The sequence below is a fragment of the Haemorhous mexicanus genome, chromosome 6 (assembly GCF_027477595.1).
Source record: "Haemorhous mexicanus isolate bHaeMex1 chromosome 6, bHaeMex1.pri, whole genome shotgun sequence".
Taxonomy (NCBI): Eukaryota; Metazoa; Chordata; class Aves; order Passeriformes; family Fringillidae; genus Haemorhous; species Haemorhous mexicanus.
In genome coordinates, this window is record NC_082346.1 from 66419150 (window position 1) to 66489553 (window position 70404).

General features: G+C 57.1%; 1 protein-coding gene across 3 annotated transcripts; it reads right to left on the minus strand.

Moving 5' to 3' along the window:
* Window positions 1–14926: 14926 nt before the first annotated feature.
* Window positions 14927–58945, minus strand: LRFN5 (leucine rich repeat and fibronectin type III domain containing 5). Of its 3 annotated transcripts, XM_059850754.1 has the most exons (4): window positions 58803–58945; window positions 24362–25769; window positions 22670–23373; window positions 14927–15331 (listed from the first exon to the last, which is right to left on the minus strand). In XM_059850754.1, exons 2-4 carry the CDS (start codon window positions 25747–25749, stop codon window positions 15222–15224), a joined length of 2202 nt encoding a protein of 733 aa, XP_059706737.1. In that variant the 5' UTR covers window positions 25750–25769; window positions 58803–58945; the 3' UTR covers window positions 14927–15221. The 3 variants fall into 3 exon arrangements, with proteins under 3 accessions (XP_059706737.1, XP_059706735.1, XP_059706736.1); XM_059850752.1 differs by lacking the exon at window positions 14927–15331 and having other exon boundaries at window positions 21872–23373; XM_059850753.1 differs by lacking the exon at window positions 14927–15331 and having other exon boundaries at window positions 21872–23373; window positions 58791–58943.
* Window positions 58946–70404: the final 11459 nt, after the last annotated feature.

Here is a 70404-nt window from a genome sequence, read left to right on the forward strand (position 1 = left end):
AGGGGGTCCCAGAGCAGTGAGGGGCTCCCAGAGCAGTGAGGGGGTCCCAGAGCAGTGGGGGGGTCCCAGAGCAGTGAGGGGGTCCCAGAGCAGTGAGGGGGGTCCCAGAGCAGTGAGAGGGTCCCAGAGAAGTGAGAGGGGTCCCAGAGCAGTGAGGGGGGTCCCAGAGCAGTGAGAGGGGGTCCCAGAGCAGTGAGAGGGTCCCAGAGAAGTGAGAGGGGTCCCAGAGCAGTGAGGGGGGTCCCAGAGCAGTGAGGGGGGTCCCAGAGCAGTGAGAGGGTCCCAGAGCAGTGAGAGGGGTCCCAGAGCAGTGAGAGGGGTCCCAGAGCAGTGAGGGGGGTCCCAGAGCAGTGAGGGGGTCCCAGAGCAGTGAGGGGGGTCCCAGAGCAGTGAGGGGGGTCCCAGAGCAGTGAGAGGGTCCCAGAGCAGTGAGAGGGGTCCCAGAGCAGTGAGAGGGTCCCAGAGCAGTGAGAGGGGTCCCAGAGCAGTGAGAGGGTCCCAGAGCAGTGAGAGGGGTCCCAGAGCAGTGAGGGGGGTCCCAGAGCAGTGAGGGGGTCCCAGAGCAGTGAGAGGGTCCCAGAGCAGAGCTGAAGCCAGCAGGGCAGCCCTGTGACATGCTGTGGGACACAGCCACCCTCCCCTGGCCCACAGAGCCTCACACGGACCCCAAGGCCCTTTCTCCATGGCAGGGGCTGCCTGGGCAGCTCACGGGGCTCAGCAGAGACTCCCACCCACCTGTGCCCCCCTTGCCAAGGTGCCAGTGAATCAGTGAGTTTCCCAGAAGAGCTGTGGTTGGTGTGTGGGTGCAGGACACTGCTCCCTGTGCCCCTGTGGTGACAGGTCCCTCTGGGGGCTCTCCAAGGCACTGGGAAGGGCTTCTCCTCACACTAACAGCAACCAGACCCTGGCACAGGAGCTGCCCAAGCAATGCCAGGCATCCAAACCAGGTGGAGCCCAGTTAGCTATTGCTCTTTAAAACAAACTGCAGGGGTTCTTATGAATTGCGATAGAACTTCAATTTCTGCAGAAGAGTGTCCTCACACCACAGCAAAGGCCACTCCTGGAGGTGAGCAGGGCTGCTCTGGCAGGATGCAGGCCAGGGCTCACCCCTGCTCCGAGCACACAGTGAAGCTGGTGACAAGTGTCAGATCTGCAGTCAGAGATGTTCCAACAGAAACAAAACAGGATTTTGGCCACCCTGAGATGTCAATTTGCCCAGGCTGGGCCAGTGCTCCTCTCTGTCGGTGAGCCAAGGTGGACAAAGGGACCTGAGGCCCAATAAAGTCCTTTTTGGCTCAGAGGTGAGACCTGCAGGGCACCTGCAGCCCCAGAAAAATCCCCACTGAGGCTCAGGCGGGGCCTTGGCACAGCCAGGGAGCTGCACTTTGTGCCCTCTATTTTATTCCATTGCCCATCTTGCTGGTTCCTCAGTCACTCCATCAGCAGCCCCAGCCAGGGCAGGGGGAGCACGGCTTCCAGCCCATAAATCCAGTCATCCTCCCTTGGCTTGGCACCAGAGCTCTGCTGCTCCCTGGGCCTCTCCTGTGCTCTGGGCAGACGTGGGGAGCGCTGAGCCATGGCAGTTTGCTGCAGCCTGATCACAGGGTGTGCATCAACAGCACTGGAAACTTTTACAGGATTTGCAAAGCTTTGGTTCAGTGGCTGTGTCTGCTTCTTACATGTTCTCTGCTTTGCATTTGTTTTCCAATCAAAAAACCTTCCACAAAAACAGGGTGAAACACCCTCAAACAACAAATTACTTCTCTGAGCTCTTAGCCTTTACTTAAGTCAATGTAAATCAGAGAGTGAATATGATTATTCATACCCTTAAAATGTGCTGTATTTTAAATCCTTTCTTCACTGAAATGCCAACAAGAAGGAAAAAAAAAAAGTGCCATCTCAAAGAGCTGTGCCCCCGGTACAGCTGTCTCACCAGCCTCTGAAACAAATTTCAGCTTTTGTTTGTTTATTCCACGAGTGTAAACTTACATTAATGTTTGCAAAATGCTGCAGTGAAGGGTGTGTGGGTCACAAAGCAAAGCTGCTGTGGGCTGCAGAGAGCTGTCCTTCCAAGCAGTGCTGGGGAGCCCTGCAGCTCTCTGGTACCTGTCCCAGGTGTCCCCGAACCAGGACAGCCCCCAGGGCCAGTGGAGGTGGCTGTCACCAGGAGCAGCCGGGGGACAAGCCCCAGTGCAGCAGTGACAGTGGTGACAGCTCTTCCCCCAGCAGCAGGAGCAGGGCAGGGATGCCATGGGGCAGGGAGGATGTCTGGGAGGGTGCTGCCATGAACAGCCACTTTCCCTGCCTGAACATCCTCATCATTCCCAGGAACAGCCCAGTTTTCTCAGGCATGACCTCAAGGACAATTAGCTGGACTCGCCCAGTGAAACCCAAGATCCCCCAGAGGAGGTGTTATGGCTTGCCAAGAAAGCACATCCAGGGATTTGGGTGTTTTACCAGGGATTTGTCACACCCTGAGGGTGTCAGGGCAGTGCTGGGCTGGGTTTGCTGCTGCTCCCATGGGTGCTTTACCAGGGATTTGTCACACCCTGAGGGTGTCAGGGCAGGGCAGTGCCAGGGGCTGGGTTTGCTGCTGCTCCCATGGGTGTTTTACCAGGGATTTAGTCCAGTTACAGCAGCACTAACATTTACACTGCACACTCGCTAGCCATTATTTAAAAGTGATTAAAACCACAGCTGAAATCTCCCCAGAAAATTCCCTGGTGTTTCTGGGAGGAGGAGCTCCTGGAGCTGGCCCCACGGGGACTGGGGGTGCTGGTCCCTCCTGCACTGCTTCTCCACATCCCACTGGGATGGGCTGGGGTCACAGAGGGGTCCCAGCACTCAGCAGAGCTCCTCATTAGCGTCAGTGAGTCTTCCATTAAAGGAGTTAACTGCAGCCAAAGCCAACTCTGGCAGCAGGGGTTGTTCTGCCGCAGTGCAGGGCACTGCCCCCAGCTCAGAGCTGACACTGGGCTGGGACCTCCTGGTGGGCACGGAGCCCACAGAGCTCTCCTAGCAACAGCAAAGTTAAAACTGCTGAGATATTGGGTAGTTCATCTGCTGAGGAAACATGCCCAAACCAGCTGAGCCATCATAAAATACTGGGGAAGATGCTCAGGAGGCACCTGGCAGCAATGGCCAGGGTCCCAGAGCCATGCCCACCATCCCGTGGTGGCTTTGCTGGGGTCAGGAGTGACCTCACTGGCACTGCTCCATGGGACACTGCTGGGGTGAGGGCAGGCCCTTCCAGCTCCCCAGATCTGCTCCTCAGAGAGGGACAGAGCACAACTCTCCCTTCTTGCTCTCTACCTCATTGCTCTCCACACCTTCCTGCAGGGAGGCTGCAGACAGGGGGGGTCGGTCTCTGACAGAACCAGAGGACACAGCCTCCACTATGGCAGGGAAGGGACAGGTTGGGTTTAGGGAGAAATGTTTCACCCAAAGAATAACAAAGCACTGGAATGCTCTTCCCAGGGAGGAGGTGGAATCACCATCTCTGGATGTGTTTATAAAAGCCTGGCCATGGCACTGGGTGCTACAGTCTGGGTGAGGTGTTGGGGCACAGGTTGGACTCGATGATCTCAGAGGTCTCTTCCAACCTCATCATTCTGTGACTCTGTGACTCTGTGATTCTCACTGCACACCCCTGCACACACCCCTGGCACATGGGGCAAGGCTGGGGTGGCACAGGGAGCAAGGATGTCCCTGGCTGGCAGCAGTGCCCTGCTCTCTGGCTTTACCCACCCTTCATGGAGAACAGTGCCACAGCCAGCCCAGCCTCCTCAGGTGAGCAGCAGGAGCTGCCACAGCCCCTCCCGGGCCCTGGGTGCTGAGGGCTGGATCTCAGCCCTGAGCTCCTGGCTGGAAGCCACAGGAGTTCCCCCTGCTTTAGAACCCTCAGAATGCAGCACACTCACAGTTCTGGCCCAGCTGTCTCACAGCAGCTTTTCAAAGGACACACTCTGTGCAGAACAAGTTGTCACACCCCAGCACAGCCTCCAAGCTGCCCAGAGGAACCTGCTCCAGCCCCAGCTCCAGCTGCCAGCCTGGCTCTGGGCTACCCACAAACACAGGGCAAATTCAAATTTTGCCTTTTAAGAAATTCATACTGTCTTGTACCATAGATATCAAAGCAACTGGATGCAAATTTGATATTCAATACATATTTTCTTACAGAAAACAACTCCAAAGGGATGACTAAATTACTTCTCATTCCAGCTTGGATTTATGACTTTCTCAAATATCATATGGATGCATTTGCCTGCCTTTTTTTTTCACCCTTCCAAGGTCAGGAAACTTCCTTAGCCTAAGTTTATGGGCAAACAGCCAAGAATGCAGCATTTCCAGTGTTTTGCAGCAGAATATCCATAACAAACAGCAGGACTGCCCAGAGTGAGCAGAACTAGAAGTGGAATACTGAAGGGATTCATCACATTCCGTTTGCAGCTCAGAACGTTTGATCCAAGCCCTCGGGAGGCTGCAGAGCAGTCTGGGATGACCCAGGCCCTGCCCCAGCTCAGCCTGGCACCCAAGGCTGCCCCAGGTGCTCCCTCTGCCCTCTCCTGCCCTGGGGTTTATTTCTTGCACTGGAATGTGGCAGGAAGGGCTGAAGCAGAGCAGAGGAACAGCGCCAGCAGCCGTGGCCTGGCTGTGTCCCTGTGCTAGGACACTGAAATAGTCTGGTGACTTCCCAGGAACGAGGAGCAGCGGCTGTGAGCAGCCCCAGCAGCCAGGCTGGGTTCCCTGCCCAGCTCCTGCTGCTCAGGGCTGTCCAGGCCCCAGCCAGGGATCCACAGAGCCTGAGGGACACGGGCAGGGCAGGTGACAAATGCAGGTTTGCTCTCTGCCATCCATCACTGTTTCTGCCAGGTCTGAGTCCCCCCTCCCCAGGGCAGGTGCTGGGGAACACCTCACCCCCCTCGATGGGACTGCCAGAGGAAAACCTCACAGGAACAACCCTTTCAGAGGGGATTTGTTTCCTCAGCACATTCGGATGGGGAAAATATACTCGAAATTACTTTGGTACTGGCAAGGACAACAGTGGGAAATGTATGAGAATTCAAGAAGTTGCAACCAGAAAAGGGACAGGAGAAAAAGCAAGATCTTAAAAAAAATACAAAACCAAAACCAAAATAAACAAAAAGGCCTCATAACAACAACAAAAACCTAAAGCAAAGTAAAATCAAAACACCAAACCAAAACACCAAACCAAAACACAGCAGCACTCTAAGGGCACTGCTAAATACACATTCCTTGGCATGCAAATCCTCCTTTGGCACCACTCCATTGATTCTGAGCAGGGGGAAAGACAAAAGACACTCAGAGTAAATTTAAAGCAAAGGCAGAGATACTAGAGAGAGAAAAGTAAACAAACTTTTTTTTTTTTTTTGAGTGGGGGGAAACCAGCAACGAATTCATGAGAGGAAAAGGAGCCGTTAAAGACAATTTTCCTGCCCACGTCACACAGTTACACTCTTGTAGCCATGCAGAAGATAATTTGGGACAGCAGGGGGGAACACCAGCACCCCCCGGCACTCCCTGTGAGAGCTCCAGGTGTGCTGATTGTCCCCTCACTGCCTGGGATAACTCCAGATGTTTGTATTGCCCCATTGTCACTCCCTGGGATAACTCCAGATGTTTGTATTGCCCCCCTCACTCCCTGTGATAACTCCAGATGTTTGTATTGCCCCACTGTCACTCCCTGGGATAACTCCAGATGTTTTTATTCCCCCATTGTCACTCCCCGGGATAACTCCAGATGTTTGTACTGCCCCATTGTCACTCCCTTTGATAACTCCAGATGTTTTTATTGCCCCATTGTCACTCCCTGGGATAACTCCAGATGTTTTTATTGCCCCATTGTCACTCCCTGTGATAACTCCAGATGTTTTTATTGCCCCATTGTCACTCCCTGTGATAACTCCAGATGTTTTTATTGCCCTTCCCCCCCCCCCCCCCCCCCCCCACTCCCAGGTGTTTTTATGGCTCGCACCCAACTCACAGCCGGGACAGGGTTCCATGTGAGGGGCTGGAGCTGCGGGTGAGCAGGACCCGGGCAGGGGCTGGTCCTGCCCCGGGCACAGCTGGGCACAGCTGGGCAGTGCCCAGAGTGGGCAGGCGCTGTCACCAGCCCTGTCCCGGGCCAAGGGTGGCACCGCGGCCCCGGGGATGCTCCAGGGCAGCGATCCAGCGGGGCTGGGGCTGGTCCTGCCCGGGCACCCGCGGGACACCCTCGGGACACGGAGGCAGAAATTAATCACCCTGCTAATCACCCTGCTAACCACCCCGCACTGCTCGGGCCGGACCCAGACCCCCGCAGCCCTCCCAGCCTCCCCCGACCCTGCCAGCCCCGCCCGAGCTCCTCGGGCCTTGCTGTGCTCCAGAGCATCCAGCTGTGCACAGCTGGCAGTGAAGTGCTATCACACACCCAGTGGGATAAAGATAATGAAGATTTAATGTGAAACCATGCTCAATGTGTTGTGGATTCCCCTCCCTTCCCCTCCCCTTTTTTCTTCCTTCAAAGCATCAGTACATGCTTGGGAACAGAAAGGTTTGTCTGGATCTGATCAGGGCTGGGCTTTATTATTTCACAATGCAAAGATGAAATCCAACAGAAAAAAAAAAAAACACAAAAAAAACCCAAAGAAACCCCAAAACAACAATAAAAACCCTAAACCATTTCTTCCTGCATCCCTAGTTCCTCTAAATAAAAAAAAAATTACCAACATAGAAGCCTCAGCTCTGTTCCACTCCTCTCCTAAATTACCTCGCGGCATTTGGTTTTGTTTAAGGAACTGAGGGTGTTTGGGTTTTCCAAGGCTCCCTCCACCCCAGCCAGCTGAGGAGAGGAAGGGCAGAGGAAGGCCCAGTCCTGGGGGCACCCTGCCAGCACCAGGTCCTGGCAGAGCTGGAGGTGCAACAAGCCTGAGATCCTTCTTAAGGCACCGGCCCAGGGGAGGGAAGGAGGCAGTTTGTTAACAGAGCACTGTGAGGCTGCTGAGTGACAGCAAGCCCTCCCCTGGATGGGGCTCCCACCCAGCACCAGCTGCTGGGGGTCCATCCACCACAGCCTGTGCTGCTGTGGATGGCGAATTTCAGCAAGTGCAGGGATTAAATTATAGGGATTACAAATCAAATCAATTATCAAATTACAGGCATTTTATCCTAAGTCACTGGCCCTTGCTCCATGCCACAAATGCACTCCATGTGAAGCAGAAGGAAAGTGCCTGAAGAACTGCAAGTGCCTTTGGAGCAGATTCCCACAGGACCCTGCCAAGGACAGTGGGCTGGCTCTGCAGTTGTGATTGCCATCAGAACCAAGTGGAAAGAGAGACTGGGGCAGAGCAGTCCCTCCCCAGTGCATGCCAGGGCCAGGGGGCAGACCCAGTGTGAGCCAGGGAACGCTGGCACTCCTGCAGCCACCCTGCAGCCAACCTGCACCCTCCCTGCACCCTGTCTGCACCCTCTCAGCACCCTCCCTTGCACCCACCCTGCGCCCTCCCAGCACCCACCCTGCACCCTCCCAGCACCCTCCCAGTACCCACACACCCTGCACCCTCCCACTCTGCACCCAGCCTGCCTGGCACGTCTGCTTCCAGGGCAGGGACCCAGACCTGTCACACCCTGACTGCAGGAGCAGGGTCTCCTCTCTCCACTGGCATCACCTTCTGGATCTCATTGGAGCATCTACATTCAACTCTCTGATCAGTAAAGGCTGGAAAGAAACACACGCTCTGCCATCAACTACAGCACCAGCAATTAGAGATAAGTAAGTTTTTTACAATGAAGGTGGGCAGGCCCTGGCACAGGTGCCCAGAGCTGCCCCTGGATCCCTGGCAGTGCCCAAGGCCAGGCTGGACAGGGCTGGGAGCCCCTGGGACAGTGGGAGGTGTCCCTGACATGGCAGGGGTAGGATGAGATGGGCTGTAAGGTCCTTTCCAACCCAAATCCTTCTGTGATTCCATGAACACAACCCTTGCCATCAGCTGCAATCGATGGTGAACCAGGAGGTCCCCTCTGAAGCCCAGCACCCTCCTCCCTGCACTGCTCAGGACAGCCCTTGCCTTAGGAGTGCCAAGGCTGCCAGGAGCTGGATCCAGGGCAGGCACTTCCACCACCACAGACCGGGCACACCGTGGGCCTCTGCAATGTCAGTGCACCATCAATAACCTTCCTCTGTGTCCAAATGAGAAACAGAGTCCCAGCTCTCCCATACTGCAGGAATTTTTCTGAGCTCACTTTATTGCAACCTGTCAAGATGCTCTTTGCAATTTGTACCCTGCTGCATCACTCCAAAGCACAACTAGCAGCCTCTCAGCCCAGCTCCACCTGCCATTTGTTCAGTTAATGTGAGGGAGTAATGGGGACAGAAAGGACACTTGTGCACCACATTTATCTACTGCATCAGCAAAAACCACAGACAGATCCCAGCCCTGTTTGAGAAGCTGCACTGAGACTGCACCAGCTGCAGACAGAAGTTTATCCTGCACAGTGAGCATGCAGCAGGGTTTCAAGTAGCAGCATTCCCCCTGTGCTTCTGCAGCACCATTTTCCACCAGACACCTCCTATTGTAGTGTCAGATACAGTCACTGTGTAAGGAGTTCAAACCCCCAGCACTGTGCTGGCAAGCCCTGTGGAGCAGCCCACAGGGACTGTCACCACCCCAAGAGCCACACTGCTCCCAGGTGCCCCCCTCCTCTCTCCTGTGACACTGGTGACCCCTGAGCCCCGACCTTCAGGGCAGCCCCAGCCCAGGTGTGGGCAGGTCACAGCAAGAGCCTCCTGGAAAAGCTGCAACTGACTCCTTTTTCCTCACAGAATGGCTTTTATTGTAACTACAAAATAAATGCTCTCCCAGGGTTTGCCTTCCACCTTCTCACCTCTTCTAAGGGGTTTCAACTCTACAAAAACACTAGGCAAGCATACTTGACTTTAAATTGTCTCTGGTTTCAGTGAAGCAGCGCACTGCAGGGAGGATGTTCCCCTGGAGGCTGATCTCACATCCCCACCTCTGCACAGGGCAGAGCCATCCTCCAGCCCAGCTGCCATGCCCCACTGGCACAGCAGAACTGCTGCAGGGCCCCCAGCCCCTACCCTGAAGGAGAGGCCACCCCAGCCAGGCTCTGGCACGGCAGCTCTCTCTTCAACTGCTGCCCTGTCGTCTCAGCAAAGCCAGCCCTCTCTGGAGATGGGCTCTGTTGGGCTGGGCTGGGCTGGGCTGGGCTGGGCTGGGCTGGGCTGGGCAGCTGGTTCCCAGTGCCCTCATCTCCCCTGCTCCTCAGCTGGTGCCAGGCTCCATCGCCCTGGACGTGGCACAGGAGCGTGGAACACTTGGAGAGAAAGGAGAGGCTGTTTGGCGTCAGGCAGGTAACTCCAGTGCCACCTGAGCTCCCAAAGGCAGTGCCATCCCCTCCTCTGGGGGTTTGGTGAACCCCCATTGCCTTGCTCCATGCTGGATCCCAGAAACATGCCCTGCCTGGCTGGGACCCCCGGGTCCCTGCCCTGTCCCTGCTCAGGGCCGGCCCTGGGCTCAGGCCAGGTCACTCAGGGCTTTACCCCCTTGGTTTCCACAAACCCCCATGGACAGAGGTGTCACACACTGTCCTCCCTGCCCTGCTGCCAGGGGGAGGCTTCTCCCAACACCCAGCCTGAGCCACCTGGGCAGCAGCTGCAGAGGCAGCAGGAGCAGAGTCCTTCTGCTCCCCTGCCCCTCCAGCAGCCCTGGCTCAAAATGCTGAGGCACAAAAACTGCTCATCTCCCTAAGCTCAGGGAAGGTTCCAGCCCAGCAGTGAATTACCCACACTGTCCCTTTGAGACTGTGACAGGACATCAGCCCAGAGACAGATTCGATTCCATCTATTTCAGATTTCAGCAGGGTTGTAGGACTTTAGGAGTCAGAAGATTTTTCAGGGATGAACACTGCTAAATAACGAAGATGAGTATGAGGCCACTCAGAAGGAATGAGTGTTTCTGGGCAGGGCAGTCACTGCCCTCAGCAGCATCAGCTCAGAGCTGGTGGTGCACATTGCAGCCTGGAATCCCTCTGCAGGACTGGGCTGGTCCCAGTGCCACTGGGAAAAGGGATTGCTGTGCCATTAGGCACACAGCACTGTGGTGGCATCCTGCTGATCTCACCCAGCTTCTCCTGCCTGGTAGCCAGGGAGAGTCTCCTTTAGGAGGCTGACAACGTCATCCCATGGCATGTGCCAACTCCCAAGCAGCCCTGCTCCAGTCCTGTGCACACAGAGAGTTTATGGAAAAGTCTAGAGGACCCCCTGATCCCTTAAAGGCTGACCCACCATCCAACACTTTTCCCACTGGCCTCAAAACTCCTCACATGTCTGTGCCAGGGCACACCTGGGGGTCCCCCCTTGCCTCTGTGCCTGTCGTGGGCAGCCCCAGGGATGGGGACCAGCCCCAGCCTGGCTCACACAGTGACACTGCTCCCAGGAGGGCTCTTCCAAGGGCTCTCCTGCTTCCTTGGGCCATCAGGAAGGGCACTGTCCCTTCTCCCAGAGAGTGCTGTTGCCCACTGAGCAGGATGTGCCCAGCTGAGCTTTCCCACCCCTGAGTGCCCCTTTAGTGCCCTGCAGTGAGCTTGGCCTTGGCTGCCAGCTCTGCTTGTCACATTTCCATAAAATGCTCTGGCAGTCCTGGATTGCAGCTCCCACATGCCCACACGCCCTGCCCAGCTGGCAGCACACCAGAGGAGCAGCTCTGTGCTGCCCCAGGACCCAGACACCCTGAACCACTGGGATGTGCTGCCTGGAAGTGCTTCCATGGCTTCCTAACATTTCCATGAGATTAAAAGCAAACAAAAAACTCCCATCCAACCAAACAAAAACCAAAAGAAAAAGACCAAAAAAGTTGTCAGCAGTGTCTGCTCATTTTGAGTGTTGTTTGCATCAGATAAGGAAAAGGAGATTTACACCTCCACTGCAAATCCAGCCTCATTTGGAGCTCCTGCTTCCCAGAGTGATGCTCCTCGATCTGCTCTGGGGTGTTATTTGTCTCTGAACACAAAGTTTTTCTTCAATAATTTTCCCCTACTTAAAAAGGAAGAAAACAGAACCAACAGAACCAGAGCTAGACCACGACAATCTGTGTATTTCTGTGAAAACAAGGTTTAATCTGAAAACTCCCACTGGCACTGCCCAGCAAGCAAAGGGAAGAGCAGTACCTGCTGTTGCTGTAATCCACAGGAAACCCAGGCTGTGTGCAGGGCCAGGACATCACTGCTCAGGCTAGGTGAGGAAAAGAGAGATGACCCAATCCTGACCAAAGCCTTGGCTTTTCCCCTTGCAGTGCCCCCTCAGCGTGGCATTTGTGCACCAGCTGAGCCGTGGAGCAGCTGCCCCAGGGTCCGTGGGGCAGCACCAGCGCTGGATTTCCCACACAGGCACAAGCCCTGGCTCCCCTTGCCAGTGCCGGGGTGAATCCTGTCTCTGCAGCATCCCAGCAGGAAGCACAGGAGGGGACCTGGTGGGTGAGGCTCCTGGCTCAGCTCAGCCTCTCCTTCTCCATGCACTGTCGTGTCTTGGGGAGGTGCTGATGCCTCTGCTGCTACAGACAAGCCACAGGCAAGTCACTGAGCCAGCTGCCCCCGCTGAGCCCGTCGGGACAGGGCCAGCACCAGCCTCCACCAGGAGCAGAGGCACCAGGAGAGCCCATCTGGGCAGCCCAGGCCTGGTGACAGGACACACCAGAGCTGGGATCTGCTCTGCTGAAGTTCTGTTAGGGCTGGCTGATTCACTGTGGTTCTGAGAAAGCTCTAATTATATCTGTGAGCCAGATGGAATGCTGACAAGGGAGAAAAGAAAAAAAATATCCCCAAAACCCCTTTGGTCTTGTTAGAGGAGCAAGGAGAGGCTGTGTGGACAGAGGGACGGGGGCAGCATGAGAGTCCCAGGCCAGTCCCCAGCTGTCCCCCAGCCCAGGCTGTCCTCTTGGGGCTGACACTGCCCCAGAGCCCCTGGCATCCTGTGCTCTGTGCTTTGCTGCCCTGTGGCACCCCTGGCACCCTGTGCTCTGTGCTTTGCTGCCCTGTGGCACTCCTGGCACAGTGCTGGAGCAGCCTGCAGTGCCCTGGCACCCTGTGCTCTGTGCTTTGCTGCCCTGTGGCACCCCTGGCACCCTGTGCTCTGTGCTTTGCTGCCCTGTGGCACTCCTGGCACAGTGCTGGAGCAGCCTGCAGTGCCCTGGCACCCTGTGCTCTGTGCTTTGCTGCCCTGTGGCACTCCTGGCACCCTGTGCTCTGTGCTTTGCTGCCCTGTGGCACTCCTGGCACCCTGTGCTCTGTGCTTTGCCTGCCCTGTGGCACTCCTGGCACCCTGTGCTCTGTGCTTTGCTGCCCTGTGGCACCCCTGGCACCCTGTGCTCTGTGCTTTGCTGCCCTGTGGCACCCCTGGCACCCTGTGCTCTGTGCTTTGCTGCCCTGTGGCACCCCTGGCACCCTGTGCTCTGTGCTTTGCTGCCCTGTGGCACTCCTGGCACCCTGTGCTCTGTGCTTTGCCTGCCCTGTGGCACCCCTGGCACCCTGTGCTCTGTGCTTTGCTGCCCTGTGGCACTCCTGGCACCCTGTGCTCTGTGCTTTGCTGCCCTGTGGCACTCCTGGCACCCTGTGTTCTGTGCTTTGCTGCCCTGTGACACTCCTGGCACCCTGTGCTCTGTGCATTGCCTGCCCTGTGGCACCCCTGGCACCCTGTGCTCTGTGCTTTGCTGCCCTGTGGCACTCCTGGCACCCTGTGCTCTGTGCTTTGCCTGCCCTGTGGCACTCCTGGCACCCTGTGCTCTGTGCTTTGCTGCCCTGTGGCACTCCTGGCACCCTGTGCTCTGTGCTTTGCCTGCCCTGTGGCACTCCTGGCACCCTGTGCTCTGTGCTTTGCCTGCCCTGTGGCACTCCTGGCACCCTGTGCTCTGTGCTTTGCTGCCCTGTGGCACTCCTGGCACAGTGCTGCAGCAGCCTGCAGTGCCCTGGCACCCTGTGCTCTGTGCTTTGCTGCCCTGTGGCACTCCTGGCACGGTGCTGCAGCAGCCTGCAGTGCTGTCACCCACCACAGCCCAGGCTGCCCTCCTGGCAGAGGGAGGGGGCTCTGTGGGAAAGCCCCAGGGCTGTCCCCCAAGGGCACACAGGGCTCCCTCTGCCCAAGCCCCTGTCAGTGCCCAGCACCAAGGGGCAAAGCCAGGCAGCTCCCCAGTGGCACGGCTGCCTGACCCAGCTGGGCACCCCGGGCCAGTGGCAGCAAGGGCTGCAGCCAGGCACAGCTCACTGCTGAGAGACACAGAGAGAGACACAGAGAGAGACACAGAGAGAGCTCACTGCTCAGAGACAGAGAGCTCACTGCTCAGAGACACAGAGAGCTCACTGCTCAGAGACAGAGAGAGAGCTCACTGCTCAGAGATAGAGAGAGAGCTCACTGCTCAGAGATAGAGAGAGAGCTCACTGCTCAGAGACACAGAGAGAGCTCACTGCTCAGAGACAGAGAGAGAGCTCACTGCTCAGAGATAGAGAGAGCTCACTGCTCAGAGATAGAGAGCTCACTGCTCAGAGACACAGAGAGAGCTCACTGCTCAGAGACACACAGAGAGAGCTCACTGCTCAGAGACACAGAGAGAGCTCACTGCTCAGAGACACACAGAGAGAGCTCACTGCTCAGAGACAGAGAGCTCACTGCTCAGAGACAGAGAGCTCACTGCTCAGAGACACAGAGAGAGCTCACTGCTCAGAGACACAGAGAGAGCTCACTGCTCAGAGATAGAGAGCTCACTGCTCAGAGACACAGAGAGAGCTCACTGCTCAGAGACACAGAGAGAGCTCACTGCTCAGAGATAGAGAGCTCACTGCTCAGAGACACAGAGAGCTCACTGCTCAGAGACACAGAGAGAGCTCACTGCTCAGAGACACAGAGAGAGCTCACTGCTCAGAGATAGAGAGCTCACTGCTCAGAGATAGAGAGCTCACTGCTCAGAGACACAGAGAGCTCACTGCTCAGAGACACAGAGAGCTCACTGCTCAGAGACACAGCAATGGCCCACCATGGCTCCTGCAGTGCCCAGCCCGAGCTCACACAGCTCACTGAGCACCTGGAGCCCAGGCATCATGGGGTCCCTGAGGGCACAGACCCCAGCACCATGGGGTTCATGTCAGGGCACAGACCCCAGCACCATGGGGTCACTGTGAGGGCACAGACCCCAGCACCATGGGGTCACTGTGAGGGCACAGACCCCAGGCACCATGGGGTCCCTGTGGGCACAGACCCCAGCACCATGGGGTCACTGTGGGCACAGACCCCAGCACCATGGGGTCCCTGTGGGCACAGACCCCAGCACCATGGGGTCACTGTGAGGGCACAGACCCCAGCACCATGGGGTCCCTGTGGGCACAGACCCCAGCACCATGGGGTCCCTGTGAGGGCACAGACCCCAGCACCATGGGGTCACTGTGAGGGCACAGACCCCAGCACCATGGGGTCACTGTGGGCACAGACGCCGGGCACCATGGGGTCCCTGTGGGCACAGACCCCAGCATCATGGGGTCACTGTGAGGGCACAGACCCCAGCACCATGGGGTCACTGTGGGCACAGACCCCAGCACCATGGGGTCCCTGTGGGCACAGACCCCAGCACCATGGGGTCACTGTGAGGGCACAGACCCCAGCACCATGGGGTCCCTGTGGGCACAGACCCCAGCACCATGGGGTCACTGTGGGCACAGACCCCAGCACCATGGGGTCCCTGTGGGCACAGACCCCAGCACCATGGGGTTCATGTCAGGGCACAGACCCCAGCACCATGGGGTCACTGTGAGGGCACAGACCCCAGCACCATGGGGTCACTGTGAGGGCACAGACCCCAGGCACCATGGAGTCTCTCTGGATCAACCAACCTGCCAGGCACAACCCCTGGATCAAGCACCATGCCCATGCCATTGTAGTAAAACATTTATTAGTTCAGGTGATTGAAGCTACCATGTTTACAGCTCGTGACCTCACCACTGGTGACATGGAACATGACTGGGACCGCAGCTGTTGCCACCAGATTTTTGTCATAATTTTTAGTTATAAAAAACTTGGACACCAGAAAAAACAGGAATTTCAGACTTCAAGTGGCAGATGGGAGCTGGGAAACCTGTGAGGGGGAAGACAGTTTCTCGAGGCAGCCGACCTGGAGGGCCTGGGCTGCAGCTTCAAGTAAAGGTGTCGGAGGGTGAGCCAGAGGTCAGTCCTGGGAGAGGTGGAACCGGATTGATTTCTGCCGAGGAGCAGCAGCGCTGGCAGCGTTCTCAGGGAGGGCACAAGGGCTGGTGTCCTGCGGAGAGGCCCCGGCTTCTGCACAAAGAGACAGAACAGACACAGTGAGGGCACGAGGAGCAGCAGCAGCCCTTCCCATGGCCGAGCCACGCTGAACTGGGACCACAGCAGGAGCTGCCAGGGGCCATTCTGGGCACAGCCCCCACCAGGAGCTGCCAGGGGCCATGCTGGGCACAGCACCCACCAGGAGCTGCCCTGGGGCCATTCTGGGCACAGCACCCACCAGGAGCTGCCAGGGGCCAGCCTGGGCACTGCACCCACCAGGAGCTGCCAGGGGCCATGCTGGGCACTGCACCCACCAGGAGCTGCCAGGGGCCATGCTGGGCACAGCACCCACCAGGAGCTGCCAGGGGCCAGCCTGGGCACAGCCCCACCAGGACCTGCCAGGGGCCAGCCTGGGCACTGCACCCACCAGGAACTGCCAGGGGCCATGCTGGGCACAGCACCCACCAGGAACTGCCAGGGGCCGTGCTGGGCACAGCCCCACCAGGAGCTGCCAGGGGCCATTCTGGGCACAGCACCCACCAGGAGCTGCCAGGGGCCGTGCTGGGCACAGCACCCACCAGGAGCTGCCAGGGGCCATTCTGGGCACTGCACCCACCAGGAGCTGCCAGGGGCCATACTGGGCACAGCCCCACCAGGAGCTGCCCTGGGGCCATGCTGGGCACAGCACCCACCAGGAGCTGCCAGGGGCCAGCCTGGGCACAGCCCCACCAGGAGCTGCCAGGGGCCAGCCTGGGCACAGCCCCCACCAGGAGCTGCCAGGGGCCATTCTGAGCACAGCCCCCACCAGGAGCTGCCAGGGGCCAGCCTGGGCACTGCACCCACCAGGAGCTGCCAGGGGCCATGCTGGGCACTGCACCCACTCAGGGTGCCAGGACTGCTGCACAGCCAGCTGGGCACTGCACCAAGGGTCCCAGGAGCTGCCACAGAGCCAGCCCAGGCAGGAAGCAGCAGCAGACCCTGCCCTCAGCCCTGGCAGCCACTGACTTGGTGCCATGTGCCCTGCAGGGACTGGGGCAGCAGAGCATGGCAGCTGGCAGGAGACTGGGGTGAAAGGAGACTGGGATAACAAGAGACTGGGCTAACAGGAGACTGGGCTGATGGGAGACTGGGCTGGCAGGAGATTGGGCTGGCAGGAGATTGGGCTGGTAGGAGATTGGGCTGGTAGGTGATTGGGCTGGCAGGAGACTGGGATAACAGGAGACTGGGCTGGCAGGAGACTGGGCTGGCAGGAGATTGGGCTGGTAGGTGATTGGGCTGGCAGGAGACTGGGATAACAGGAGACTGGGATAACAGGAGACTGAGATGGCAGGAGACTGGGCTAACAGCACCCAATGTCCCACCCACACCTCTGCCACAAGTCTTGTCACCATCAGGGAGTGCAGGCACAGCACTGCTGCTGCTGCTGCTGCTCCAGGGAAAATCCCACAAGACAACCCCCAGACCCCCCAGCAGAACCAGCAAAGCTCACTGTCCCAGAACCAGAGACTTCTCCATTTTCTAGATTTGCTTCTGCTCTTGCCCAGGCCAAGCCTTTGCCCACAGCAGGGACTCCAGCTCTGCACACTGCCAGGGGGTCACACAGAGCTGGTGACACCAGGGCAGGGCAGCCAGGGACACAGGCACAGCACCCACCTCCCTGAGGTGTGCATGCACAAGGAAAGGTCACTGCCACGAGGGTGTGCCACGTGTCACTGTCCTGCCCCAGGACACAGGGACAGCCCATGGGGCAGCTGTTCCACCTCCTGGCCTGGTCCCACTGCAGCGGCCTCCCCTGGCACCCAGCACAGCCCCACTGACCTGGGCGAGTGCAGGTGTGCCACTGCCATGTGCAAACACCAACCAGGCACCACTTCAGACTCCTCTTTGGGTGCCCCCAGAGAACAGACTGGCCACAGGCCAGGTGGGGTCCCTGTGTGCCCACCGAGGGGGCTGGGCTCCAGCCCTGGCTGGTTTTCCTCACTCCCAGGGGAATTCCCCCTGCAGAGGAGGTGGCACAGCTTGCACACAGGGCTGCAGGTGCCTCCAGAGCAGCAGCCTGGCAGTGCAGGAGCAAAACCAGCCCACAGCAAGCCAGGCTCACCAGCCCGGGCTCACCCCTCAGATTCCTGACCCAGACACTTCTAAAGTGCAGTTCTGGAAGCCACCTGAGGTGACACAGCAATGCAGCATGGTGTGGTCTGGCAGCCCGGGCTCTGCCCCAGACCCAGCACCCAGCACCCAGCCGGGCACATTTGCAAAGGGGAGAAGCAGAACCACGTTACTGGTGAGCAGGACCCTACAGGCTGGCCAGTTTGCTGCTGCTAAACCAGAACTCTGACCAACAGCAACATCACTGCCAGGAGAAGGCACCGTGCAACTGGGTGGCTGCTGCAGCACCATGGAGCAGGGAGGAGAATGCTCCTGAGGGACCCCAGGGCTGACAGCTCACCCACGTGAGTGGCACTGCTCAGTACCCCCAAAGTTCCAGCGTGCCCAAGGCTCTGCTCCCCCGTGGCTGATGGGCAGAGAGGTGATCCTGGTGCCAGCTGCAGCCATCACTCCTGGTTTGAAGCCATTCCCAAGGCAGCAGCGTGCCCCTCTCTGTGCTGGTGCCCACCAGGGCTTCGGGCACACGCTTGCCATGGCACAAGGGCCCTCCTGCATCTTCTGGAGGGCACACACAGCTGCCCAGGCCTGCCCACCCACCACAGCTCCATGCCATTCTGCCGGTCTGGGACGCTTCCAGAGCAATGCCAGCAGGGCTGTGATGGTCCCTGTGAGGCAGGAGCACCCTGTGCTGGTCTGGGACACTCCCAGAGCAATGCCCAGCAGGGCTGTGATGGTCCTGTGAGGCAGGAGCACCCTGTGCTGGTCTGGGACACTCCCAGGGCAATGCCAGCAGGGCTGTGATGGTCCCTGTGAGGCAGGAGCACCCTGTGCTGGTCTGGGATGCTCCCAGAGCAATGCCCAGCAGGGCTGTGATGGTCCCTGTGAGGCAGGAGCACCCCGTGCTGCTGGTACCAAGGCTCCAGCAGCTCTGCTGCCAGAGGAGTGAGAGCAGCTCATGCTCTCAGAGAGGAGCTCTCAGGTGGGCAGCATGCTCCAGCCATGCCAAGAGCTCTGGGGCTCCTGGGGCAGCGTGCCCCAGCGTGCCAGGCCCTTACCAGCAGGGCAGGGGCTGCCAGGAGCTGTGTCCCCTCCCCTTGCACAGCACACAGGGCTGTGCTTGCAGCTCCCTCCCCACAGAGCCAGTGGGCACAGGGCAGGGCTGGCACAGGAACACGCTGCAGAAACAGAGCCACACTGGCAGCAGAGCAGAGCAGAACCATGGACCCAGGGTAAGGACACAGCTGGACACAGCAGGAGGGCAGCACAGGCACAGAGACATGGCACAACACCCAGCTCTGCCCAGCACAGCCCAGCTCTGCCCAGCCCAGCCCAGCCCAGCCCAGCCCAGCCCAGCCCATCTCCAGAGAGGGCCTGGGCACACCCTGTGCTCCAGGCACTGCAGGAACAGCCAAGAACTTCCTGCAGAGTTCCTCCTTCACCAGGGCCTGTGAATAAAGACCCTCTCATGGCCAAAATCCCAGACAATCCGTGGCTGAGCCGCAGCACACGGAGCCCAGCCGAGGCAGGCCATGCCTGAGGGCAGGGAGGCACCCCGGGCTCAGTCCCTGCAGAGCCCCCCAGAGCTGGGGGTGATGCTGGGGCACAGCACATCACACCCCCGTTCCATCACCCGTGGTGAGGAGTTACTGCAGCCTGGGGGAAATAACCTGGTGTCACTGATCCAGGAGCATCTCAGCACTTTTTCTGTCTCACAGTTGGCAGCCTGTGGTTTTTGCAGAACAGAAAGGACAGAAAGTTTCCTCCTCCATGAGGCTTCCCACACTTTGAATCGAGCCTGAATAAAACAAATGTCCCACTGCACAGTTATTCCAGTGGGAACGAATGATTCCGTGCCCAGGGCATTCCCAAGGGGTGAATGATCCTGTCAGCCAGGGAGAGAAGCTGGCACGAGAGGAACCCCTGGCTGCCCAGATCCCCTCTCCTGCACTATCAGCAGAAATAAACCAAACACAGGGCCAGATGGTCCCTGTACACTGCTTGACACAGAGGCACCGTGGACACAACATCAGCTGCAGTGCTTAGAAAATTATTCCTTTGAGTGAAAAATTACAAATATAAAAATAAACTTCCTTAAACCACAAGACACCATTAGTATTTTAGCACTTTCACAAAACATCACACAGATTTAGGTCCAGTTTTAGACAACGTATAAAAGCATTTTCATTGGATGTTTTTAAAATGCATGAGCAAACCCAACCACTGCACAGCAAACCTCTGACACTCTCCCTGTACCCAGCGTGGGGGGAAGGTGCCTCTGCCAGCACAGTCCCTCCCTGGGGCTCATGTTTGACCCACACTGGGCAAAGCCCTTGTCATCAGACTGCCAGACCCTGGAGAGCCACCCCTGTCCCCCACAGCACGTGTTTAACAGCTCCCTTCTGTTCAAGCAGTGCTCATGGGTAGCCAGAGCAATCCAAGGAAGGATTTCTTGTACGTTTTTAAACTTTTCCAGCAGGAAGCAGGTCTTCTCGTTTTGAGGCTTTGTTTCCTATTTGGTCTCTGCATTTCCTGAGGGAAGCAAAAAGGGTTTCTAAAAAAGAAGCAGCCTTTTCCCTTTAGGTCCTCTGCAGCACCCTCATTGACTGTGTTCTTCTGCGACAGGCAATAACATCACTCAGAGCAGCCCACACTGGCCAAGAGCATCAGCCCCTCACTGCAGAGTCCCAGGGACACAGCTGGGGTGCCAGGGGCTGTTCCCCACTGTGAGATGTTCCCCCACAACTGCCCTGGGGCTGGCTGCTGCCCTGGGTGGAGCCAGGCTGGCCTCAGGCACCTGCCTGAGTTACTGTGCCCCCAAGAACAAGCGTACAGGGTATAAAATTTAACTGTTCTCTCACTTTTATGGCCACAAAGCCCATCTTGAACCTGTTATTTGGCATCTGAGAATGCACAATGCTCAAATATTCAGAGTTAAGCTGTCTCTAATTTGAATATGATGACCATATGAGTTTAATTAATATTAACTGCAGGGTTCCCTCTACAGTGAGCAGAGCAGCTGCCATCCACACAACAAAATCTGCACCTGCTGTCCCCTGCTGCTGTGGGGTTCTGTCCCCACAGACTGGCCCAAAATCACTCTATCCCACAATTAGGAGCAGCTCAAAGGTGAGACCATCATCTTCCAGGCCCTCAATGCACTCAGGGACTGAAAGGAACTGGACCAAACCATAAAGTTCAGAAGAAATATGGCCCAGGAGTCTAGGACAGCAGGAGATGACCATCGTCACCCGACCAGCTGAGGTGCTGAAGGGCTGTGACCCTGCTGGCTGCAGCCCTGCCTGCCCACCTGGCCGCCTGGCCACCAGCCCACCTGCCCACCTGGCCACTTGCCTGCTCACCTGCCCATCTGCCTGCCCACCTGGCCACCTGCCCACCTGGCCACCAGCCCACCTAGCCACCTGCCTGCCCACCTGGCCACTGCTGGCCTCACTCACAGCCCTGCTCAGCTGTGCCCTGCACCCCGAGGCGCCCCAGCCCCGCTCCCAGGCCAGGGCTGCAGGGCAGGACAGGGCACTGCCTGCACCAGCTCTGGGTGCCCTGGGACCTGGGCCAGGCACCTCTCAGGGAGGGAGATCCACTGTGGGATCCCAGCTCAGGCACCTCTCAGGGAGATCCACTGTGGGATCCCAGCTCAGGCACCTCTCAGGGAGATCCGCTGTGGGATCCCAGCTCAGGCACCTCTCAGGGAGATCTGCTGTGGGATCCCAGCTCAGGCACCTCTCAGGGAGATCCACTGTGGGATCCCAGCTCAGGCACCTCTCAGGGAGAGAGATCCACTGTGGGATCCCAGCTCAGGCACCTCTCAGGGAGAGAGAGCTGCTGTGGGATCCCAGCTCAGGATCCCAGCTCAGGCACCTCTCAGGGAGATCTGCTGTGGGATCCCAGCTCAGGCACCTCTCAGGGAGAGAGATCCGCTGTGGGATCCCAGCTCAGGCACCTCTCAGGGAGATCTGCTGTGGGATCCCAGCTTAGACACCTCTCAGGGAGATCCGCTGTGGGATCCCAGCTCAGGCACCTCTCAGGGAGATCTGCTGTGGGATCCCAGCTTAGACACCTCTCAGGGAGATCCGCTGTGGGATCCCAGCTCAGGCACCTCTCAGGGAGATCCGCTGTGGGATCCCAGCTCAGGCACCTCTCAGAGGGATCCACTGTGGGATCCCAGCTCAGGCACCTCTCAGGGAGATCCGCTGTGGGATCCCAGCTCAGGCACCTCTCAGAGGGATCCACTGTGGGATCCCAGCTCAGGCACCTCTCAGGGAGATCCGCTGTGGGATCCTAGGCCAGGCTGTGGGATCCCAGTGCTCCCCCAGCCCAGCCCCGGCCAGCCAGAGCCGGCACAAGGGAATGGCCCCGTGCCCTGGTGCCTCCCGGTGCTCCCAGGGCGGGAGCTCTGCAGCACCAAGGCCCGGCCCCGCTCCAGCAGGGCAGTCACCGCGAGGCTGGCTGGCGTACCGAGTGAATATTTTATTTTACACAACATAACAACACAGCGTTGTTGCTCCTGTACAGCATCTGCCTAAAAACAAAGGCAACACCATTGTCACGGAAAAGAAATATACAGTCTGACCAGTTTAAAAAATATCATTTTACTGATTGATCCAGAAGTGGTTACTTGTTAGCTTGGAGGAAATTGCATTTCCTTTATAAAAGGCTTTTTCTGTGAAAACTCTCTCTTTTGTTTTCTGCTACCGCAGAACCAGGAAGCCAGTCCTAGAGCAGGGAAGGCACTGGTGCTGTTTCGTGCTTTTTTTCGCCCCTTAATCTTTTTTTCCTTTTTTTTTTTTTTTTTTAATCTCTGAATGTTGCCTTCGGTTTTGATATTAAATAAAACCAAACGAAAACTAAATAAACCCCCGTGTGCACTGGGTGGTTTATACAGAACCCCGCATGAACAAGCCATTAATCAGCGAGACAGCAGTGGACATCCAAATCCAATTCCCTGGGAAAGGGAGTTTCACACAACGTTTGGTGGTTTTAATTAAAAGAAAAATTTGAAAAAAAAAAAAAAAAGAAAAAAGAAAAAAAAAGCAGGTCACACAGTGCTTTCCAATATCCACTCAGAACTGGAGAAAGTTGCTTTTCCGCTGGGGGCCGCGGCGCAGTCTGCCTGGAGCAGCATCCCGTTCATGGACATGCTCCGCTTGGAGCGCAGGCCGGCCCCGCGGGGCTCCAGCAGCTCGCCGCCCAGCGAGCGCCGCCGCTTGGCGCGGCACGCGTCGGCCGGCAGCGTCAGGAACTTACTTGGCTTGGATTGTGCTCTTTTGTACGTGGGGGCCGCGTCGGGGGCGCGGCCGGCCAGCTGCAGGGCCGTGGAGTTGTTCCTGTTCGAGTTCTGGGGCTCGGCGCCGCCGCCCGCCTCGCCCTGCGGCTCGCTGCCGGGCTTTGGCCCCGACTTTCGCTTCTGCTTCTGCGGCAGGGAAGCGCTGGAAGTCCAGGCGGGAGGCAAAGCCGAGGTAGTGGTGGCCGAGTCCTGGCCGGAGCCGGTGTCCGGCGACTGCGTGGCGCCGTCGCCGGCAGCCTTGCAGCACTGGATGCCCTCCTCGTGCCCGAGAGCCTGCTTGGACATGGACTGCGACAGCGCCCCGCTGCAGCCCTGGATCTGAGCGCCGTTGGTCTGCGAGTACACGTTGCTGACCTTGGTGGCCTTCTGCTGCCCGTTGTTGTTACACACCTTGTAGCGGATCATGAGGATGATGATGAACACGAGCACGGACGCCACAATGATCCCACCGATGATGATAATCATGGTCCCACCCAGGAACTGGGACTGCATGAAGTGGCAGCGCACGTAATCCTGCTCGGTGGTGAACTGCGTGCAGCCCACCACCCTGGTGGCCGTCAGCGAGGTGATCCCGTCATCGTAGATGGCCAGCACGCACAGGTCGTACATCGTCCCCGCAGCCAGGTTGTTGACCAGAAAGGTTTTGCTCGTGGGAGGTATCATTCTGGGGGAGAAGAAAACCAGTGTGAATGAACCTGGTGGACACAGCAGCACCTTCCCACCCTGTGGGGCAGCCCAGGCCATGCTGGGCACCCCCACGGCCTGTGTGTCCACTGTCCCTGTGGGGCTCATCTCCATCCCCCGGCAGCTCCTGCCCGGCCTTCCATGTAGCAGCAGTCACTGCCAAGGCCCCTGGCACAGCTCAGCATGGCAGAGCCCCCCATTAGAACCACCACACCAAAAACGTGGAATCACAGGATCACGAATGGCCTGGGCTGGAAGCGACATTTAAAGACCACCTAGTTCACCCTCCTGCCCTGGGCAGGGACACCTTCCACCAGACAAGGTTGCTCCAGGCCCTGTCCAGCCTGGCCTTGGACACTTCCATGGATGAGGCACCCACAACTTCTCTGAGGAACCTGTGCCAGGGTCTCACTGTTCTCACAGGGAAGAATTTTTTTCAGTTACCTGATCTACATCTACCCTCTTTCAGTTTAAAGCTAGCTCCCCTTGGCCTAGTAATGGATAAAGAAATTCACAGAAGAAATGACCAAGCAAAGCCAGTGCTGAAGGGTGCAACAGCTACACCTGGCAGCACAGGGCCCCCCGGCACTTCCCCAGCACAGGCATTACCAGAAAGTGCTGTGAGGAACATGCTCACAGACACTGTCCTCCCTGTGCTTCCACAAAGCTGAGCACATTAGGCACCATTTAATCCATCTACCTTCACAACCTTTCTCAGATCAGTTCAGAGGATTAGAAGTCCACCTGGATTACCTAAAACTAACACCGTTCTAAGTAATTTTCTCGTTTGTGAGTAGAAATGGCACGAGTCCTTCCTGAGGCTCGCACCATGAGCTGCCGGGGCTGTGCTCCGCTCAGCTGGCACGGCATGGCACAGGAACTCCAGCAGACGGGTGCCCAGGCCAGGGCCACACGGCAGCACCACGCACCCAGCACGGTCCCACAGGGGCAGGCTGGGGCTGCCTTACCTGTAAACAAGGGAGTCATCGTAAGTACCATTGTACTGGATTTGAAACATACGTATCCCAGGTATATTCCTCTGAAAATTGAATTTCAGCAGAGCCGTGGAGGACGTCGCTTCCGCGACGACCACCTTCTTATCCTGGCTGACTTTAGTATCCCCATTGCTACTGCTGGCATTGGAGCCCGACTTGGTGGATGTGGAGATATCCGAGGAGCCCGGGTCAGGCTCGTGGATGTGGTTTGTGCTGTTCAGCAGGTGGGGCAGTTTGATGATGTGCAGGTCCACGGTCTGCGTGGCCTCTCCCGCGGGGTTGGAAGCGATGCAGGTGAAGGAGCCCGTGTCCTTCACCGTGGTGATGAGGATGTCGAGCGTCCCATTGTCGTACACCGTGGACCTGGTGGCATTGGAGATCAGTTTGCCCTCGGGTGAAATCCAGTGGATTGCTGGCTCGGGGTCGCCGCGGGCCTTGCAGCGCAGGGCTGCCCGCTGCCCCTCCAGCACCCGCAGCTCGTGGGTGTGCCGCGTGATGAGCGGGGGCTCGCACAGGAACTCCTCCTCGGGGATCGACCAGAAGTACCGGCCGGACAGCAGCGTGGGCGAGGCACAGGTCTCCAGGTCGTCCTCTCTGGAAAGGCGCCTCAGCCACAAAAGCTCACAGTTGCAATGCAGGGGGTTCCCACCAAAGCTCAGCGCAAACGTCGAGGGGCTGATAATTCCTGAGGTTGCCAGCACCTGAGCGCGCTGGAAGAGCGGGTCAGGCGGCAGCTTCTGCAGTTTGTTGGACGTGACGTCCAGCCTGGTCATCTTGTGGAGGTGGGAGAAGGTCCCCTTAGGAATATGGTCAATCATGTTGTGGTCAAGACTGAGAGTGTGCAAACTGACCATTTTCTCCACGGCATCCCAAGGGATGGTTTCCAGATTGTTGTAAGACAAATCCAATTCCTCGAGAGCTAAAACATCATCAAAAGCTGTGGAAGAAATTAAAGTCAGCTGATTGTTGTTCAATATCAAGTGGTGGAGATTGGAGAGCCCACTGAACATGTCATTAGTGATCTTAGTCAATCGGTTGCTGTTCAAATGCAGAGCCCGCAAATTGCGCAGGTCAGCAAATGCGTGAGGTGTGATAAAACTGATTGTATTCCGGGACAGCGTCAGGTCCACCAGGCTGGTCATGTTGGCAAAGTCCTTCCTTTTAATGTTTGTAACAAAGTTGTCGGCCAGCCGCAGCTCCACGGTCCTCCTGTCAATGTTGGGAGGAACAAACAAGAGCCCTTTCTTGGCACAGAGGGTGGCGAGGTTGGGAGACAAGATCTGACAGACGCAGCGCTTGGGGCAGATCTGAGCTCGCACCGCTACGCCAATGAACAGCAGAAACAAAAGCAGTTTTTCCATTGTAGAACAGATTCAAGAGCCTGCAAGGGAGAGCAAACAACAGTTAGTCTCTGTGAGATAAAACAGACATAATGAAAAAGCCAAGACAGACAGTCTGTGGTTAAACCATGGAACTGAAGTTCAGGTGGCAGTGAGTCACCCTCCCTGTGTTACCTGGTTCTTCTCCATGCCCCCATCCTGACACAAGAGTGCCTGCCAGGAGTACAGCTGAGAGTCAGGGATGTTTGCAGCCCCATGTATACACACTGACACTCCTACAAATGACAGAGCCATTGTGAAGTGCCCCTTGGGCCCCTCCTGCTTGAGCCCATCCTGCTGCCCAGCGCAGCTCCACGTCCCAGCAGAGCCACTGCCCTCCCAGGCAGCTGGCCATAGTGACAAATGTCCAGATATAGAAAATGAGGAGTGGCTCATGTGTGCTTCACTTGCTAAGCTGAAACTCTCAGCGGCCTTGAAATCGCAGCAGCTCAATGGGTTTACAGCCATCTCCACTGAACATTTAAGCTCTTAATGCTATTTTCAGAATAAACTCAGAAGGAGCTGATTTTATGTCATTCAAACCCCAAAAATGCAAATAAAACAAAACAAAACAAAACACAAAAAAACAAAACAAAACAAAACAAAACAAAAAAAAAAAACCAAGAAAAGCCCCCACAACAGAGATCTAAACAAAAATGGCTCTTGGGCTAATTTTAGCTGATCACAGCTTTCCGGCTCCCCCTGGAAAGCCCAGCGGTTCAATCAGCTTTGTCGCTCACACTGCCAGGCCTGCTCCTCGTGGCAAGTGGGAGCAGGGCTGCCAGCAGCAGAGCCCACACAGCTCAGCGAGGTCACCCACCTGTGACTGTGCCAAAGGCTCCCAGCATGGCTGGGAGGCTGGGGGTGCTCCTCCCTGGAACAGGTGGGAGCACGGTCCCTGGAGAGCACCCACATGTCTGAGGGAATTGTGCCATTGTGAGCAGGGGTGCTCAGAGGGGCTCCATGCTGAGACTGAAGCACTCAGCTCCCTTTGGGACTGGCACAATTATATGTGCTCAGATCAGATTACTCAGACCCATTACCACCCCAGAGATGCATAAATGAAGCTCAGCTGAAATACAGTTTCACAGCTAGCTAGAACCAGAGCTCTTGAATCGTCACTGATATTTAAAGACATTTAACGTCAGAACAACAATTATTGCTCCTGTTATCCAGTCCATCCTTACACCAAACCAAATCTGTGGTGCCGTGCAAGCAGAGGCAACAAAATGATTAGTGAAAATACCAGTCCTCAACCCTGCTTTTCAGCACAATCAATGTACTTTTTCCTGATACTTCTGGGGACTGCAAGTATCCAGGACTACTCCAACTTTTGAGTTCCCACTAGAAAAACAAAAGCCTGCTACTGTGGTCCAAAGCAGAGTGTGCTGCTGTGGGCAGTGCTGGGAGCTGCTCCCATAACCAGCACAACCAGCAGCATTCTTGCTGCCGTGACTTGCAGCAGAAAGAAAAGTGCCATGGCAGCATTCAAGTATGCTCTGTGCACTCACTTTGATGACAGCACTGCAAATCAGGGTGGCCCTGCAGGTGACAAGGACCTGGAGGAGAATGGCAATGCCAAGCAGTGAAGGACACTGCCTGCTGCAGCCCCCAGTCCCACTGGTGTCACCCACCAGCCACCTCCCAGACCAGCAGCTGCACTTCATGGCCAGGGACTGTCACCTGTCCTTTCCAGATGGGACCTTGCTCCTTTCATGTACATCTGGTAAGGACTAAATTGGAATAGGAATGGGCTCAGCAGCTGAGGGCACCTGCAGCACAGCCACGGGGTCCCTGGGAAGCCTTGGCTGGGGACACCACGCTCATCCAAATTTGCTGACTTAGGGCTGCCAGTTTAGATTCATGGCTACAACTAAACTCATGTGCCTGGATTCAGCCAAGTCCATTGCCACAGCTACCCAAGACTAACACAAGCTTGAACCCAAATCAGCAAGTTCATGAGTTTGGAAATACCATTACAAGATGAAACGACTTAAACAACAGCTTGATGTTGAACAGGGATGACAAGGTTACCACAAAGTTACCTGCCAGAGGTGGGTTTTTTGGATGTTAAGAGAGTTTTGGATATTGTCTCTGCCAATATCCTCAGATCAAATGCCCAGCATATGGCCAGGGCTGGATGCAATGCCATCAGTGAACATCAGGCTCAAAGGGCTGCAGTAAATGGGCCAAGACCAGCCCCCCTGGCAAGGCCAGCTGCCAGCACTGTCCCCCATGACCTGGGTTTAGGGACAGTCCTCTCCCATGACCCTCTCAGTGACCTGGGCAGGGAGGTGAGTGCATCCCACATACACCTGCAATGACACTGAACTAGGAGGAGGGACTGAGCCCTCAGAGCTTGGGGTGCCTATGGAGAGGTGCTGGTGATCAGAGTGCTGAGCACCCACAAGCCCTGACTGCAACGAGGACCAGTGAGGATGTGGCATCCGGATGCTTCTACTGATGGAAACAGCAAAGCCACACCTGGATCTACATGAGGCAGCTGGTGCCCCAGGTTGTGCAGGGATGGGGATAGCCCATCCTCCCCATGGGTATCATCCCTTGCTGCAGGGAAACATTTCACCTCCTTGCTGAAAAAACACAGAGCATTTCCTCTGAGTGCTCGCTGCAGCAGCCTTGTGGCTGTGCCCCACCACAGACATTCCAGACAACACCAGCTGCAGGAGCTGGTGGCTTAGGAGGACAGCCATCAAAACCCACACCTGCTGAAAGGCAGCCTGGACATGTGTCCCCTCCTCTCCCAGCACACCTCATCCCCCACACAGATAATTTGCAGAGATAGCAGCACTGACATGGCTGAGAGCTCATTGCAGAAAACACCTTTTTGACTAATGAAAGCAATACGTGATTCTCATTACTTGCTTGAAAGATAGCAGAACAGAAAGGAAACTGCATTCATACATAAAACAAATGCCAGCTTCCTGGGAAGGTGGGCACTGCTCATTTGCTGCTCAGTGCCTTCAACAGGACAAGGGTAGTCAAACTCTTCATGTGACATTTGTGATTCACAAAAAAAGCCTCTCACATATACTGCTCTTTACATCCATCCTGTTGCTACATTTGATCATTTTGAGTTACTCATCTGTCTATAAAACCTAAGTTGGAGTTGCTGTGGGCTGCATGGTCACACAGATTGGGAACTGTGTCTCCAAAGAGCCAGGAACCTGTGAGCCCCAGCATACTGCAGGGGCTGCGAGCCCCCCACTGTTCCCCCATCGGCTGGAGGGGATGGACTGGAGTCCCCAGACTGCTGCTCCTGTCTCTGAGCAGAGGAAGACTTTTCCTCCCCCCACTTCTCAGGTATAGAGCAGGCCTGACAGTGTTGGGCAGGGCCAGGGCTCATGGAGGCAGGGACCCCTCCAGCACTGTCACCCCTGCCCACCTTCCCCTGGCCACTCTCAGGTGGGACATCCCCACACAGTGGGTGACACTCCCATGGTCCTTCCCCTGCCAGGTGTTTCCCACAGGTCTTCTGGCCTTCACACCACCTCCAGCCCAGCTCTGGAACACACACCTCCGTTCCAGCCCAGCTCTGGAACACACACCTCCATTCCAGCTCTGGAACACACACCTCCATTCCATTCCATTCCATTCCATTCCATTCCATTCCATTCCATTCCATTCCATCCAGCCCAGCTCCCTCCCCAGGGATGCCAGGCACATGCCAGCCCCAGCCCTGGCAGCTGCAGAACAGCCATCCCTGCACAGAGGAGGAACCCTGAGCTGGCCTGGGACCAAGCCCACACACGGGCAGGGTGTAGGGTCACTCTCCTGCTCAGCAGCACGGGCAGGGTGTAGGGTCACTCTCCTGCTCAGCAGCACGGGCAGGGTGTAGGGTCACTCTCCTGCTCAGCAGCACACGTGGCTCTGTGAGACCCACTAGAGGATTTCCAGCACTTCCAGAGGAGCCTCCTGCTCCTGCTGGGTGACAGCCACCCGCTCCTGGGTGACAGCCCCAACAGCCCTGGTGCCTCTTGGGGCACACACAGACCCTCTGGCCAGCACCTCCTGAGGGCAGACTCCCACCACAAAGCTGTGACAGGTGCTGGGAGTGGGCAGAGTAAGCCCAGCCTGGTGGGGCACAGCTCTGAGCTCCCAGCAGCACTGCCAGGGCGAGCAGCAGGCACAGCCTGGCACCCAGTCAGATGCAGGCTGTGGGAATAACTGCCCACCTGTTCTAGCAGCACACAGAGGTCAGGGGAAGTGCTAATGAATTGGAAATTCCTGCCTGGAATGGATCCAAGGAACCCAGGACTGAAATGCCACGTCGTGTGATGGCTCCTTGTGCCCAGCATGCTGCATGCTGGGGGCTCTGCCTCCTCCTCTTTGGGACATGAAGTGCAGCATCTGCCAGAGTGCCCAGTGCTCCAAATGGTCATTTGCATATCGTGGATCACACAACACATGGGAGCAGAAGAATCCATAAGACAGCCATTAATTAGCAAACAACATCCAGTTCCTGTTTGCATGGCCAGCGTGCCAGGGATGCCCAGTGTGCACACCAAGAGCTGCTGGAGCAGCTGCCAGCTCAGGGCCTGCCTCAGACATCATCTGTCACTGCCGAGGCCATAACAGAGCTACTGGCTGCCCTTCCCACCCCTCCAGAAGGATGGGTGGGAAGGAATCCACACAGGATTCTCAGAGTCTTTGCAAATTCAGTTTCGTGATGGAGGAAAAAATAGTCTGGAAGCTGATGAAGTTCATCTGCTGGGGATGGAGGAAGGGAAATCACAGCACCAGCCACCACAGGCACCCCCCAGCCAAGCCAGAATGTGGTATGTGAAAGGAGATTCTGGGATCTGTGGCATTCCTGCTGGGACCAGTGAAGTGGAGAATAAGGAGCTTCAGTTTCACCAAGGTCAGTGGTTTGTAAACAGGTTGGAGGGTTTTGCTGAATTGGAAACAAAGTTCCTGAGAAAAAAAAAAACATTTGAATCAAAGAAACTCACCCAGAGGTTTGCTCTGGGGGCTGTGCTAGCCACCCAATGCTGAGCTGGCCAGGATCACCATCCAGGAGCACCAGCCAGCACCACAAGGCCACCACGTTTGACACTTGCTATAGGACTGGACAGGTGAGTCCCCATGGGGAGCCATGAGACTGGGAAATCCTGTACCCTGGTCCCAGCTAAAAGGCTTCACACAGCCACAAACCCCTCAGACCTCTGGGGATCTCAGCAGCAGGAGCAAGGAGCCCAAAGTGAAGCATGGGCAGTGCTGCCAGCTCATACAGGGATAATGCCTCTCCTGACATAATGCTCAGTATGCTCCTCCCTCAAAAGCTCAGTTTCTGGATTTTTGCTGGGTTTCCCCTGTCTTCCACACAACAGCTTCAGCACTTGCCCTTCCAATACACAGCTTAAAAACATGCCCATAACGTTCAGAAATCGAGGAGAAAAATAGAATATCCTTTTTTTAAAGCACTTTATTTTAGAATTGCTCCACATTGTCTGCAGCAGACAGCACTAACAATGCCAAGTGCTCAGAAAGGTAAAAACCCCACGGGGTTCCTCCAGCAGTGCACATGTCACAGCCAGAGTGTTTCCAGCAGGGACATGGGCACATTCTGGGCATTGTCCCTTCACTGCTGCTGACACAGCACCCCGTGTCCTGCATTCCACAGGGATGCTGGAGCCTTCCCGGGAGGGATGGGCAGGGTCAGGATGGCTGCACTCGGGGCACTGCGTGCCCAGCACCAGCCTGGGCCTGGCCCTGGCCCTCCCTCCAGCACCGCAGACTGCTGGGACAGTGACCCTGGCACAGGGACCCTGGCACAGGGACCCTGGCACAGTGACCCTGGCACAGTGACCCTGGCACAGGGACCCTGGCACAGTGACCCTGGCACAGGAACCCTGGCACAGGGACCCTGGCACAGGGACCCTGGCACAGTGACCCTGGCACAGGGACCCTGGCACAGGGACCCTGGCACAGTGACCCTGGCACAGGGACCCTGGCACAGGGACCCTGGGGTCAGCCCACCCAGGGCAGCAGACATGGCATTCCCAGGGATTTCAGTGCTCTCCCTCCTCATTCTGCTCCCTGCCACGTAACACACGTGTCCCAGTGAGCTGCTCTGAGCACCCAGCACTCCCAGCACTGCTGCCTGCCCCGCCTGACAGTGGCAGACAGGTGGGGCACACCTGCAGCACAGTGCCAGTGTCCTCCTGCACCCTCAGCACTGCTCCTGCACACTGCCAGTGTCCTCCTGCACCCCTCAGCACTGCTCCTGCACACTGCCAGGGTCCTCCTGCACCCTCCAGCACTGCTCCTGCACACTGCCAGTGTCCTCCTGCACCCTCAGCACTGCTCCTGCTCACTGCCAGTGTCCTCCTGCACCCCTCAGCACTGCTCCTGCTCACTGCCAGTGTCCTCCTGCACCCTCCAGCACTGCTCCTGCACACTGCCAGTGTCCTCCTGCACCCCTCAGCACTGCTCCTGCACACTGCCAGTGTCCTCCTGCACCCTCCAGCACTGCTCCTGCACAGTGCCAGTGTCCTCCTGCACCCTCCAGCACTGCTCCTGCACACTGCCAGTGTCCTCCTGCACCCTCCAGCACTGCTCCTGCACACTGCCAGTGTCCTCCTGCACCCTCCAGCACTGCTCCTGCACACTGCCAGTGTCCTCCTGCACCCTCCAGCACTGCTCCTGCTCACTGCCAGTGTCCTCCTGCACCCTCAGCACTGCTCCTGCACACTGCCAGTGTCCTCCTGCACCCTCCAGCACTGCTCCTGCTCACTGCCAGTGTCCTCCTGCACCCTCCAGCACTGCTCCTGCACACTGCCATTGTCCTCCTGCACCCCTCAGCACTGCTCCTGCACACTGCCAGCATCCTCCTGCACCCTCCAGCACTGCTCCTGCACACTGCCAGTGTCCTCCTGCACCCTCCAGCACTGCTCCTGCACACTGCCAGTGTCCTCCTGCACCCCTCAGCACTGCTCCTGCACACTGCCAGTGTCCTCCTGCACCCTCCAGCACTGCTCCTGCACACTGCCAGTGTCCTCCTGCACCCTCCAGCACTGCTCCTGCACACTGCCAGTGTCCTCCTGCACCCTCCAGCACTGCTCCTGCTCACTGCCAGTGTCCTCCTGCACCCTCCAGCACTGCTCCTGCACACTGCCATTGTCCTCCTGCACCCCTCAGCACTGCTCCTGCACACTGCCAGCATCCTCCTGCACCCTCCAGCACTGCTCCTGCTCACTGCCAGTGTCCTCCTGCACCCTCAGCACTGCTCCTGCACACTGCCAGTGTCCTCCTGCACCCTCCAGCACTGCTCCTGCACACTGCCAGGGTCCTCCTGCACCCTCAGCACTGCTCCTGCACACTGCCAGTGTCCTCCTGCACCCTCCAGCACTGCTCCTGCACACTGCCAGTGTCCTCCTGCACCCTCAGCACTGCTCCTGCACACTGCCAGTGTCCTCCTGCACCCCTCAGCACTGCTCCTGCACACTGCCAGTGTCCTCCTGCACCCTCCAGCACTGCTCCTGCACACTGCCAGTGTTCTCCTGCACCCTCCAGCACTGCTCCTGCACACTGCCAGCATCCTCCTGCACCCTCAGCACTGCTCCTGCACACTGCCAGTGTCCTCCTGCACCCTCCAGCACTGCTCCTGCACACTGCCAGTGTCCTCCTGCACCCTCAGCACTGCTCCTGCTCACTGCCAGTGTCCTCCTGCACCCCTCAGCACTGCTCCTGCACACTGCCAGTGTCCTCCTGCACCCTCCAGCACTGCTCCTGCACACTGCCAGCATCCTCCTGCACCCTCAGCACTGCTCCTGCTCACCTGCTGCTGTCACAGCCCCACAGCCACACTGAGAGCTCCTGCCATGCCATGCCCTGGGGCAAAGGCTGAGGGAGAAGAGCACAGGGGCTCCCTCACCGAGGGGCTGCAGTGCAGGCAGCTCACCAAGGCTCTGGTACCTCAGACAGAGCCCAGAGTGATCCACAGGATGAGTCAAGCAGCAGAGCAGAGCACGACTGCAGCTCCGTGAGGTATTAATAGCTGTGCGTGAGGAAACACCCGGGCTGGGGGCACCTGCTGCTGCTCCAGGGATGGGGAGAGGGCCCTGAGCCCAGCCCTGAGCCCAGCTCTGAACACAGCACTGAGCCCAGCACTGAACCAGGCCCTGAGCCCAGCACTGAGCCCAGCCCTGAGCCCAGCCCTGAACCCAACACTGAACCCAGCCCTGAGCCCAGCCCTGAGCCCAGCCCTGAACCCAGCCCTGAGCCCAGCCCTGAGCCCAGCCCTGAACCCAGCCCTGAGCCCAGCACTAAACCAGGCCCTGAGCCCAGCCCTGAGCCCAGCTCTGAGCCCAGCCCTGAGCCCAGCCCTGAACAGAGCAGCACCTGAGAAATGTCCTGTGATAAAGCAGATACAGAGATCAGCTCCCATGCCTGAGGGACAGCTCTGCACTCCGATCTCTGTCCCTCTGTGCCACCCCACTGTCACACCCAGCAGGCTCTTTGAGCTCTGGAACCACCTGCAGCTCTGCAGGCACAGCCAGGAGCCATCTGGGCTCTCTGCCCTGCATCCCCTGCTCCTTGGGGCAGGAGGGCTCAGCAGGGCTCTCCCAGCCCAGCAGCAGTGAGCACCAGCCTCCCAAGGCTCCCCTAGCCCCGTACAAGCAGCACATAGTGCTGGCACTGTCTGTCACCACTCATGGCTGTCCTTGTGCCCTGATGGCCACCAGCACCCAGGCTGCTGATCCATGGGCCAGCCTGCCAGGCTCTGTGGACACACAGGTACAGACAGATGGACAGGCTGCTCCACTTCCCTGGCCCCCTCTATAAAATGTGCATCAGGAATTCCATCCTCCTCCTTTCCTCCAGCCCCCAGGAATCATCCCTGCAGGGTATGCAGCCCAGGGAAAGCAGCACAGCCCTATTGTCTGCACCCAAGGGATCCCAGCCCGGCTGCAGGCCCCTCCCAGACCCCAGCCCAGGGCTGCCAGTGCCACCCAAGAGCTTCTACCCCATCCCCTGAACCCACCACCCTGCACCCCACAGCCCCAGGAGTCAGGGCCAGAGCTCTGCCCAGGGGGATGTCCCTGAAGAGCATCTCAGGTTAGAGGTACACACACATTGTGGTTTAAGGCCAGAACACCAGGACACTTAAGGGCCCTCCAACCCAAACCATTCCATGATTCTACATAAAGTTTCCCAGCTCCTGAGGAGTTCCTGTACCAAATATTACACAGATATGCCGAGCACTGACACCAGCATCAGCATCAGGCATGCAGCTTCCAAAAAGGAGCAGGTCTACGTGAATAATTGTTTAAACAAGGCAGCTTATAACTTACCAAAACATTTGTATTGAATTGGGGTATTGTGGCATTTAAAAAACTGTTTTTGCAACATCAAAACACAACAAAAGGGAAGGGATGTGAAGGGATTTTCTCTGCCTCTATCCCTCTGGTCCAAATCCATACATTCCCAGGGGCTATGGGAAGGTGGAGTAGCCATGGTGGCCCTGCACGACCCAGCCCACACCCTCCAGCCACAGGTCTCCCTCAGAGGGACACGTGGTGAGCACTGGTGTGGGAAAAGAGGCTCCTCAGGGTCACCTCCAGCCCGGTGCAGTGCCTGGCATGCAGGCTGCCCTGGCAGAGGCTCCCGGGGCACGGCGGTGGCAGGGCACCAGCCATGTCCTCCCAGGAGCAGAGAATGGACACCCAAACTGCTGCAGGACACCAGCAGTGCCAGCTGTGCCAGCTGTGCCAGCTGTGCCAGCCGTGCCAGCCCCTCAGCCACTCCTGTCCTGGCACAGGCTGCTCTCACCTGCGTGCTGTCCCTGCACACTGTCCCTGCTCACTCTCACCTGGCTGTGACCTTCCATGCTCATGGAGCAGGGACAGTGCTCGAGGGTCACTGTGAGGCTGAGGGGTGCTGAGCTTCACCCACTGCCACCTCTGCAGCCTGCTGCAGTCCCTGGATGCCATCCCTTCCCTCCAGGTGCTGCCCACACCCCACAGCTGTGTGTGGCTGCCAGAGGGGCTGAGGGGAGCCAGGGGGACACAGGAAAGAGACTCCAGAAATGGTAAGCACACAGGCCCCAGGACACACAGGTGGGTACACAACCTCCCACACACCCAAACTCCCTGGGACTCTCCACCCTGACACCACCCTACAGCAGCTCAGGATACCCAGCCATTCCTGAATTATTGCTGTGATTAATATGTCATAATGGAAAAATGAGGTAATTGATGCCTCATCCCAGAAATGTTCAAGGTGAGATTGGGCAGGACTTGGAGCAAGCTGGTCTGGTGGAAAGTGTCCTTGCCCACGCCAGAGGCATGGAACAAGATGGACTTTAAGGGCCCCTTCCCAACCAAACCATTCTGGGATTCTATGAATCTGTGAATAAAATTATTCTTAAGGTTTCCTTTGCCAACAAATGCCACATTTTAAAGCACCAACACTCTCATTCCCCAAGGGGCACTGGGAGAGGGGTGAGGGTGAAGGGGGAGCCAGGCACTGGCCAGGGCACTGTGGCCAAACCCAGCATGCCCACCAAACACACACAGTCTAACTGGGGGCAATCAGAAGCAGAGAAACCAGCACTGTGCAGGGTGACACTGCCAGCACAACACAGCAGAGAAAACGGGGATTAACCATAAGCAGATTTCCAAGCCTCAACAGTCTGCAGGTTTTATCAAGCACTGTAAAAATAACTTATTTCTTCCATGGCCTTGCTTCTGCACAGCCCACCAAATTAAATGAAAAGTAAACTAACAGTGATTTACTCCAAATGGACATTTGTTATCTGCATAACAATATCCTGCAATCGTCACAGCATTAACTGAGGCCAATTCTTTTCTTAGTCACTGTACCCTTACATAAACATATAGTAAATTAAACTATCTAAAACCAGGCGTTTATTAGGGCTGTCTCTACACTTGCCTGAACATCACTTGAGGATGTGAGTCATAAAACAAGCTGGATTTTGAGTTCTAAAGTTTAATTTAATGTCAAGGAGTACTGGGTACAAACCGTAGATCGCTCTCATGGAAGAACACCTATTTAGTATTTAGGTCTGGCTTGTTAACTGGTAAATCAAACAGATGTGGCCAAATTAGCTACTGAGATGATCTAAGATGTGCCATGTCTACAGCAGCCCTGACACTTCAAAGGCAAACCCAGGGAATCTCAAGGAGATAAAACATTTCCATCACAATAACGGGTGACACGCGCCGGCAGGATACATGTAATAAAGGAAGGACAACAAGAGATGAAATGGAAATTTGTTTTTCAGAAGCCAAGAATAGAACATGATTTATATGCACTTATTTTAATTTATTTCAGGCTGAATGCAATTTATCTAAAGTCATCAAAAATTAATAGGCCATACAGAAAGTAGTAGTAATAAATCCAAACTTGGGGCACACAGCAAGCACATCTCTTTTCAGTCGCTATTAGCACTTCACTATCTAATTAATCCACCGAGTTATCTCATCTGGAAAGCCAGGCAATCCAGCCTGGCAGGACAGGCACTGGCTGTGTGGCCCCTGGCATGCTGTGAAACATTAAGACTGAGGCCAAAGCCCAGAGAGGGAGCCCAGGAGAACCCACTGCTCTGCCCTGGGACCGGGCACCCCAAAGCTGCTGCCTCAGCCCCCAGTGTCCCACAGCACAGAGCACCCTGTGCCCCAGCAGGGAGCTCCCCAAGGGTGACCAGAGCACCCTGTGCCCCAGCAGGGAGCTCCCCAAGGGTGACCAGAGCGCCCTGTGTCCCAGCAGGGAGCTCCCCAAGGGTGACCAGAGCACCCTGTGTCCCAGCAGGGAGCTCCCCAAGGGTGACCAGAGCACCCTGTGCCCCAGCAAGGAGCTCCCCAAGGGTGACGTGAGGTGACTCTGCCCCAGCAGGTGAGCCCCTCCAGAGGCTCTCACCCAATCCAGAGAACATTCCAAGCACTTCCACCACCACCCACAGCTTGTGTCCAGCACCCACAGCACCAGGGCAGGGCCAGGGCAGGACCAGCCCCTGTCCCCAGCCTGTCCCCACGGGCTGGCCATGCAGCACGCAGGAGGAGCAGCAGGTGTCCTGCCCCAGCACCCTGCTCTGTGGCACTCTGGGGACACTGGAGGGAGAGGCAGGAGCAGCAGCTGCCTCCTCTCAGCTGGAGGCTGTGACAGAAGCAGGGGTCAGTCCCCACCAAAGAGGAGCAGAGCCCCCTCCCTCTCCCTGCACATTCTGCATGTCTGGGCTGAAGGGGCTCAGGGCCCAGCACAGGCAGGGGACAGGGCTCTGGGCAGTCCCTCCAGCTGCCACAGCAGCTCAGGGCAGAGTCTGAGCACAGAGCCAGCCTGGAACAGCTGCTCAGCACCTGCACAGAGCTCACTGACCACAGAGCTGCAGCAGGAACCCGACAGACCTCAGTCCCTCTTTAGATCCAAAGGAAATCAATGGCCATACCAAAAGGAATATTTTCCTTTACCAAGAATGACAGTTTAAGTGAAATACTGGGACTCATATTTTTTAAAACTTCAGATACATCTGTCAGGGTTGGGCAATTTCGCCTAAAAGGGAAACTTTCAATGTGCCATAAGGGAGAAACTATTTTTGCAATCTTCCCTTTGGCTCAAAATCTGCTGCTGGGATTTTTCAGGAGGCAGCACTCCACACGCTCGAAAAACTGACGGCTCTAAAATACATATTTATGGTTTCCTGATATAGGGAATAAGAACAGAAGAAAGTAATGATAAGCTGCAGGAAATGTTACAGAGCCTGGCAGCAGGACAGACAGCAAACTGGGATCAGCAGCAGAGTCAGGGGAGGACAGGAATAAAGGAAGGTGGCAGTGAAGCCCAGGCACTGCCCCAGGGATCCTGGCCAAGGACAGGACAGGCTCAGGCACAGGGCTGCTCAGCTGCAGGCACAGCTGGAGAAGGAATGAGGCCTCCGTGTACAAGGAAACGTGTCAGGAAAGCTGTTGGGCAGGACGGAGACAGGAGAACCTCAGAATCCTGTGGAAGAAATGCACAGCCTGGCCCGGGAATGGGGGTTGGTGAGTCAAGATCAGGAACATCCAGCTGGCTCTGGCATCCCCACGCTCAGGGACAGGGACTGGTCATTTGCTGGGTCAGCACCCATCACATGGTCACATCCCACAGCTGTCCAGCTGGCACCTCCCAGGCTGGGGACACCAGGGGCTGGTGCAGGTGGCAGAGGCTGTGGCACTGCCATGGAACCAGGGTCCAGAGGCAGCATCTGTCACACAGCCTCTGATGGCATCAGCCACCAAACGTGCCAGGACAGGGTGGGAGAGAGGCTGAGCACGGCCGTGCTGTCCCAGCAGCACCCAACAGCAGCAGGAAGGACAGGAGATCTCCCTGCTGTATTGTCCAGGTCTGCAGAAGAGCCAGTGGTGGAAGCAGTGAGGGGGGGGAGTGGGAAGACAGCAGAGCCAGTGGGAGAGGGATCCAGCCCAGGAGGAGCAGATGGCACAATTCCCCCTAGACCAAATCATATTTAATTTTTCTATCAATTTTCATTAGCCTTTTCCTATGCCTCTGGTTCATCTTCAGCATTTCAGGATTTGTTAAAAATAAACCATTACTGTCTCAGGGAGCTCCTCGGCCAATTATTTTAATACTCCTGGGTACCAGTTATCCAGCTCTGCCACTTTAAAATGCCTTACTTAAACTGTCACTTTTTAACCTTTTTCTTAGCTTCTGCAGCAGTAGAAAACAGCTGCCATGAGTTTGCATTTTGCTGCTCCTTTGCAAATGGCAAACAGAAATAATCAGAGAAAACTTTTGTATCACCCCAAAGTATTTCCCGCTTTGCCTTGTGAGGTGCAGCCCTTAACAGGCTTGTGTTTGTATCTCAGGTGTAGTCCTCCTCCTGCACCTGGTACCTGACCCAAGGACACTGAACGTGTTCATCAGAAAACTTCCACCAATCTCAAAGGACAGATTTTTAGGCACAAAAAAGACCCTCAGTGTGCAGATGCATTTTTGGGCAGTGGAGCAAAGAATTGAACTCCCAGGCCATAGGAAGAATTTCTCCATGGAAAGGGTTGTCAGTCACTGACAGAGGGGCCCAGGGAGGCAGGGAGTGCCCGTCCCTGGAGGTGTCCCAGGAATTCCTGGAGGTGGCACTCAGAGCTCTGGGCTGGGGACAGGGTGGGCATTGGCACAGCTGGGAGGGACTCTGGTCTTGGGAAGCTCCTGCAGCCCCAATGGCTGTGTAATTCAGAGGTCTGGCAGGAATGTGGGCTGTGAGAGGGTGGTCAAAGGGCAGCTGCAGCAGGAACTCAGCCCCTGCACCCTTGCAGCTCCCTGCAGCCCCCCAGCCCAGTGCTGCTGGCTCCCTGCAGGTGCTTCCCACCCACAGCTTTAAACAAGGTGCCATCAGGACACTAATGAGCAAGTGCCTCATTATTTCATCTGTTAATTAGCCACATCTCCACCCCCTGTCACCTCACATTACTAAGCCCTGCAGTCAGGGCCACTGGGGCAATGCTGGCACTGGTGTTTGCAGTTGTGAGGATGGAAGCTCTGGCTAGAGAGCACAGCTCAGAGCTGAGCTACTCCCTTTAATGGACCACAGCTCCCAGACTTGCATGGATTAGTGGGGGACAGCATCACTGCCACCAGGAGAAGCTGAACCACGACCTTTGTGACCTCACCTACATCAGAATGACAGTTGTGAAAAGTCTGTGAACAGCTGCCCAGAGATGGTGTGAACTGCTCAGGCCAGGGCTGACACAGTGGCACTGTGTCCTTTCCTCTGCTCCCAACATCTTGTAGGACAGAAAAAGTAATATAAACAAAAAAAAAAAAAAAAAAAACAAAAAAAACAGGTTTCCCTTCAGCTGCACAAGATCAAAACCACTTTACACAGGTTTCTGGAAAAAGAAAAGATAGCCATCTCCAAAACTTCTAGCCCTGAGAAATTATTGTGAAAGAAATTTTCCTCCTCTACATCTCGGTGCATGAAGCAGATACCATCAGATCTGCCACATGCGATCCCATCAGTTTGCAGGATTTATCTCCTTTGTCTGTGCCAGAAAATTTAATGGGTCTCTTGGTCCTAATGTTCTTCACTCAGCAAAGAGTCTGAGCATTTCAGATAACAGACATACTTAAGGCTTTGGCAAAGAAATTTAGATTTTAATTGCTGCTTCAGAATTTGATCAATCGTGCTGCTATGGCAAGAATTCCACAGAGCTCAAGAAACGGATGCCAACAGACGGCCACCCACAGCCCAAATCCAGCTGCACAGCTGGGGCTGGTCCTTGCAGCAATGCCTCACAAGGGCTGCACACCTGCAGCCAGCGTTCACACCACAATCCAGCTGTGGGCAGCTGTGCAGGAGCTGCACAGCAGCTGCTCAGGACCACGCCAGGCTCTGCCCATCGTGCTACATGCCTGCAATCCTGCTGCAGGAGCCTTCATCTGGCATTCCAGCCATGGCTTGGAGAAGGCAGAGATCCTGGGAGCTCCTGACCACCTTTTCACACACTGACACTCCCAAACCCCCTCCCCATGGCTCTCAGGAGCAGAGCTGTGCTCTGAACCAGCTCAAGAGGCAGCTCCTGAGTTACACCCACCAGGTGCAAGCAGCACTGGCTGGGACTGCCCAGCACCCTGCAGGGCACCCATGTGGGACACCAGAATCCTTCACCCTTCAGCAAAAGGGAACCCAGCACTGGAGCTCACCCTGGGCACTGCCAGCTCCAACACGGCCTCCTCCAGCCCTTCTGGTCTGGAATGGAGCTTGGGATGGAGCCTGCAGAGCCAGCACCTTCCCCCTGCCCCTGCGCTTCCCTGCCCAGCACCTGCATGGCAAGGCAGCAGCAGGAGCCCTGCTCTGAGCATCAGGGGCAGCACTGGCACAGGGTCAGCACACAGGGTCAGCACACAGGGTCAGCACACAGGATCAGCACACAGGATCAGCAGACAGGGTCAGCACACAGGGTCAGCACACAGCTCCAGAGCACAGGGTCAGCACACAGGGTCAGCACAGAGCTCCAGAATACAGTACACAGCTCTGGCACACAGCACACAGCTCTGGCACACAGCTCTGGCACACAGCACACAGCTCTGGCACACAGCACACAGCTCCAGCACACAGCTCTGTCACACAGCACACAGCTCTGTCACACAGCTCCAGCACACAGCACACAGCTCTGGCACACAGCACACAGCTCCAGCACACAGCACACAGCTCTGTCACACAGCACACAGCTCTGGCACACAGCACACAGCTCTGGCACACAGCACACAGCTCCAGCACACAGCACACAGCTCTGTCACACAGCACACAGCTCTGGCACACAGCACACAGCTCCAGCACACAGCTCTGGCACACAGCACACAGCTCTGGCACACAGCACACAGCTCCAGCACACAGCTCTGGCACACAGCACACAGCTCCAGCACACAGCTCTGGCACACAGCACACAGCTCTGGCACACAGCACACAGCTCCAGCACACAGCTCTGGCACACAGCACACAGCTCTGTCACACAGCACACAGCTCTGGCACACAGCACACAGCTCCAGCACACAGCTCTGGCACACAGCACACAGCTCCAGCACACAGCACACAGCTCCAGCACACAGCTCTGTCACACAGCACACAGCTCCAGCACACAGCTCTGGCACACAGCACACAGCTCTGGCACACAGCATCTCCTCACCCCCAGCGCTCCCACCACGAGGAGATGGAGCCCATGTGGTGCCACCTGGGCGTGCTCAGACCCACTTCAGCTCATGGTGCCCCCAGCACAGCTGCTCTCCTGCATGCCCTCCTGTGTGAGCCTTCCCTGAACAGCACCATTTCCAAAGGAAAACCAAGTCCAGGTGGGTCTCAAGTGGCACCACAGCCAGACCCCCCCTCAGCCCCCACAGCTGCTCCCCACAGAGGCCCCTGCCTGGGCTGCCAGGCCAGGGACTGTCATCTGCAGTTTGGGCATGTTTTACACTTATTTATTTCCCTTTTAATACATTTTGGCATAATTGTCTCTTATCTTAATTAATATCAGGAGAATTACACAGTTTCTCTCTCACAAGAGGAGGCAGAGCAGCATTGTGCAGGGAAATGCTTGTAGAAACAAAACAAGGAACCTCAAACTCTTACCTCGAGTAAATCAGCATGACTTCGCTGCAGCTAATTGAGTTATCTTCAAATTATGCCCAGAAATCAAAGCGGAGAGGGAGAGACACCTTGCCCTCCACACAATGTCCTCTTTAAAAATACATCACTCACTGCTCCTCATCTATGATAATTCACTTGTGGGGAGTTTTGAGTGGGTTAGAGACAGGACCTCTGAGCTGGTTTTGATGATGTGGTTTATTTTTGGTTTATTTTTGGTTTATTTCCTTATCTTCTACAGAGGCAGGAAGGGTGAGTTCAGCTCACATCTTCACTGCCTGGCTCAGGAGGTGACAACACCCTCAGTCACAAGAATAAGGAGTTATTGACCAATACAACACTGCCAACAAGGATATTTGTGGTTTTGACCCAATCCTTAAATATTTCATCTCATGCACCCATGCTCCAGTGTGAGCTTTCTCAGCCACTCATGTTAGGGCACACAAACCCACAGTGCTGCATTCTGAACTCCTTGTTTACCTCTGGAACTACTCTTATTTCTATATCTTAAACTCTAAACTTCCCTTTCCTCAGCTCAACGTGTCTCTGCTATAAACTATAAATCCACATTCTCACTTCTGGCCCCTCAGTTGGGGAGCCTTTCCCAAGGGCTCAGATCAAATCCTGGGTTCAATTCTCAGCTTTGGCTCACGGGCCCAGAGCTCTGGGAGCTCCCTGCATTCCAGATTCCCACAGCCCTCTCCCAGCTCCGTGGCACAGGAACGTGTCTGTGTGACCTGTCCCTGTCACAGCCCAGCCCCTGACCCCAGCTGGGCTGGCAGGAGGGGACAGAACAGGAGGAAGAGGGGACAGAGGGGACAGAGAGAACCCAAACCCCATCCCCAGCCACCCCCACGGGCGCTCCTGCTGCTCAGACACCCCTTGAGTTTGCACAAGGAGATGAGAAGAAGTGAGAGGCAAACACAGAGATGATGGAGAGAATGCCACTGGGAGTTGTTTAACTTTTCTTTCACTCTGAGCAGATCAAGAATCCATCTTCTTCCTCAGAATTATTTCTGGAGAGCCCAAATCCCCAGGCTGAGGGGCTCAGCACCACCAGCAGTGTCTGCAGTGGCAAAGGGAACCAGGCAGGCTCGGGGTGCCTGGCCCAGCACCTCCCACCCCAGGGACCCACAGAGCCCCACCGTGGGCAGGCCAGGCCAAAACTGCCCCAAGCACAGGGAGAAGTCATCAGGTGGGAAACCCTCTGGGAAGGGCACGTGGCATTCCAAACCACATCATGTTTTAGCAGAGAAGCTTGCCTCGACCAGTCCTGGTTATTTGCTGACACAGAGGCAGCTGCTCCGTGGTCACAGCTCAGGAAGCACCCAGAGCTGAAACACGGATGCACTGGCCCCAGGGAGGAGGACAGGGGACAGCAGAGGGACAGGGGCATCTCCTGCACAGTGTGAGGGGACATCCTAGCAGATCCCAGTGCCAGGCAAGTACCACAGCCATCTGCCAACACTTCAACAGTTGTGCTGTTGCTGATTGGTTTTTTAAAGCTTTTCACCATTTCTTTAATTCAAGTTTTCTTATATTAAAGAAAGTAACAGAAAAGCAAAGGCCTCATGCCCTTCCTGCTGTACTGGAGATTCTTGAGATACACAAATTCTTTTGCATACACTTAATTTCTGCAGCAAAGATCCGATGCCAATTGAATCTCTTTTCATAAGAAAACCTTTCACTGGGAAAAAAAAATCTTATTTTAAGGAATCCATAACTTTTTTTTCCATTCTCAGCTTTGCTACCTGAGCTCTCCCTTGCCTATCTCCTTTGCTGTCTGGCCCTCTTGTTCACTTTTGTAATTAAGAATGAGGTGGGGGAGCTGGAGAAAACTAAATTACTTCAGTGTCCCAGCAAGGGGACAGAGCAGAGCAGAATTATGCTCTGGGCAGCACTTCCAACCCTGCTCACAGCACTGGCTCATGTCCAAGTCCTTCCATCAGTCAGCAGCTCCAGCAGCACTGGTTCTGTGGGCACAGTGACCCTACACAGCTCCCATGAACAGGACTTGTGGATCTTCTGGAAGACCACGGAGTCCCAGAATGGTGTGAGTTGGGAGGGCCCTTGGAGACCATCCAGTTCCACCCCCAACACAGGCAGAGACACCTTCCCCTAGATCAGGCTGCTGGGGGCAAGAGTAAATTTGCCAAAGTAAAACATCCTGGCATGAGGCTGCCACTCTGAGAGTGACTGTGACCAGAGCAAGCAGCACCATCAGGTCCATGGCTGCCAAAACCCCACCGAGACCCCCAGGAGCAGCTGGGAGGAGCACAGCCCCCAGGAGGCTGTGTCAGAGCCAGCCCAGAGAGCTGCCAGCAGCAATGCCAGGAGACACAGACCCTCAGGAGACAGGCCTGAGACCTGGAACCCTGCTCTGGGCTGGGGGACAGGAAGGAAGCAACACCTCCAGCTCCAAGGGACTGGGCAGTGCCAGGCACAAGAACAGCTCCTCTGCTGGCCCTGGCACTGAGGGAGGACCTGGGGACACTGGGTTCCTGTGCAGCCACAGCCCGTGCACAGCACAGGACAGCTCACACCCCTGGAAGGGACAGGGCAATGCCCCCCCGCCTCACCCACGGTAATTAGGGAATTAATTAATGCCCCCCCGCCTCACCCATGGTAATTAGGGAATGTGCCATCCGTTACACTCGCTCAGAAGGAAGGAAACCAGTCCCCAGATCTCCCAGAGCTCTGGGGTCTCCTAGAGAAGCATCTCGTGCAGCAGGAGCTCCTCACTCCAGGCAGCCTGAGTGAGACACAGCTGTCCTCATGGGAGTACTCGCCAGTGTAAGAGCCCCTTCTGCAATCTCCTCACCACAGCTGGGCACTCTTGCACCGCCAGGACACAGCTGGAATTATACTGAGACAGACTTTTTGCACAGCCAAGTGATCCTGTTTGGAAGGCTGGTGTCCCCATAACCACGGGTGACAGACAGCAGCCCGGCCCAGAGCCAGAGCAGAGGCTCCAGCCACCAGCCCTGTGCCTGGTGATAACCCTGGGGACACACTGATAGAATGTGACAAACCCTCTCTGTGACACGGGCACTGACACCAGCAAAGAGGTCCTGATGCCTCTCCCTGGTTTTAAAAATTTGAGAGCCACACACAGCTAAGGGATAAGGGATTTTACCTCAGTATTTCAATAAGGATCCTTGCTGGTGCACTGCAATGCACACACACAGCAGGTCACATATGCCATTTACAGACCCCACAAATCAGCATATCTGACAAGGATGCCCCAGTGGGAGGCCAGGATGAGTGGCCTGGTATTCCCCCATCTGTGGAATTCCCCCCTGGATGGGCCACATCTCCAGCTGACAGGATGTGTTCTAGAGAGGACCTTGGTTTCCCAAGATAGTGTAAAGTTTACTAGGAGGCCTTTAGGATGTTTGGTCTCCTGGCCTAACAGAATACCAGGACTATGCTAAATTATCAGACTTAAGGAATTACAAGGATGCGTGCTAAGAATACTGAGGATACATAAAAGTCATAGAAAAGGTATGGAAAAGAAAAGGCAAAAAATCATCTTGGCACCAGTCTGAAAAATAGGAGTTTCCTGCAGGACTCATTCCATGCCCAGCATGGGCAGGACAGGGACACAGGAGCACACTGTCCCCAGCACTGTGCCCACCCAGCACTACAGCCCTCCTTCTCCTGCCCACAGCCCCAGCACCACTGCTCGGGTGCTGCAGCCCAGGAATGGCTCCTCCTCCTCCTCCTCCTCCTCCTCCTCCTCCTCCTCCTCCTCCCCGTCTGCTGGGAGCCTGCACCATCCATCGGCACAGGCCCAGCTCATGCCGAAGCTGGCCCTCAGCCCTGTCCTGCCCCAGGGGCACAGGTCAGCCCAAGCCGTGCAGAGGAAGCCAACACCTGCACGGGTCTGCATCAGCCCCAAGTCACCAGAGACGCGGGCAGGTTGTGTTTCCATCACATGTGCTGGGAGTGGCCATCCCTCCCGTGCCTCCCTCCCCTTCACTAAGCAGAAGTCAGTCCCTCCCATCTCTCCAAGCCCATGAGCTCCATCCTACCCCGAGATGCTGGCCTCAGGAGCAGGGAGCACGGCAGGGACTGCTGCTCCTGCCTGCCCAGAAGTGCCAAACCCGCAACTGAGCCCATGGGGGAACAGCGACTGTGCCTCGACACAAACTGATGCTCTGAAGGACCAAAACTGCCTCCCACAGCCACACAACTCACTGTGCCACAGCACAAAGCCCTGAGGCTGGAATGCCACCCCTGGGAGCAGAGCAGGGCACAGGTGAGCAGCCTGGCACTGCGTGGCACCAGAACAGGAACAGGAAACATGTCAGGGGAGAGGATCACTGTCAGCCTGAGCATGGCAGGAGAGCTGCCAGCCTGGCACTGGGCACCCAGAGCTGCCAGCCTGCTGGGCATGGGGAGGAGCCAGCTTGGCACTGGGCACAGAGAGCTGCCAGCCTGGCACTGGGCACCCAGAGCTGCCAGCCTGCTGGGCATGGGGAGGAGCCAGCCTGGCACTGGCACAGAGATCTGCCAGCCTGGCACTGGCACAGAGAGCTGCCAGCCTGCTGGGCATGGGGAGGAGCCAGCCTGGCACTGGGCACAGAGAGCTGCCAGCCTGACACTGGGCACACAGAGCTGCCAGCCTGGCCCTAGCACAGAGAGCTGCCAGCCTGGCACTGGGCATGGAGATCTGCCAGCCTGGCACTGGGCACACAGAGCTGCCAGCCTGGCACTGGCACAGAGATCTTCCAGCCTGGCACTGGGCATGGAGAGCTGCCAGCCTGGCACTGGCACAGAGAGCTGCCAGCCTGGCACTGGGCACACAGAGCTGCCAGCCTGGCAATGGGCACCCAGAGCTGCCAGCCTGGCACTGGCATAGAGAGCTGCCAGCCTGCTGGGCATGGGGAGGAGCCAGCCTGGCACTGGGCATGGGGAGGAGCCAGCCTGGCACTGGCACAGAGAGCTGCCAGCCTGGCACTGGGCACAGAGAGCTGCCAGCCTGGCAATGGACACCCAGAGCTGCCAGCCTGGCACTGGGCACAGAGAGCTGCCAGCCTGGCCCTGGCACAGAGATCTGCCAGCCTGGCACTGGCACGGAGAGCTGCCAGCCTGGCACTGGCACAGAGAGCTGCCAGCCTGGCCCTGGCACAGAGATCTGCCAGCCTGGCACTGGCACAGAGATCTGCCAGCCTGGCACTGGGCACAGAGATCTGCCAGCCTGGCCCTGGCACAGAGAGCTGCCAGCCTGGCACTGGCACGGAGATCCTGAGCTGCCACTCCTGTCCACCAAGAACAGCAACTCACACCTCGTAATTTCGGCAGGACTGGAAGGAGCTGCAGGAGCTGCAGTGACAGAAGCAGCACCTGAGAGGTCTCAGTGCCACAGCCAGGCAGTGGCAGCCCCAGGAGCCCCAGGCTGCTGCAGCAGCACCGTGCTTCAGGCAGCCTGTGCCACCTCAGTGCCTGTGCCACTGCCCACGAGGGCAGGAACCCTCTGCTCAGGGCTGGGGCTTCCACTGCCCTGCAGGGGAGAGGGCAGAGGGGCCAGGGTAGCTCCTCCTCTGCAGCACCCTCAGCCTCACTGCCCTGCTGCCAAGATCGCCCTCCTGGCCCCTCTAGCTGGGACTTGGTGTCAGGAAGGAGTTCACTGCCAGGCTGTGCCCTCTGCCCAGCTCAGAGCTCACTAGCTGCCAGCCCCCAGCAGCCCAGGGTTTCCACCTGACAAACAGGAATTGCCAGACAAGCAAAACCCTGTGAAGTGCAGCTGAGCACGTAAATGCTACAAAATAAGAGCAATTTATTCCACAGTTTACAAGTCAGTCTGTGGTCCTCAGAGATAATTCTGCTGTCAGGTGCTTATGTTCCTCCAGCAGTGCCAGGCTACACGAGCTGCTTTTGTGCCTCTATTAGCTCACACATGTGCAGATCCTCCTTTTCCAAATTATATTTGCATTCAGCACTTAAAGTTTTGCTTGATCCTTGCTGCAAACTAAGTGCAATTCTGTCCTAAGATTGCATGGAAAACCAGAACAGGCTTCTGACCGGCATTTATTATTCAGGACACTGAAACATACTGATCTTTCTGGAAAGGTCTGGCAGTCTGGAAACACCTTTTGCACCCAGTTGTTCCCAGCCACACACTGGTGGTGTGCTCTCCGAGTTCCACTGTCTCTCACCAAGGAGCAAACCACCCCGTACTGATCTGCAGAATCAGTCCTGGTCTATTCCAGAGTCACTCCTGCACAGCCTTACTGCTGAACAGGGCATGTTACACCTCTGGTTATGCCCATCTCTCCTGGCAGATGGGTGCCCAGCCAGTGCCAAGGCACCACAAGTCACCCAGCAGCCCCTGACCTCCCCTTTCCAGAGGGAAAAACACCTGGAGCCCTCTGCCTGCCCTGGGCTGTCCCAGGGCCCAGAGCAGTGGGATCCCCTGGGGACAGGACCCTCAGCACTGAGGAACTCTCCAAAGGAGCAGAGCAGAGGGATCTCCCTGGGGACAGGACCCTCAGCACTGAGGAACTCTCCTTTGGAGCAGAGCAGAGGGATCTCCCTGGGGACAGGACCCTCAGCACTGAGGAACTCTCCAAAGGAGCAGAGCAGAGGGATCTCCCTGGGGACAGGACTCTCTGCACTGAGGAACTCTCCTTTGGAGCAGATGCTTCAGCCCTGCAGCCCATGGCACTCATGCAGCCCAAAGTGCTGCAGAACAGGGAGCAGCACATGGCAGAGCCTGAGCTGGGGCCAGGGAGGGCACTGCAGCTACCCACAGCCACCCAGAGGGAGGCACGGGGGCACAGGCTGTGCCTTGGACACCGTTTGGTGACACAGGGTTTTCTGAGCCACGACAAACAGTAAACACTCGGCCAGCCTGAAACCATCTCATAATAATAAACCATTTCATTTCTACAAGAGAACTTCCTCCCTATGAGGGTGGGCAGGCCCTGGCACAGGGTGCCCAGAGCAGCTGTGGCTGCCCCTGGATCCCTGGCAGTGTCCCAGGCCAGGCTGGAGTGGCCTTGGAGCACCTGGGACAGTGGGAGGTGTCCCTGCCATGGCAGGGGTGGGATGAGCCCTAAGGTCCCTTCCAACCCAAACGATTCTGGGATTCTGTGACTCTGTAAAGGAAACACGTCAGCAAAAGCCATAAAAAGCTCCCATGGTTCCATGCTGGGCACGGGGAGCTACAGGAGGGGCAGCTGCTGCCCTCAGCTCCTGCTGCTCCCATCTGGGGGGGCAGAGCTTGAGGCCAACCTGCCTGGCACCCACACTTGACATCAGCCGGTCAGTCTGTCACTAATTGAATTATACCTGCATTACTTAATAAACAAAGAATACTCTCCACATTACAAGGATGTAATCCTTTAATTGGTTTATGAGCACAGAGTCCCATGGGAAGTGTCACAAATCCATCAGGATGCCCTGAGCACTGTGTTTCTGAGCTGGAGAGATAACGAGTGTCATATGCCAGCAGTCGGCTCTGGGCTGAGCTGGGAAGGGAGCTGAGCCAGCACTCTGCTCTCTCCACACCACCAGCAGCCCCAGCACTGCTCCTGAGGCTGTGGAGCTGCCACCAGCAGCAGCAGCAGCAGCTGCTGGCAGTCAGACCCCGTCCTTCCAGCCCTGCTGCCCCCCCGGTGTGCAGGGCACAGGGTGACCCCCACCAGTGCCCCTTCCAGGCACAGCATCGTGGGCAGGGGAGCACTGCAGCCCCCCCAGTGCCTCCAGCCCCCCGTCCACACTCCATTCACTGGGCCCTCCCAACACAGTCCCACCTGACACACACCGAGGGGACACGGCTCCTCCTCATCCATCCTCTCACCCTAGAAATCCCCTTCTGCTGCCTCACACAACTTGCTGCTGCAGAGGTAAACCAAAACCACACCTGTGAAAGTCAGCACACTTCAAAAGCCTTGGCAGAGGGAAACCACGCTGTGCAGGAGGCAGGTATCTGCTCCATGATGCCCCATGCACACACACCCCGGCTCAGGACCAAGCCTCTGCTGGACAAAATCCACTCCAGCACCTGAACCACCAGCCCTGCTGCTCCAGCTGGCACTGCTGGCCATGCTGGGGGCAAGGATGGAACAGGGCACGGACACATGGTGGCCACACGGGAGGGCACAGAGACACAGCACTGCTGGCCACACCAGCAGCACAGAGCACGGGGCATGGAGAGCAGCTGGGTCCTGCATGCTCTACCCTGTCCCTGCAGAGACACCCAGATTGCCAGACATGTGTGCTGCTCCCCAGACACCTGGGTTAGATTTTCTGTGCCTGGCAGCACAGGAACACCGTGTGTGCCCCTGGAGTAGGAGTGATTCCTCTGACCCGTGTGCGGTAGCTGCAATCCTGCTGTCCTTCACTCTCCTCCTTTAGCCTTCACGTCTCCTCACATCCCCAGTACAAACCAGGGATGCATTACTGACCATTGGGGAACCATTTGGATATCTTATTAACACCTAAACCCAAATTCCAGATGGCAAGGAGCAAGTCCAGCCTCTCCCCAGCATTCCAAGTCTTGCAATCCTTCTGGCCACACAATTTCACTCCTTGTTACTGTTCTTTATTTACTGTTATAACTTTCCAGATGGAATTTAAGTGCAGTCACACGCTCTGTACGTTGATTGGCTTCTTTAATGCTCCTTAGAAGAAATGAAGCTCACTCAGCTGAGCCCTGTGTGCCTGTTGGTGACACCACGGGAGGCCCTGGCAGAGCCAGTGGAGCGTGGCGGGGCCGAGAGAGCACTGGGACACACAGTGCCAGAATCCCAGGGCACTCACCTGGGCAGCTCACCTGGGCAGCTGGCACCCACCGGCACACACAGCACAAAGCTCTTTTAAATACTGCTGTCCTCATCTGTTCCCTTAGAAATTAACACAGTCCTCATCTGGCACTAACAGCAGCTGCCACCACCCTGACCTAGCGTGCCTTTTTCCACGGCGTTTGTCATGGTTCCCTTCTAGGGCAGGCAAGGACAGGGGATTGCCTCAATCCACAGAAGCTGCATGTTTGCAGAATGCTTCTTAAATAACACATGCTAGCTGTGTCCAACTCAGGGCAATACTGAACACAACAGGAATGCCAGCCCTAGGGGGGCAACCTCTCATTTCAGCCACATCAGGACACCAGACCCCGATGGAGGGACCCTCGCTGCTTGCCAGAGGGGGAATGCAGAGAGGGGTGCATGTGGGACACCTGCAGGACCCAGCTGCAGATGAGCAGGGGGCTCTGTGCAAGGAACATGGAGTACTAGAAGGCAGGCTGCACTCCCAGTCACTAAATGCAATCCTTGCCATGTACCTGGGGACAAGGACACATCTGTTTTTAGTGGCCCAGCATGCCAGGGCAGCAAGTGACAACTAGCCCACAGAGGAGTCCCGATGCAGGTGCTCTGCTGGCTGAGCCTCTGAGGCCACATGTCACCAGGGTGGTTGGTTGTCTCCATGTTCATCCCCATCCCTGGTGCTCAGCACAGCATATGGGGCCTGAACGTTACCAGACCCACACTGGGAGGACGGGTAGTCACCTGGAGGCACTTGCAGCACATCTCCAACCCACCACAGCCATGCCAAGGACCCCTGCACAGGACCTGCTGGGACACCCTGCTGCTGGGCAGCACTGGAGCCTAGACTGGGGCCCGTGCTGTTACCCTGGTTCTTTACACCGTAGCGGAAAGATGCTCAGTTGTCTATGTCAGCTTGCCCAGGCTCAGCTGTGGCATTCAGGGCCACGGTGCTCTCCTGCCCAGGGTACTGTTGGTGTGCAGAGCCCTCCCTACCCGCCTGTGACACAGCAGACTGTCCCCAAAGGCAGCCAAAGCTGAGGCCCAGAGGCAGGAAAGCAGCAGTCACTTCTTGGGAACTGCAGTTTGGAGCCTGGTCCCCAAGAGCAGCGTCAGTGCAGCTGGGTGCCGGCAGAGATGAGACACAAGGCTGACGTGTCAGGAGGAGCCACGAGCCCAGCAGACCTGCCCACAGCACAGTGACACCAAACCTGCCCACAGCACCAAACCTGCCCACGGCACAGTGACACCCAGCCTGCCCACGGCACAGTGACACCCAGCCTGCCCACAGCGCACGGCGATGGCAGCAGCGGCGCTCACGCAGCGCAGCCGGCAGCAGAGGCTCCTGTGAAACACCACGTCCCCGGCAGCAGCACTGACTCACGGCTGACAGGGCGACAAATCCCGCTCGCCTTACTCAGAGCCGCTCCCACGAGCCCTATCAGGGAGCCTTACATCAGGGCTGGCACAAGTGCCTTGGAGAAAACGGGAACGACGCAGCTCCCAGGGCCCCGGCGGCGCTGCCAGCGGCACCTGCCTGCTGTGCCCACAGCAGCTGCCTGCTGGGCCAGTGATACCTGCCTGCCCGTGCCAGTGGCACCTTCCTGTGCCCACAGCACCTGCCTGCCTGTGCCCAACAGCACCTGTGCCCATGGCACCTGTCTGCCTGTGCCCAACAGCACCTGTGCCCGTGGCACCTGCCTGCCTGTGCCAGTGGCACCTTCCTGCGCCCAACAGCACCTGCCTGCCTGTACCGACAGCACCTGTGCCCAACAGCACCTGCCTGTGCCCATGATACCTGCCTGCCTGTGCCCATGGCACCTGCCTGCTGTTCCCACAGCACCTGCCTTCCTGTGCCCACGGCACCTGCCTTCCTGTGCCCACAGCACCTGCCTGCCTGTGCCCATGGCACCTGCCTGCTGTTCCCACAGCACCTGCCTTCCTGTGCCCACGGCACCTGCCTTCCTGTGCTGGGGCAGACACTTCACATCCCAGGCAAAGTCTTAAGTCTGGCTTAAGCACAGAGAACTAGCACCTCAGCCATGTGCAGCAGAACATCTCTGCACGACTCCCCAGAGGTGCTAAGGCAATCCCATCCCAGTCCCAGGACCAGCAGCACCAGGGGACTAAGAACACATCCTGGGGATTCCTCTCAGTATGACTTTCTCCACCGTGCCTTTTCCTCTTTGTTTGTGTTTTCCTCGTACACCTGCTGTCCCACAGCTGGTGAGTCCTGCTGCAGGACTCACTGAGCTGTCACAGCTCACTGTGGTGGGCTCCTGCTTCTCCATCCCCCATGGCCAGCTACAGAGACCAGGAAGTATAAATAATTGGAAATAAATATGCAGGGAATATCAGCTCTGTGGCAATGAAACAATGCTGAGGCAACAAAAACTGAAGAGTTTTATCTGTCTGCAATACAAAACAATTCCAACACGATCTTGACAGAGAAGCCTAAATAAAAACTTCAAGGGAAAAAAGATATTCCACTTTAAAGCAAAGCTACCTAATCATATGTTTTCATGGAAATGTTTTGCCATGAGAGAGTTCCTGGGGAGAAGCTTCATCTACAAGAACAAACTCAAAACGACAGCATTGGACATGAGCTCTGCAGCACTGGGAACTGGCTCAAATACTCTGAGGTCCCACTGGCCACGTGCTACACAATTAGAGGCACCCACCAAGGCTCCCAGTACTGCCTCAGTTAGCCATTTGACAAACCACCTTCTAGATCATCCAGCCTGCTCGAAACAAATATGGCTTGTACAGCCATTTATCCCGTGGAAACACAGAAGCTGCTGCGCAGTCAGGGCATGGCGTGCTCAGCCTGCACCTCAGTGGCCAGGTGGGATGGGGCACACGGGCAGGGAGCCCTCAGATGCCCTCACCCACAGGGCAGCACACGGCTCCTGGCACCACACCATGGCTCCATGACCTCTGGCTCGTGGAGCCCAGAGCCCCAGCCAAGGGTGGCCCGGGGGACCAGCACCTGTCCTTGGCTCAAGGGGCTCTGGGCCAGGGCCTTCTCCAAGAGCCCTGTCTTCTCCTCTCCTCATCTCACCTCCTCCCCTGTGAATACCAACCCCTTTCCCTTCCTCTGCAGCCTCTCAGCTCTCCAAGAACCGACAGCAAGAGCTGCCACAGAAAACAAAACGATGGCCATCACCACTCCATGTCGGGCTGCAGGCATCACCAGCCGTGTCTGCCACCACCACACAGGCAGCAAGCCCATGGGGGATGTGGCCAAGGTCTGCACCCTCCTCAGGAGCCCCACTAAGCCCCACAGCAGCTCCAGAGAACTGCACCCAGGACACAGACCTGCAGCAGGGCTCTGAGGGAACACCCTCCACAGCCTGGATCTGGGCACTGCAGAGGAATTCCACAACCTACCTTACTTCAAGATTTGTCATTTTGTTTTCAGAATAACATCTCAAACTCCAGAGCAGCAGAAGGTATATCTGACTAATTTGAAGCAAATGTTTCTATTTTGCTGCAAAGTACATGATTATTTGATACAAACTTTCTAGAAAGAATGGTTCACTCTTCAGCAACAAAACCTTATACTTTGGATAAGGTTTGGATTTGGTTTCCCAGGCTTGAGCATGTCTCCAGCACTGCTCCTGTTCGACCACATTTCTCCCTGCTACCCAGCCACACAGACAACAAGCTTTTGTTTCCAAAGCATTTTAGCTAACTGCTTCATGAACAGTTTTTATTTAAAACACATACACACACATAAGCCTCTCCTAGCACAAACTTCATCAGATAGTGTCAGCAAGCATGGTTTAATAGCATGATATTGAAAAGTAATTTTACTACTAGCTAGAAAAGTCTGAAGACTGCAGAGGATATATTTAGATGTGTATAAATAGACAACACTCAGTGATGTCTGGTCCAAAGAGTACAAATCTTCCCTAATGCATGGAATATGCCTGGCCCAAAACGCTTGAGCAGCACTTACACAGCCTTTTCAGTCTGGCTCGGGTTCTGAGCCCGCTAATAGCGAGGCCATTAGAGCGGCGCTCAGCCCAGCTGCTTGTGCAGGGAATATGCAAAGATTGCTCCATAAAACCCAGCCTCACCACATCTGAAAGCACAGGCAGGATCGATCAGCAGTGCAAAGCCATTAGCTCTCCAGCCTCTGAACTACCCCCACGTGCCCCAGCGGAGGGACAGCCCCTCCAGGCACCTGGGGATGCTCCACCTACCCAGGGCAGGCACGCAGTGTGCCAAGGCCGTCCTTCCCGATGGATCCGCCCTCGCATCCCCTCCAGTCTTTCTCAAAAAATTGGGGAAGATCTGTTTTTTCCTTGCCATGCTGCTCAGCCACATCTCTTCTTGAGTTCCCCACATTCCCAGCCTGCCCAGAACCTGGGCTGGGAGGCACCTCTCAGCCTCCTGCCCCTGGCCCCACTCACACCTTCGATGGCCAACAGGAGCCTCTTCAGACAACAGACCTGCATGAAAAACACAAACCAAGCCCCTGGGGCACCTTCCTGAGCAGAGCTGCAGGTGAGTGCAGCTCTCTTGGCTGTAAGGATGACATGAGCACTCAGCCCACCAGCTCTCACAGGGATAGAATGATCTGGAGGCCACTTCTGCAGCTGCATATGCTTGGTGGAACAGGACAATCTGGAGCCCACTTCCACATCTGCATGTCTTTGGTGGAATGGGTCAATCTCAAGACCCCTCCTGCACCTGGAAGTGTCTGCTGAACAGGAGAACTAGTTCAGCTTTAACTTGCACTGGGTACCTGACACAACCAGGATTTGCCTCCACTGACTGCCCTGCCATGATAAAACCAAGAACTGCTCTTTCTGAAAGCAAAAAGATGAGGTAATATGCCAGGAGATGTATCTTAGAGAGGCTTGTAACTGGAGGCCAAACTGGCAAGCTCTGGTGTGCATTATGATCCAGCCTTACGCATTTAAACACATTTATTATGCATTTAAACAAATGCATATCCCTTGAGTACAGTATATATTTAGCAACGTGGATTGGGAAGGTGTTGGGCACTGAGAACACTCAGTCTCTGCTACGGCTGCTTGTGCAAAACCAAACCTGACTCGCAGACCAGCACTGGAATTGCGAGGCCTGGCACACCTCTACCTGCCAGGACTGACTCTGGAATACCACAGAGCCCACGGGCCAGCTCCGAGGCGTAGCCTGTACACAGGAGCAGGGTGCCCACCTGGAGTCCCTGTGGCAGCACACAGCCCCGAGCACCCAGCTCCAGGCAGCGGGGATGCAGTCCTGCACACCAGGACAGACCAGAGCCAGCACACGCAGTCCATCTGGGCAGCACTGCCCCATGCTCCTGGACACAGCCACGGCCAGGATTACTGCTGCCAGGCCAGCCCAGACCCCTCCATCTGCAGAGGCACAGCTGGAACCCAACAGGCTTCAATTCCAGCATGGATCCATCTCGCCTCGCCAGCGGGCTGGCTGGCTGTGCCGGCCTGAGCAGCCCTGGACACGCAGGCTGGCTCGAGGATGCTCAGAAGGAACAAGCTGACACCACGTGTCACACAGGAACATGCGAAATGGAAGCGTGGGTGGGGAGGATCACCAGCACGACAGCACGATGGCCAAGGGCAGGGACACCCAGCCTGTCCAGTTCCACGGCACTCAGCCAAAGGCCACACGGGGCTGGGCTTGGCTGGGGGCACCTGCTGTCCCACCCCTGGTCTCCAGGACTGCTGAGGCCGCGTTCATGACCACAGCTGGAACAACACATGCCTCTGTTCCACGCACACAACATAATGAGTGCCCCGGAGATGCAACAGACTGGAAGGGAGGAAGGGAAAAGCTGCTGTCCCAGGATGCAGAGGAGCCGCAGAGCCGGTGTTCCCCGGTCCATGCTGGGAAGGACCAGCCCGGGAAGAGGCTTCCCCGGTGCACCTGGCCCAGACATGCCGGTTCCCGCACGGCAGCCGGGCTCCCGGAGCCGCGAGGGCTGATGCACCGACACCAACATGGCTGCGAGGCTCCGCCGGCTTCTCCGCCGCTGTTCTGCCATCTCCCCAACGGGAACCTTCCGGCGGGGAAGGGCCATTCTGTCCTACATTTCTTCTCACGCACATGGCGGTGTTAGCCACGGAGGGGGCGGAGGGGACGGAGGAGAGGGGGGCGCAGCCGCATCCCGGGACGCGGGGGACCGCGGCGGCCCTAGGGAGAGAGCGGCGGGGAGAGCGGGGTGCGTGTGGCGGCCAGGGGCGGTGGGACGGGGCGGGAGGACTAGGGCAGGGGGAGCCGCGGGGTTCCTGCGCCCTCCGGCAGAGCCCCGCACGCCCCGAGCCCCCCCGAGCCACCCGCGAGAGAGCCCGGGATGGCTCCGCGAACAGCGGCGCCTCCGCCCGCTCGGGCAGCGCCGCAGCGCCAGCGGTGCCGGTAACCGGGCGGCGGCGGCAGCGGCGGCGCGGCGCGGAGGGGGCGGCGGCCGCGGCACGGGCGGCCCCGCAGCATCGCAGCCTGGCAGCATCTCCGGCCCCGCAGCATCCCCAGCCCAGCCCAGCGCGGGCGGCCGCCGGCGCCGTCCCGCGGGCAGCGGCGGCAGCGCGGCCAGGCCCGGCCCGGCCCGTCCGCGGGGCACTCGCCCCGCCGCTCCGCGCTCCCCGCGGCCGCCGCCCTCCCGGGAAGGGCGTCGTCCCGGCGCCCCCGCCGCGCCGTGGGGTCGTCCTGACCGGGACGTGCGGGACCGGCCGGGCCGCCCCTCACCCCCCCCGCCCCGTCCCCTGGGCCAGTACCGCGGTGCAATGCAGATGTGCCGGGCGCGACTCCCCTCGCGTTACCTGGTGCCTCCGGGGACGGGCGGCGGCCGGAGCGCGTCCCCTGCGGGTGCGGCCGCGGCCGGGCCCCGGCGGGCTGCGGGCGCTGGCGGCAGGCGGGCTGCCCGCCGCTCCGCCCCGAGCCGGCGCTCACCCCCCGCATCCTACCGCGGCTCCGCGGCGGAGCTGCCCGCGGCCGGGACGGGCACGGCGGCCCGGGGACGGCCCCACGCGGCGGCTCGGGCGGGCGGCGGCACATGCACACACGCGCGGCGGGGGCGGGAGGCGCGGGACAACCCGCCCGCATCAGCCCGCCCGCATCGCCCCGCACCGGGCAGCCCGCCCCGTTCTCCTCCCGCCGGCGCTGACCTTGTCGTGTACCTGCGCCAGGTTAATCCTCGCCAAGCGCTGCCGCTCCGCACCCCGCTGCGGGATCCTGCGCGCCGGGCGCTGCACTGGACGGACGGACGGATGGACAGACGGACGTGGCCGAGGCGCGGGCAGCCCCGCCGCCGGGCCGGCGCCTCCCGGGTGCGGGTGCCGCTAGCGCGGGGCGGCCGGCGGCAGGGCCATGCGGCTCCGCGCCGCTCCGCGCCGGGCGCGCTCAGGCGGAGCAGCCGCGGCGGCGGGCGCTGCGGCGGGGCAGAGCGGGGAGCGCGGCGCCCGCGGCTCGGCCCTCCGCGGCGGCGGCAGCTGCGCCCATCCTCCGCGCCGCCGGCCTCCGCCCGGCCCCGGCCCCGGCCCCGGCCGCGGGCAGCCGCGCCGCTCGCTGCCGCATGGAGCAGCCGCCGCCTCCCCCGCGCCGCGCCGCGCCGGGGCGGGCTGGAGCAGCCGGGCCCTCCCCGCCCCGCCGCACGCACGGCTGAGCCGCAGCCGCCCGCCCGACCGCCGCCGCGCAGACGTGCGGCCGGGCCGCCCCCCGCCGCGCCGGGCTCGGGGCTGCGCGCCGCCGGGCGGGACCAGGCGCGGGCACCGGCACGGAGACGGACACGCCTCCGCCTGCCCCGCCGCGCCGGGGCCGGGCTGCGGCGACGGGCGCCGAGAGCGGCCGCGGCCCTCGGGGCACCACGCAGCCCTCCTGGGGGCCACAGCCCTGCCCCAGCCGCCGCCCGCGGCCCCGGGTCCGGAGCGGGCGGGGGCGGCGCGGCTGCGGGACGTGCGCGGGAGTTTGACCTGACGATCGATCCGGTGGATGCACCGGCGAAACAGTCCCGCGGAGCGGCCACGCGGGGTGGGAGCGCGGCGGCAGTTCCGCTCCGCGCCGCCGGCATGGCGAGGTGCTCCTGTCCACCCTCGGGGCACGCAGCTGCCCGCATTCTGCCCGTGCCCTGGTCCGAGAACAGGGACTGCAACACCGGACTTCTAGGAGGGATGATCCTGGCAGGAGAAGGAAACGCTGGGTCATCTGTGGGGGCAGTAAATTGGAGCGCTTTTGGGGATTGCGGCATCGTTACCTGCCTCCGGGATCTCTAACAGGGAGGAAGGAGAGTGCATTTCGTGCTATGGAACACTGACACCCTTTTCTAGTGCTCTTTAGTGGGAAAACGCCGGGGATGTTGCAGGACCCGAAGAAGAGGAGCTCTGCCTGCGGTGCCTGGAAGAGGAGCAATTAACGAACCTCGTCGGCGGCCAGTGACCCCGCACCTGGAGGGATGTGCAGGCACGTGCCCTGCCACCGCTGGGCAACGGCCCCGTCTCCCCCGACACCCTTCCCCTGGCACGGGAGGCAGCTGTCTGCTCTTCCGGGGCTGCCCCGGGACTCTGCAGCCGGACCAGCCCGCGTGGCCACCGCCGCCGAGGGTGCAGGAGAAAACCCACGGAACTTCTCGGCACGCTCGGAGGCAGCGGGAGCAATGCTGCCGGGATACATCTTCTGGCTGGGGACGCACGTGGTGGGAGCCCGGTTCCAGAAACGGGAAGGAGCAGCGGCAGTCCTCATGCCTCTCTGCTGATACCATGCCAAAGTTTTTTGTGCCTTGGGATGCAGCGTCTGGCATCGGTGAGGGTGAGAAGAGGGAGCACATCGGTATTCCTGGGCTCAGGGCTGTCCGTGTGACCGAGAACTTTGAAGTGGTCTCCACAGCAGCCCGTGACCCTGGCCTCGCAAGGAACACAGCTGCCAGAGCCGCATCATCCTCTGTCCTCCTGGCAGCCTCTGAAGCTGTCCAGGGCTGGGCTGCCGGGCTGAGCCTCAGTTAGTGTTTATCTCCAAGTACCAGCTGCTGCTTCGCAGAGCTCATTCGAGCCGTTAACAGGGGAGAGAGGCTGACAGGAGGAAATGAGTCTAAATCTTCTCTCCCTCAAAGGAACTCATGTCAGCTGGCTTTGCTGGGGTGGTCTCTGCCCCACACTCAGTCCTAGCACTGGTCTCCTTTGGAGCTGGAGGCAGTGTCATGCTCAGCCCTGATTTGGCGTTCACAGTGTGCTCCCCTGTGGAGAGAGAAGAGAGACAATAAGATGCTCCCTGGTAAAACATCCGTGGTCTTGGCTGGCATCCACCAGAGTCTTGGGCTTCAGGTTCAAGCACTTGCTGCTCTGTCAGTTCTCTTCTGCCCCAGAAGCAGGGGCGGCTGGCATGCCAGTGATGCCAGCAGTGTGGCTGGTGTTAGCAGAGAAGGCAAACGTCGGGGTACAGCTTCCCTGGCCATAGGAACATGGAGAAGCTCCGTGGAAACTCAGTGGAAGCATGTGCCCAGAGGCTGGTGTGTACTGGGGGGTGCACTGATTTGCACCATCCAGCACAACCACAGTGTGAGGGCTGGTTCAGGACCACTCTGAACTGGTGCCAGTACAGCGCAGCCCAGGAGCTCCACATCCTTGCAGCTAAAGCAATGTCCTGTGCTCTCTGGCCTCAGGTGTTTGAGCAAGGGCTGCTGCATCTTCTTTGTCAGCCTGGAATCCCTCCTGGACATGAGACTGAGATGACACCACCGCCTAGTTAATGTACCCAGTGGGAAAACTGCACCTCCTGGGGCATCCAGGAGTGTGGGAGCTGTGGGTGTGCTGGGGAGGTTCGCTCGCTCCTGGCTGGGATGGAGAGCCCGATGTCTGATCCTGGACCCAGACCTAAGTGACAGTGTGTGGCTGCTGTGCCGTGCAGGTCTTACCCTGAAACTGTTCCTCTCCCTCTTGTTCACCCCTCCACTGGGGCCTCTCCTGGGCTCTCTCCTGGGTGTTCCTGGCTGCCCCGGTGACTCTGTGGGGGTGTCTGTGCCTGAACATTGCCTTCAGTGCCCAGGGACAAGGCTCCCTGCAGTGCCCAGGGACAGCTGTTCTGGGACCAACCCCAGTGCCCTGGGGAGGGGCAGCTCTGTGTCCTGGCATCCTTATTCCCAGTGCCTGGCAGCGTACCTCATGGACAGCACTGTCCTGCGTGGCCCTAGCCCTGGGGGTGCTCAGGATGACTCAGGTGAGCTCCCACCTAGCTCTGGCCAGGATTCACCCTGCCTTGGGAACCCTCACCCTGCTGGGGCTCAGTCACCTCCCCTATCACCCTTCTGAACAAGCCCTTGCTGGGGGTTTTGTCTTGCTCTCTCCAGCTAGTGTTAAAATGCTTTTTTACTGGCAGAGCTGGTAACTCCTTAACCTGAAATCTTTTTCCCCTCACAGGTATAATTTTAAAATTATTTCATTATTTCCATTTTATTTCTGAAATAATGAGACCTAGAGGAAAGTGCTTTGTTTAACTAACACAGAGAGCTCTTTAATGCACTTTCTAACCCTTAGTCACCTCTGGAAGGAGGGACCTGGGGCCTTAGGCATAGTGCCACCGTGCTGCAGCTGCTGGTGACAGGGTGCCCACAGCACCCCGGTGCCACAGGGGGCTGCCCGTCCCTCATCCCCTCAGAGTTCCTCCCCAGCCCCAGGCCTCAGACCCGAGCAATGCTTGGAGCTGTGCCGGGAGCCAGCAGCATCCCCGGGAGCTGGTGCTGGACCGCGGGGGCAGCGGAGGGGCGGGGTGCCCGGGTGGCTGTGGGGGCAGCTGTTCCAGGAGCTGTGCCAGGAGCTGCTCGGGGATAATGTCACTGTTGTGCCTGAGCACTGAGCACGGCTCTGAGCACGGCTCTAAGCAGGGCTCTGAGCACAGCTGTAAGCAGGGTTCTGAGCGCAGCTCTAAGCAGGGCTCTCCATCACTGCGCACTGAGCATGGCTGTAAACATAGCTCTGAGCACGGCTCTAAGCAGGGCTCTGAGCACGGCTCTGAGCACGGCTCTCCATCACTGTGCACTGAGCACGGCTCTCCATCACTCCTCTCTAAGCACGGCTCTGAGCACGGCTCTAAGCCCGGCTCTCCATCGTTACTCTCTAAGCGCGGCTCTGAGCCCAGCTCTAAGTCCGGCTCTCCATCACTCCGCTCTGAGCACGGCTCTGAGCCCTGCTCTAGCCCGGCTCTAAGCCCGGCTCTCCATCACTCCGCTCTGAGCCCGGCTCTCCATCACTCCGCTCTGAGCCCGGCTCTGAGCCCTGCTCTAGCCCGTCTCTCCATCACTCCGCTCTGAGCCCGGCTCTAGCCCGGCTCTAGCCCGGCTCTAGCCCGGCTCTAGCCCGGCTCTAGCCCGGCTCTCCCCGGCCCTTGCCCAGGCTCGGAGCGCTGTACCGCGGGCTGCGTGTACACCCTAAAGGAGAGCAGCAGCAGTGCAGGGCAGCGGCGCCGCGCTCCGCAGCTCCCGACAGCCCGGCTCTGAGCACGGCAAGAGGCAGTACGTGGTACTCCTTAAGAGAGACCGTGGTACCTCATCAAAAACTGTCTGCAGCAGGCAGTGCTTCTTCATCCTTACAAGGAGGAAATTCGCTGCCCTAATCACTGAAATGTCAAATGTCACGTTGCGTGAAGTGGATTTCTCTTCCCTGGAGCACCTTGGAGACAAGGACGCCTCAGGTAGCAGTGAGTGCACTGCCAGCCTCTCCTTCCAGAAGAACCGGGGAAGCATGCGGACTGAACCCAGCCATCCTTTCCTGGGGCTGCTTTTCCATTTTGAGTTCTTTAGTCTGTAAGATGGGGGAGCTGTTGCATTGTACAAAAACCGGCAGGGAGCGATCCCGCTCCTCCGGGAGCCCTCTGTCTCCTTGCAGCCCGGCCAGAGGGGAGAGCGCTGTCCTGGTGCCCCAGCTCTCACCCTCGCGGCCGAGGAGTCTCAGGACAGGCAGTGCTACACCTGGCCAGGGCACGCAGGCCCCTCAGCACTGCTCCTGCTTGTGTTTAAGGTGAGCTGGCGTGGCATTCTCCCTGGGGTGCGTTGGTGGGTGGTGAAGCCCCAGCACGTAGTGGTGCCCGGGGCTCCGTGTGCCAGCCCCACACTGCCGGTGAGTCAGACCTCACACCCAAAACCACCACGGGCTGGTGACAGGCTTGTCCTCAAACGGACTCGCTTCATCTGGTGGAACCAAACCAAGATAATAATAGCTGAGTGCACCCTTTTTTGCATTTTTAATCAAAAAACAGATTTAAAGTAATGTAAAGTAATTGTAGTGTCTGTTTGCTTAATCTTTTAACAGATTTGTTCTTTGAGAAATAGAATAATGTGCTGAGTTTTTTTTTTTTTTTAATTTCTTGCATGATTATTTGAAGGCTTCTAGCTGTTGGTACCTGGCTTATTTAAAAAGTGCTGTAAGTATGGCAGATGAGCATGGATGAGCACAGATGAGCACTGAGTGTCCTGCAGGGATGGCACCCCTGCCACAGTTCTGCATTGCACGGGCGCAGCTTTGTCTGGGAAGGTCCAGAGGCACAACTGGGAAAGGTTTGCTGTGCTGGCAGGGAGCCTTGTCTGCCCAGCCCACACCCCGTGGGCAGGCTCTGCCCACCCTGGAGCCAGCACACCAGCTCAGGGCTCTCTTCAGCCAGCTTTGTGCCTCACACCATGGGTGTTCTCACCCCTGTGATGGCCTGGCAGGGGCACGAGCTCGCCCAGAGCATGGCTAGTTTAATTTGGAAACAGGGGCAGAGAAATATTATGGGAAGAAACAGATATATTGCAGGGCTGTGAATAAAAATAGGGACTAAGCCCAGTCATCATTTAGAAAAATAGCCTGTCCCAAAAGAACCTGTTACCTGCAAAAGGCCATTTCCTTCTGACAGGTGTGGTTGTCAGCTCCAGGCACTGGGACTTGGTGTTCCCAAGGCAGGCAGGGGCCAGAGCAGTGGGGGACTGCCAGGGGCAGGCAGTGCTGAGGTGTGGCATGGAGCTGGGGCAGAGCTTCCATGAGGAGAGGGCTGCTGACGCCCTGGGCAGCCCATCGTTCCACCTCTACAAACAGACACACTTGTGGGTTGAGTGCGTGTGGTTTTGAGGGGGCAGCCGGCTGGACATGGAAGGCAAAGCCAGCCTGTGCAGCAGGGAGAGGCCCAGGGCTGTGAGCACTGCTGTGCTCTCATGAGCTGGTGCAGGGGAAAGCAGCTCCACGTCGGTGTCTGAAGGTGACATTCAGCCTGCTGGGTGGAAGAACAATGATTGCCCATCCCTGAGAGCAGCTTCCAACAGCTGGACAGCTGGAAAGCACTGGGAGGATGGTTGGACTCGATGCTCTCAGAGGGTTTTTCCAGTCTAAAGGATGCTGTGGTTCCATGATTCCAGCAGGCAGAAATTCTGGGTGTCGTGCAGATGGGATGGGCACCACCTGACAAGCAGCACAGGTACCTAGTCCTGTGCCACCAGGGCTCTGTGCCCCTCCCCTGGCCTGCTTAAACACAAAGATGTGCTTCATTGCCTGTCTCCTCCTCCTTGACTCTGGAATTTTAATTACGTGCTCCCTTAACACCTGCACTCCCTTCACATTGGGGTTTTGGGTCTTGATCTTTTAAAGTTCTTCCTTATTCACATTTATTTCTTACATAATTTATTCCTTTTTTGTTCAGATGACTCTCAGCAGAAAACAGCAAAGTGTCCATCAGCAGCCTGCCCCAGTTCCCTCAGCACTGTCAGAGCCATGTGCAGAGCTCGTTTCCAGAATAGACAGGAGCTTGTTGTTCTACCAGCTGCTGATTTAAGTCTTTTCCTTAAGCCAAATTTTGCATGGAGAAGAGTGTCCAGTAATTCAAAATATTACTCTTCTGGATATTCCATCTCCTCTCTTCTATCCAAGCAGCATTAGCTGAGGGATAATGTTCAACTCATCATGGTGGGAGAATGAAGAGCTACCCTACACCTCATTTGAACACAGAAGAAAGAATAAACTTTTATTTACAGCCTTTGCAGTCTTCAATTTATAATGTTTACAGTCTCTACAGTTGCAGTTTAGAGTACGCAGGAGCTCACCACTGCCATAACCACAATGAAAAGGTTGCATCAAAAATGAGTTAATTTTCACTTCCAAAATTGCTCTGGAATGCAGGCTGGAGTGTTGCTCCAGCAGAGGCAAGGAATACAATATTCCACTGGAACGGGAGGAGAAAGTGAATTTACTGATTATTATGCATAAACACCCCAAACAAGCAGAACCAGGGAAATAATAAGATAACTAATATTTTTGAGAAGCTGCTAATTGGAAAAAAAAATAGAGACACAGAAGCCAAAGAATTCTAGTAATAACTCTTCAAAAAGGAGAGAGCTGGCGTCTGGCATGGATCCCCACTGCTTCTGAGCTTGTTCAATTAAAATCAACACTGAATGGGTTTTCTTTCACTGCCATTACTCAAGCTGCATCCTTCAAAAGGATGGCAAATGATTGATATGCATATGAAAGAACTACAGAGTATGAAATTACAAAATGATACAGGGTTTGGATATTTGCACTTTGAGATATTAAATCTTCTGAAGGAAAATATTTGAGCAAATTCTGAATAAAGAACCCTACAGAGGAGGAAGAAAGAGCAGCAAGATAATCTAATAAGGCGGAGAGAGCAATTTCCAAGTGCTGAATTCCTCAGCTGAACCACGACACAGTGTTTCCAGTCCAGGATCTGCTCTTCTCTCTGGCCTGGGCATTCACTGCCAGGGTCTTGTGCATGTTCAGAACACAAACCAGGTTCAAGGTCCTGAGTCAGGCTTGGATTTAACCCCTTCTAGAGACACAGAGATGCTAAAAAGCACTTCATGGCTCCTGGTGCCCACCCTCCTTTTGTGTTTTGGGCTCGGTGCTGCTGGTACACCCCTCTGAGCAGGTGGAAGCCTCGAGTGTCCCGCCGGGCTGGTGGCACAGACAGCCCCTGCTCCCCTGAGCCCCTGCTCCTGGAGGGCACCCCTGCTCTGCCCTGCCTGGCACAGACACCCTCCTCACAGCTGGCAGGAGCAGCCAAAGGGGGCTCTCATCCTCCTTGGGGTCTCTCACAGGACAAAGTCCTCTGTAAATCAGGCTTTTTAAATGAGCTCATTAGGAGGTACAACAACCAAGCACAGCAGCAAGGGTTCGGTCCCCTGTCCCCAAGGGATTCACATGAATTCACTCATGCACCCTGGAGCCAGTGAGATTCCATAATGTACAACCATAACTGAACCCCAGAGCTCTGAGCAGAGGAGATCCCAGCCCAGGGTGAGTGAGCACTCCTCCCCTCCATCATCACGGAGTGGGCAGCCCCTGCAGCACAAAGGAGGCAGGGAAAGCTCAGCAGTCCCGCTGCTGTGGGACCACTGCAGGATTTGGGGGCGAGCTGACCTTTATACCCCCGGCTTGGAGTGCTCTGTTCCCAAGAGCCAGCAGACCCCAGCTGAGCCCTCTGACAGGGATAAGTGGAGGTGCTGGCAGGGACAGGGAGGAGTGGCTGCGCTGCAGACCCTTAGCTCTCTCTGGCCACCTCCTGCCACCGTGGGGCTCTCGCTCTGACCCAGTGATGCTCCCCCAGCACACGCCAGGCTGGTGGCTGTGGGCTGTGTTAGCCAAACATTTGACCAGGAGTCACAGGAACGCTCACAAGGTTCCAGGTATCCCTTTGATTCTGGTTTTTGAGAGGTGCAAGAGGAGGACTTGGGCTGTCTGCCCCCCTTTATTTTAATAATATTATGTGCACATTAAACACCATTGAAAGTCACCTGTTTGGCACAAAGCATCTTGCCAGGAATATGCTGCACGGAAACCCCCCAGACAGTCGCCTGACTGTCCCTAATCACACAAGACTTCTTCACTGTGTTTAAAATCTCGGGATGCCGGGACTCCGCGGTAATTAGCACTAATTGGAGGCACAGTACTTGACTAATAACTTCCTTTACAGGAGTCAGGGAGATCACAACGCGGGGGTCAGGAGCTGTCCCTGCTAATTACCCTCTGGCTGCTGCTGCCACCGGGAGCTCTCGGCAGCGCCTGTGCCACTGTCCCCTCCCAGGGACAGGATCCTGGCTCCTGTGCCACTGTCCCCTCCCAGGGACAGGATCCTGGCTCCTGTGCCACTGTCCCCTCCCAGGGACAGGATCCTGGCTCCTGTGCCACTGTCCCCTTTCAGGGACAGGATCCTGGCTCCTGTGCCACTGTCCCCTCCCAGGGACAGGATCCTGGCTCCTGTGCCACTGTCCCCTCCCAGGGACAGGATCCTGGCTCCTGTGCCACTGTCCCCTCCCAGGGACAGGATCCTGGCTCCTGTGCCACTGTCCCCTCCCAGGGACAGGATCCTGGCTCCTGTGCCACTGTCCCCTTTCAGGGACAGGATCCTGGCTCCTGTGCCACTGTCCCCTCCCAGGGACAGGATCCTGGCTCCTGTGCCACTGTCCCCTCCCAGGGACAGGATCCTGGCTCCTGTGCCACTGTCCCCTCCCAGGGACAGGATCCTGGCTCCTGTGCCACTGTCCCCTCCCAGGGACAGGATCCTGGCTCCTGTGCCACTGTCCCCTCCCAAGGACAGGATCCTGGCTCCTGTGCCACTGTCCCCTCCCAACGACAGGATCCTGGCTCCTGTGCCACTGTCCCCTCTCAGGGACAGGATCCTGGCTCCTGTGCCACTGTCCCCTCCCAGGGACAGGATCCCGGGTCCTGGGGCTCCATTCCTTAAGGAGAAGTGGGAGGTGCATCCTGCCAGTCTGGCCTGCCACAGGGCCCACACCAGGAGCCCCTGGGTCTGGGGTCTTCTGGAAATGAACCTGGGCTGAGCTGAAGAAAAACAACTTCAATAGGCAAACTCGACTGGCCCCTTGGGTAAGCTGCTCCAATCTCTGCTGCCCTCGACAAAAATGCTTGTTTCACTCCTGATCTTCAGTTTCCCCCTGCAGCTTCCAAACACAGTGTTCTTTTCCCTATTTTTTATTTAAGTCCAGGCCCTAAAGAGGAATGTTTTCCTGCTTTTCCCGTGTTTCTCAGGTCCTGGGTAGCTCCATCTGCCCGTGCTCTGTGAGGATGAGGAAGCTGAGCCCTCACTTCTGCAGCCCTGGACTGATTTCCAGCCTGCTTTCTGTCGAAAGCCCGTAATTAGATGCATTCTCCAAGGCCTTTACAGTGTTTGTAGAGTGAGCAATTACCAAACGCTACATTACAATTGTACAATTAGCAGTGCTACATTGTTAATAATGAATTTAAGACTTGTGTAACAAGACTGGAGGGCTTCCATTTGGAGGGCTCGGGAGGATCTCGTTTGCATTACAAAAACCAATCCGTGCACTGGCCTGCCAGTCGCTGACTTTGCATCTGAACAGGGGCAGCATTTCAATCTCAAAGCTAAACTCAGTGACTGGCACCTTCCCAGGAGTGAGAAATTTCAGTTCAGTCCCCTGGCTGAGATGATGAGGATGGAAACATGTCTAAGGGAATCTTGTGGAAGCAAATAAGGCAACATTTCTGAAGAAAGTAGCACTCCAAACACCATTAGTCTGGCTTTTTATTTTTCAGGCGGCGTCTTGGAACCCCAGATTCCCTGTTAGCTCCTCAGAGCAGGTCTGGGGGCAGTTTGTGGTTTGTTTAAACAGCCCACCATGATCGTTACTGTTCTTTGGTGGAGAGAAAGTTGACATTGAATGAAATTTAAATTAAGGGTTTTTTTCCAATTCCACTTTCCCAAAACCTAGCACTAACAAAGGAAACAAATCCAGCCCTGAGGTTGTACTTCTCTCTGCTCTCCCGTTTACTTTCTCCCCTCATTGTTTCACACACCAGATGGCAATCTCCTCCCTAAAAGTTGCTCGTTGCCCTGTTCAGCGATGAGTTTGGGCATACATCCATTAGCAGCCACGGGAGGGGAGCAGCAGGGTGGGTGAGGAGGCTGCAGGAGCCCCCACTGAACCCTCTGGGAGCCACTGGCACTGCTTCCCTCAGAAAGGGGGAAGCTTCTGGCAGCTTCTCACAGGAGCCCCCCTTGTGATTCCCCCCATAACCAACCCCTGGCCACGAAAACCCCATACAATTTACACTTTATTTGTGGCTTTGGTTTGCAGAGTGATTTTTCTTTCAGAAAATGGTGCATTTCCAAGCAGCCCCGGTGGCTTCTGACTTATGTTCAAGGCAAACACCAGACAAGGCACCTCCAGAGAGCCACACTGCAGGCAGAGCTCACTGCCAGGTGATCCGGTGCTGAATAATGACCACTGCTTAGTACAGACTGAATAAATGCATAAAACCCAGGAAAAAGATACATTTAACCTGAAGGGGATACCTGAACAAGCCAAACCCCACAGAACTGGGGCTTGTAAACTGGGCTGTGAGGCTCAAAAGTGCAGAGGACAGGTTTGCAATGAGGACTGGTTTCTCTGACAACTGTCACGTGTGTGACCTCTCAGGGGAGACACGGCTCCGCAGTGTGCCATCGATTATGTCACTCCTTAGAACTTCAAAGAGCGTTTGTGTGTGACAAATGGTGGTTTCTGGAAGGTGAGGCGGCCCCACAAGGCCTGCAAGGGGTCCCCTTCTGCAGGGCCTGGGTCCTGGGCAGTCCCAGCAGAATGGTCCTGCCACCCTCAGGCTGGCACAGGTCCCACCAGTCCCACCCTGTTCACCCCTCTGGGCCTTCTCCTGCGGGAGCCCCTGGCCAGTGCTCCTCATCTCTGGTACCTTACATGTAAATAGAACTCCATTTTATATAAACAATGCCTCGAGTTCCTCTGCAGAGCCCCAGCAGCCCTGCCCCACAGCC

Bases quoted from the DNA above. Each gene is read 5' to 3' on its own strand.
- LRFN5 (XM_059850752.1), bottom strand. From the start codon at position 25,749: ATGGAAAAACTGCTTTTGTTTCTGCTGTTCATTGGCGTAGCGGTGCGA. The intron at 23,374-24,361 runs GTAAGGCAGCCC...CTTCTCCCCCAG, and splicing joins GATGACTCCCTTGTTTACAG to AATGATACCTCCCACGAGCA.